The 72,089-nt window shown below is 35.3% G+C and overlaps 6 protein-coding genes across 6 annotated transcripts; 2 read left to right on the forward strand and 4 right to left on the reverse strand.

The window, feature by feature from the left end:
- Window positions 1–1,966: 1,966 nt before the first annotated feature.
- Window positions 1,967–4,888, reverse strand: OR5D3 (olfactory receptor family 5 subfamily D member 3). Its single transcript, XM_028833417.2, has 2 exons — window positions 4,762–4,888; window positions 1,967–4,479 (listed from the first exon to the last, which is right to left on the reverse strand). The coding sequence occupies exon 2, from the start codon at window positions 4,347–4,349 to the stop codon at window positions 3,537–3,539; it is 813 nt and encodes a 270-aa protein (XP_028689250.2). The 5' UTR covers window positions 4,350–4,479; window positions 4,762–4,888; the 3' UTR covers window positions 1,967–3,536.
- Window positions 4,889–24,823: 19,935 nt separating this feature from the next.
- On the forward strand, window positions 24,824–25,756 carry LOC708353 (olfactory receptor 4C16-like). The gene has a single exon (XM_028833656.2). It carries the CDS (start codon window positions 24,824–24,826, stop codon window positions 25,754–25,756), a length of 933 nt encoding a protein of 310 aa, XP_028689489.2.
- A 12,540-nt stretch (window positions 25,757–38,296) lies between these two features.
- OR4S2 (olfactory receptor 4S2) lies at window positions 38,297–39,248 on the reverse strand. Its single transcript, NM_001193496.2, is given in 2 exon segments — window positions 38,297–38,707; window positions 38,709–39,248. Coding segments are annotated over 2 exon segments (951 nt in total).
- Window positions 39,249–47,524: 8,276 nt separating this feature from the next.
- On the reverse strand, window positions 47,525–48,335 carry LOC100428600 (olfactory receptor 4P4-like). Its single transcript, XM_015114459.3, is given in 2 exon segments — window positions 47,525–48,200; window positions 48,202–48,335. Coding segments are annotated over 2 exon segments (810 nt in total).
- Window positions 48,336–51,332: 2,997 nt separating this feature from the next.
- OR4C11 (olfactory receptor family 4 subfamily C member 11) lies at window positions 51,333–52,989 on the forward strand. Its single transcript, XM_015114460.3, is given in 1 exon segment — window positions 51,333–52,989. A coding segment is annotated over 1 exon segment (933 nt). The 5' UTR covers window positions 51,333–51,345; the 3' UTR covers window positions 52,279–52,989.
- Window positions 52,990–62,159: 9,170 nt separating this feature from the next.
- Window positions 62,160–63,658, reverse strand: LOC711084 (olfactory receptor 4C15). Its single transcript, XM_001104506.4, has one exon. The coding sequence runs from the start codon at window positions 63,642–63,644 to the stop codon at window positions 62,607–62,609; it is 1,038 nt and encodes a 345-aa protein (XP_001104506.4). The 5' UTR covers window positions 63,645–63,658; the 3' UTR covers window positions 62,160–62,606.
- Between the last annotated feature and the right edge of the window lie 8,431 nt (window positions 63,659–72,089).

A 72,089-nucleotide genomic window follows, 5' to 3' on the forward strand; every position in this document is an offset into this window, starting at 1 on the left:
AAGGTTAGTTTCATGCATCAATTAACTGGGCCACGGGGTGCCCAGACATTCAGTCAAACATTATTATGGATGTTTTTATAAGGGTGTTTTGGGATGAGATTAACAATTAAATCAGAAGCCTAAGTAAAGCAGATTGCCCTTGGTAATGCGAATGGGAAGCGTCCATCAGTATATGCCTGAGTCTAACAAAAGGCTAATTCTCTCCCAAGCAAAGGCAGATTCCTTCCTCTTTCTGCCTTTGAACTGGGACATTAGGTGTTTGCCTATAGACTGGAACTGGAACATCGCTCTTCCTGGATCTCAAAACTGCTGACCTTCTGACTGGAAATACACCCCTGGCCCTCTGGTTCTTGGGCCTTCCAAATTAGACTAGAATTTCTTCATTGGCTGCCCTGGGATCCAGCGTGCTGATTTACCCTGAAGTTCTCAGTATCTGTCCGCCTTTATAATCGCATGAGCTAATTCTTTAAAGTAAATAAATACCTTCAAATGGAGAGAGATAGATATAGGTAAGCAGATATTTATTCCCTTGGTTCCATTTCTCTGGAAAATTTTGACTAATACAAGATATAAATTTTAATAAATATCTTTACTATATAAATTGAAATAAACATACGCTTTTCTCCCTTATTTTGCTAATATGGTAGATTCACTGATGAATTTTAAATGACATATCCACTTTAAATTCCTAGAATAATATACAACTTGCTTTATATATTGTTGAAATTTATGCGAAAACTTTGTTATTAGTATTGCTGTATTCTATATTCTGTTCATAAGTTGTTACCTAAAATCGCCAAGAATTACCTCCAAAAATTTTCCTGAACTTTGGTTCTCTCACATCCACAGGTTCAGGCTTTTTTTTATTTACTCTCCCTAGGATTTTTTCCTGGTGCTTAAACTGCATGACAAGTTTCAGGGCGAAACTTTTACCAACATGGGTGTTCCTGAGCTTAAATATTTTATGTATCTAGAATGCCATAAGCAGGAAATACTATTGAATCAAATATTTATCCTTTTCTTAATGTAATTTCTTAATTTATCCTTTTCTTAATTTATTTTCTTATTATCCTTTTCTTAATTTCTTATTAGAAATTAAATTTCTAATACAATCTTTGATGCCGTCTTCATTTAGTCAACATAATATGAAAGTTGACATTTACATAAAATGGTCCAGATATAATTTTTATTGTTGTTAATCCACTAAGAAGTGAGCATTAAACTATAGAACTTCCTTTAGTATTGTGCATATGCTCAGCAAATGTCCTGTCGCAGCCTCCACGGGAAAAAAGTCACATTTATACCTATTGGATTCAAAGGTTTAAAAGAAGAGCAGCATACAAATGTATTTGTAGAAAAAAATAGCCCATAGCTATCCCTTAATATGACCATTAGCGAGCTTACATTATCTAAAATACATTTATCTTCACAGTTAACATGTTTACTTTCAGATTCAAAGTACAATTTGATAATGTTGGGGGAAAATTGCATTATATTTGTGTAAACTGCCCATTTAATGAACATTTATCAAAATAAAAAAAATCACGTCTTAAAGGGATTTGCAACTCTTCTTTTTTTCTTTTATTTTTATTTTCTACTAAAAGAAACCTACCAAATTACTGCTTACATAACTTCAAAATCAATATTTAAAAATAATATATTCTAAGTTTATCCTCAAAACCTTATTGAATATACTAAATATTCTGCAGTGCATACTCAAACTTTCTAAATCCTTTTTCGTATTCCTTAACATCTTTATTAAACTATACACACATGCACACACACACACAAACACACACACACAGATTTAAAATACTCGACTAGAGTGTTTAATTATGACTCATTATTGACAGTTAAAACTTAAAGTAAATCCTCTGTTACTTTTGCTATGTTCTCTAAGTGTTGAGAATTTTGTTGTGTGTCCCTGTACAGTAAGTTACATAGACATGTCATTTGGTGTAAAGCATTACAGTAAAAAATTATTCAACTTTTTATTGAAAATAAAAATAAACCTTGAGGGGAAACAAGCAACTTTTAATAGGTTGGATTGGACCTACAACATATGGTTGTCTTCATATTCTGTGCTTGCAAGTCTTAATCATGATTGCCAAGACACAAGGAGAAAAAGTAAGTTCTTATACCTAATCTCAACCAGCCATTTGGTTGAGGCAGTCAAATTATTTCAATTATTTGAAAACTTCTCTAAAACCAGTTACAGCCATGGGTTATCTGTTTTCTGCAATAAAGTTATCTGGCATTATCAAGGAAGAATGTGTTTAAAGATGTAAATGTTTCAGTCGATTTTTAACCCAGTTTTTCATTTCTCCCTGTACCCATCACTGTTGACTTGTAACTTTGCAGCTGTACAAGAAGTAGATAACTTTCTCAACTCTTGCTTTGGGGCTTGGACATGTGATTTTCTCTGACTCATAAAATGTTAACAGGTGAGACCCAAGCAGGAACTTGAAGTATGCTTTTATTATTGGAATACTCTATCGTGGCTCTGCTTTCAACAAAGACTATTAGCCAAATGTTCCAAAGAAGATGACATACATACAGGTCTGTAGATCCAAAGATAGCTGATCAAGTTACCCTATTCTTGACACCCAAGTGGCCCAACTGATATCAACAGAGCTACTCCAGTCAAGTCACTTATTCGAAAGGATTACTTACTGTTGGATATCACTGACTTTATGAATATTTATTTTCATCAATAAATAACTAATAATATATGTGTATTATCTCAATATCATTATCCTGGTTGTTATATTGTACTATCACAGGGGGAAACCGGTTAAAAGATAATTGGAATTCCTCTATATTATTTCTTACAAAGGAAAATGAATAGAAAATTAGCTCAATTAAATTTTTAATAAATAAATAACATGCACAATCATATTGGCATAAATGGCAACACTAGGGTGATGGGCATTTATTGGCAAAAATATTTATCATTTTCTTATTATATTGCATAAAGAAAAATATAATTTATAATACCAAGTATAATTTAACTATACCAGATTCTGGACTTTGTAAGGAAGATAATTTTCTTATTTATTTTTGTTTGTCTGCAAATCTTCTAATGCCAAAATTGCCCATGTAGAATCAATTGCAATTATTTTTAGATAGTGTTTTATACTGAAGAGCTCTTATAGTAATTTTGTTATCAGGTAAACTTCCTCATTGTAAACTACTATTCTTCAGATCATCTCAAAAATTTTTACATTTTGCCATATTTGAATTGAACTGAAATTTGACCTAGGCAATCACACATAAACGTATACTAACACAAAAGCTTTTGTATTACAATATTCTGCATAAACAATTTAGTTTAAATGATCTGAGATTTCATACTTACAATATTTATAACTTTGAAGTTATTTTACTAACAATATTTATAACTTTGAAGTTATTTTACTAAACATCAGTGTGAATAGATATTGGACTGTCGGAGGGTTATCACAATTTCATGCAATGACTGGTTATTAAACAACTGCACCGTTACTCTCAAGGATAAATTATTAATATTTCTAGCATTATATTTTATGACATAATAATTTGGTAATGACTAACTTTCTGACTGTCTCTTTTACATCCTTGTTCCTGAGGCTATAGATCAAGGGGTTCAGCATGGGAATGACCACTGTGTAAAAGACAGAGGCCACCTTGACCATGAGCCATGAACTTTTGGAGTTGGGAACACAGTAGAGAAAAAGAATAGTCCCCTGGAAAATGGTAATGGCGGTCAGGTGGGAGGCACACGTGGAGAACGCTTTCTGGCGCCCCCCAGTGGAAGGCATCTTCATGACAGTGATTAAAATGAAAGCATAGGAAGTGAGAATGATCACCAGGCTGCTTATTTCATTGAATGTGGCAGAAACTAAAATAACCTTCTGGCTCACATAGGGGTCAGAACAGGACACAGCAACAATGGCAGCGTGCTCACAGAGAAAGTTATTGATGAAATTAGTCCTACAAAAAGATAGAGTCAACAGAAAGTATGTGTATGTTAGGGAACAAACTAAACTCCAAGAGTATGATGCAGCCACTAACAAGGAGCAAAGCCTCCGGGACATTGCAACCGTGTACAGCAGAGGGTTACACACGGCCACAAATCTGTCATAGGCCATCGCTGCCAGCATGAATGTTTCTGTCACCACAAATATGCAGGCAAAGAAGAATTGCATGATGCATCCTGTGAAGCAGATGGTTCTGTCTTCCACAACCAAGTTCTCCAGCAATTTGGGTGTAACTGTGGTGGAATAACAGAAATCAACAAAGGACAAGTGGCTGAGGAAAAAGTACATTGGGGTGTGGAGTTTGGGGTTGATCCTGATGACCATGATCATGCCCAGGTTCCCCAGCACAGTGACTATGTAGATGGTCAGGAACACCAGGAACAGGGGCAGCTGAAGGTCTGGATATTCTGAGAAGCCCAAGAGGATGAAGGTGACTGCAGCAGTCTGATTTTTTTGAATCCTATGAAAAAGAAAATAAGAAAGTTGATCCAGAGAAGTAGGCACCAATATGTGCAATAAGAAACAGAAAGGAAGAAATATTGAGAGACTTAGTGGGTCTTTATTAAGAGTGTTACTGAAAATACTAGGTTTCCACTGTTACATTATTTCAAAAGGTAGAGTACTTATATAAAAATTACAAGGTGAATAGGACTATTTTGTGAATGGAATAATAAAAAACAAAATTAAGACAGGAATAACAACAAAATGGGGTGTACCTTCCTATATTTCAGATAAGACTCACCATCATCATAGACATCAGGCTTCATGAGAAGGGCCACTCTAAGTTTGCATGAATCTGAGATAAGTGCAAATATTTCTGTTGGAGGAAATATAGACTTTTCTACAGTTTCATTTCTGCCTTATCGCTAAAGCTATGAGATAGTTAACTTACAACTCTTAACAAATTGTAAAATGTTAACATTCCTGTAAAGTGGTAAATTTAACATTTTATTGGTGGTTTTATTTTTAACACCCTTCTCGTTCCTTGTAATCCAATACTTTCAACACATTCTGGAGCTGTGTTGCACTAATATGCTAATCTTTCTCATGAATGTTGAACTAAACTTGAAAAATGTTTAATGTTATTTTTAATGATGTATTATATCACAATTATGAGAAGGTTATTGCAACAAAATATGTGATGTATGTTTCTGTAGTGATAAATAGTTGAAGCAATAGTAAATGAAAAGTTCTTTATTTTCTGAGGTGGCAAATTTCAGAAGATAGGTAGGTGATAGACAACAATAAACATAAAAGTACTGAATAGTGCAAATAAATATTAGTTTTTAGGAAAAATACATTCCATCCCTTTGATTTAAGTTTAAAGCTTTGCCAAGGATAAGTGTCAGGGGGACCCATCTCAAATAGGACATCTTAATATTCAATGAATATGCCTTGGTGCCACTAGGCATTTCCTCAATAATAAAATGTGATAATATATTCATGATATGAAATTTAAATCAGTAGAATGGAAGCAGAAAGATTGCTAATGATTGTAATGGTTACAAGACATGCTATGAAGCGTATTAGATATTCAGTTTTATATTTTTAGAATTATAGCTAATTAGTGTGGTTTCAAAAACCTTGAATAGTTATTGAAATGAGGCTTATATAGCACAGCTATCAACATGTGGACACATTTGTGAATACAATGCAGAGAATCATTTTCCTGAACCCACACAATGGAAGTACTGTAGAATTTCATTTGTGGCTTTACTCTAAGTCATAACTATATATTCCCAATTCTCCTTTATGTTTTTCCATTACACAATAGCTTTCTCTAGTTCCCACAAGCTTGTACCTGTAGGAAAGATATCTTCCAAAAGGAGCAATTACTCAGCAATTTCCCTGAAACAATTATTTATAAAAATCTTAACACTATAAAACTAGATTGTGACTGTATTCCACAGTCACGCTCCTCAATGTGAAATATCCTTTGCAACATTGCAAGAATAATTTTCTGTAATCAATTTAACCTGAGAGTCAATGACTTTAACAATCCCTAATGCTTTTTACTGATGAATGCATGAAAACTACATTGTGCAGTCTGGATTTTCCCAAACTGCTTAGATCTAGATATTCAATCTCATTACCACTAACACATTCTTAAAGTCATGGTAGATGTATCAGGTTGTCATAGAGCACATGCTCATTTACATAAAGTGTGCTATCTATTATCACCTTTATAATGCTTTATTTTACCTTTTACTGTTATAAAGATTACTCATTGTTTCTTCTTCTCTGTATACATTGCAAACACTAGTGTTTATAACTCAAAATTACCATAAGTCATATCCAATCATTTACAGATTTGGTTATTAGTCTCACTTATCTCCTCAGAAAGTATAGGAAGTTTAAAGATAAGGCTAATTTTGTTTTATTCTTCTTTATTTGCCAAAGTATTGATTTCATTGCTGGGTACATGGTGGGAGCCTGATGAGAAAATCAGAATTTATATCATTTGAAAGAGAGAAGGAATTGGGATATAACAACAAAAGTCCTCTGCTCGTTGAACTAAGTGGATTGGGGAGGACTTTGACCTACATGTGTGTTTGTCTCATACTAAGATTACCAGAACTTAGTCTTTTTCTTCTAAAATAAAATTTAAATATCTAAATCAACTCACCTAAATACAGAGGCATTTGAGTGATTCATTTACTGAAGGATCTTTTGCTGAAATTAATGAACTCCAATAATGCTCCTGCTTAGTATTTAATTAATAGAAACAAACCTGAAAACAACAGTAGGAGTGTCGCGAGTATATTTTCTTGAAGATTTTAAATGTTACCTTTTTCCCCAACCTATTAAGAAAACTCATAGATAGCAGAGATAAGGTCACATCTAGAAACTAAGTCCTAGCACCAAACTGTGTCACAAATATATGCCCCCAAGACCTTGGGGACCTCAAGACTAGAGAATATCACTGAAGTATTGCCTTGGAGCCTACAGTTTGTGCAATTAGATATAACACTGTCCCGTGTGATATCTTGTTTGTATAGTGCTTTTCTAAAGCCCTTGACATTTGCCTTACCAACTTCACTTAATTAATCTTAATACTGAATTTTGACTTTATATAAGTATAAAATACAGAAATGTGAAAGGGAAAAATCAGCTGTAAAGCAATAGTCTAGACATGGATATTATTACCTCATGAGGAATTTATTTTCTCTTTTTATGAAGGTACATTTATGTTATTATATGTCCAAATACAGAGCTGCCTAAATAATGCTACATCATTTATTTATCATTTGTTAGCAATATAAACTTCATTTGGTAGCCACACCATTGTTTTTATTTAATAGAAAACAATTTGTGTTGGCCTTTTAAAAATATGGCTAAATGATCTTCAGATGTTTATGTTGACTATTGGATCTGAAAAAAACTGGGTTATATGTTTCTAAAAATAAACCAGTTTATGGAAAATGCCACTTTATGGAGAAGATGATGTATTCATTAATTTTGGCAATCTATCTAGCATGTTTTTTAAAGAATAAAAGCTTCTCACTAGTGCAAAGTCCAAAATGCATTCCTAAACATTGGGCATCTCTGCTACATGTAGTAATGCAAGGGCCCGTGTTCCTTTCTACTCATATTTCACCACCGTCATGGTGCGTCCGAGGTTATGGTTGTGTCTTGCATGTGAGGAAAAGGGAATTATGCAACAACCTTTTAATGTGTTTTCAGAGAAAAGCTCATTTCATTGCAGAGGACCTCATATAGCACATAGGGAAATCAAGGGCAAAAGAGCTGATGGTGTCTCAGACACGATACAACTAAGGAACTACAGATAGAAAAGCAATAGGAATCTGTTCATTGAAGATATTCGCCTGTGGTTTCCTTTTCTTGTAGTATCTTTGCCTGTCTTTGTTATCAACATAAAGCCAGTTCCATAAAATGAGTCTCAAAGTGTTCTCACTTCTTTAATGTTTGGAATGTTTTTAGAAATATTAGTGTTTGTACTTTTTATATGTTTGGTAGAATTCACAAGTGAAACCGTCTTGTCCCGCATTTTCTTTCTTGGGAGGTTTTTGATTACTGATTCAATCTTGTTATTAGTTTTTTATCTGTTCAGAGTTTCTATTTCTTCATGATTCAGTCATTGTAGGTTGTATATTTCTAAAAATTTACTTATTTCTTGTAAGTCATCCAATTTGTAGGCATGCAATTGTTCATAGTAGTCAATTTTGGTCCTTCTTAATTTCTAAGGCATCGGTAGGTTAGATGCAATGTTTCCTCTTTCATTTCTGATTATATTTGAGTCTCCTTTTTTCTTGGTCCACCTATTATTTGGCCAATTATGTTTACATTTTTAAAAATCCTGAGTTTTTATTGATTTATTCTATTGTTTTTTATATTATTTATTTCTGTTCTAACATTTATTATTCCCATCTTTCTGTTAACTTTATGCTTCACATCCCATGTTCATGGATTAGAAAACTTATTGTTGTTAAAATATTCATTCTACTCAAATATATGTAATGATTTAATGCAATGTCAATTAAAATCACATAGATTTGGACTTATTTTCTATTATCACAAAACAGAATAGAAACTAAAATTTTTGTAAACATACAAAAGATCAAAACAGCTAAAGTAAACAAGAAATAAAAAAGAAAAATGCTGGAGGCATCACTCTTCCTGATTTCAAAATACATTACAAAATCGCAATAAATAAAATAGTATTGTACTGGCATATAAACAGACACATAGACCATTGGGCAGAATAGAAAGCCCAGACATAACCCACACACATACAGACATCTCACCTTTAACAAGTGTACCAAGAATACATAATGGGAAAAAGGATAGTCTCTTCAACAAATCCTGTTAGGAAAACTGGATATCCACATGCAAAAGAATGAAGTCAGACCCGCTTCTGACATGATACACAAAAGTCAACTCAAAATAGATTAAAAATTAAATTTAGGGTCATTAACTGTAAAAGAGAATATAGCGGAAAATCTTCCTGACTGGTTTTGTCCATTATTTCCTGAACATGGCGACAAAAACACGAACAATAAAAGTGAAAATAGATCAGTGGAACTGTATCAAACTGAAAAGTTGCACAGCAAAAGAAACAATCAACAGAGTGAAAAGGCAACCTATGAAATGGAAGAAAATACTTGCTAATCATATGTTTTATAAGAAGTTAATATGTGAAATATATAAGGAACTCCTACAATTCAACAGCACAAGGGAAATACCCAATTAAAACAGGTATAGGGCTTAAATAGACATTTCTCCATTATGGACATACAGATGGCCAACATGTATATGAAAAGACGATGAAATCACTATTCATCTGGGAATTACAAGACAAAACCATAATGAGATATCACCTCATACCTTTTAGTATGGCTATGATGAAACATAATAATAATAATTAGTGTTGCAAGGATGTGGAGATATAGGACGCTTGTCCATTGTTGATGGGCACATAAAGTGGTGCAGCCACCATGGGAAACATATCAACGTTCCTTAAAATATTAAAACTAGAATTAGTATACAACCCAGCAATCTCACTTTTGGGTATATAACCAAAAGAACTGAAATCCAGATCTTGAAGAGATATCTACACTACCATGCTCACTCCAGCATTATTCACAATACCCAAAATATGGAAACAATCTAAACATCCATTGACAGATGAATGGAGACCAAAAAATATGGCATATACATAAAATGGAATATTATTCAGCCTTAAAAAGAAAGGAATCCTGCTATATGTGACAACAGAAATAAACCTGGAGGGCCTTATGCCAAATTAGATAAATGAGCAACAGAAGTACAAATATGTTCTTGATAATGACAGGAGACAGAGAAATTCACCCTTGTTGAGCTGAATGAGGGCTCAAGGTACTGTGCCCAGGCTTTCCCTCTTTTGTAGTGACACCTAACATGGCTTTCCAATTGTGCATTTGCTATGTACTCAGCACTGTAATAGGCATTTTAGAAACTATAAAATTATAAAATGTTGGCCTTGACTTCCAAACTTTTTCTTCTAAAAATTATTCTGGGGAATAATGCATGTGACTGCAAATTATACAATAAAGCATACAATTCTTATTACATACTAAAACTAAAGTTTGTGCACATAAAAAGAAGAAGAATATTGTGATCAAAAGAATAAAAGTATTTTCTAGAAATATAGGCCAATTAATAATAATAAATATGGTGAAAGATAATGAATCAAATATTCCTAGTTAATGGAACTAAGTGATTATCATAGCAGTTAGACTTACACATGGGTTTGCCTCCTGCAGAGATTATTGGAACACACTATTTTCCTTCTAAAGTTATATAAAGTAAGAATTGAATAACTCACTTAAGTGCAGAAGGAATTGACTTATTTACTGACGCTTCTTTTGCGAAGATTAATAGACTCCAGGGAAGTGCCCGAGGAGAATCCAAATTAAATAAAAAGAATAAGCAAATCACAATCAAAGTGACAGGAGTCTATACTAGAGTTCAATAAATGTTTTAAGAAAATAACTTTTTCCCCTAATTTTTTCAAAATAATCTCAGTGATAACACAGAGGAAAGGAGACTAAAAGGCTAAATTCTAACACCAAACTGTGTCACACATATATATGCCACAAAGGCCTTAGGGATGTTAACCCTAGAGAATATAATTGAAGTATTCCCTAGGAGGCCACAAATAAAACAATTAGATAAAACAATGCCCCATGTGATATCCTGGTTGCATGTAATTTCTTGTAATGACTGCTGAATAATTTCATTATAAACTTTAATCCCATGATCTTTTTTTAAATATGTTGAACCAGACAATATATTTTGACTTAACATACCTGAAAAATACAAAAATGCAAAAAAGAAAAAAATCAGCTATTGGGCAACAATCCAGAGATAACTACTGTCAATTGTTTTTGTATTTCTGGTTTTCTCACCACTATGTGGGTATATATGTATTTCTGTGTATCTGAAACAAAGCTTATACAGTAAGTATCATAGCTATATTGTGTATTATCCTTTTTCATATAAAATTGTAGTGTGAGCTTCATTTTAGGTAACAAATAGCTATTAAACTTATATAAATACCTGTTCATATTTTCTTTAAGTAAATGTGATATGCATTATTTTTTAATTTATTAAATATGTATGTTGGTGATTCTTGAAATTAATTGTGAATTTCATTACAAATAGAGATGCAAAAATTCCTCAACAGAATACCACAAACTGTATTCAACAGCACGTAAAAAGACATTAAAATTAAACACATGGCAAGTGGAATTTATTCCTGGAATGTAATATAGTACAGTTTGCCACATTAAAATTCATCAGTGTAATACACCACATTAACAGCATAAATGAAAAAATACATGATCTTCTCAATTGATGTAGAAAAGCAATTTGACAAAAGTCCACACTCTTTCATAATAAAAGCACTAAAAAAACTAAGAATAGAGAAAACATCTTCAGCAAGTTAAAGGCCAGTGATACATGAAAAGCCTACAGTTAATATTCAAAGATGGAAAGGCTAAAAGATTTTCCTCAGAGATAAAGAATAAGACAAAGATGTTTGCTTTCACTGCTTTCATTCAAAATAGTGTTAAAGGTTCTAGCCAGAGCAATTAGGCGACACAGGTTTTCAAAATGCATCCAAATATGACAGAAAAAAAAATCAGAATTTTAGCAGATGACTTTTTTTTTTTTTGACAGAGTTTCACTCTTGTTGCCCAGGCTGGAGTGCAAAGGCACGATCTCAGCTCACTGCAACCTCTACCTCTTAGTTCAAGAGATTCTCCTGCCTCAGTCTTCTGAATAGCTGGGAATAGCTGAGATTACAGGTGCCCACAACCACACCTGGCTCATGTTTTATATTTTTAGGAAAGATGGGGTTTTACCATGTTGGCTAGGCTGGTCTTGAACTCCTGACTTCAGGTGAACACATTTACCCAACATAACTCTTAGAACTAATAAACAAATCCAACAATATTCCAGGATACAAATTAAACATACAAAAATCTGTTGCATTTCTTTACTTTCAAAGAACAAGTCCCCTCCAAAAAAAAAAAAAAAAGAAACAATTTGTTTGCATTTGCATAGAAAAGAATGAAATACTTAGGAATAAACTTAGCCAAACAGACAAAAGAATAATACACTGAAAAGTATAAAATGTTGCTGACAGAAATTAAAGAGGACATAAATAAATGAAAAGTTATCTTATGTTCATAGATTTGAAGCCTTTATGTGGTAAGATGTCAGTACTCCCCATAGCAATTACAAATCCATTGAAAACTCTATGAAAATCTCAATGACATTGTTTGCATCGAAAAAAATCCATTCTAAAATCTAGACAGAATTACATGAGACTCTAAATAGCCATAACACTCTTGTAAAAGGAAAACAAAGTTGGAGGTTTCACACTTTCTGATTTCATACTTACCAAAAAGCTATAGTAATCAAAGCAGTGAAGTACTGGTATAAAGAAAGATATAGAGACTAATAGAATAGAAGAGACAACCCAGAAGTAAACATACATATATGTGGTCAAATGTATTACACATAAGTGCCAAGATCATGCAATAGGAAGAGGGCAGTCTTTTTAACAGATGGTATTCAGAAAACTAGCCTCCTGCAAGATAATCAATTTGAACCCTTGTCTTACACAATGAACAAAAAATTAACTTAAAATGGATCAAAGACCTAGGTAAGAGCCAAAACTATAGAACTCTTAGGAGATACATGAGTCAGTTCTCACATTGCTATAAAGACATACCTGAGAATGGGTAATTTAGAAAGAAAAGTGGTGAAATTGGCTCATGGTTCTGCAAGCTGCACAGGAAGCATGATGATGGTATCTTCTTGGCTTCTGAGAAGGTCTCAGGAAACTTACAATTATGGCGAAAGGCGAAGAGCAAGCAGGCACATCTCACACGGCTGGAGCAAGAGGATGAGATGGGAGAGGAGGGTGCTACACACTTTTAGATAACCAGATCTCATGAGACCTCATTCACTCACTGTCACAAGAACAGCACCAAGAGGATGATGCTAAACCATTCATGAAAAACTGCCCCCAGGATTCAATCACCTACCACCAGGTCCCACCTCCAACACTGGAGGTTACGTGAGATTTTGAGGGGACACGGATCCAAACCTTGTCACGAGAAGACCTAGAAGAAAAACTTCATGACATTGAATTTGTTAATTATTTATTGTATATGACGCCAAAAGTATTTACATATATATATATATACACACACACACATATATATACATATAATGGACTTCATCAAAATTAAAAACTTCAAACAACACTCCCAACAGAGTAAGAGAGCAGCCCAAAATATAAGAGAAAATCTTTTGAAATTCCATTTCTAAGTGATTAATATACAGAATATATACTTTTAAAACTCCTATAATCAACAAAACAAAAACAGCTCAATTCAAAAGTAGGCAAAGAACTTAAATACGCATGTCTTCAAAGAAGCTACAAACATGCCAAAAAGCATGTGGAAATATCCCCATCACTAATAATTAGGGATATGCAAATCAAAACCACAATGAACAGCAACTCATGTATTTAAAATGAACAGATTCTAGAGTTCTGCTGTACAACATTGTGCCTAGAGGTTTTTTTTAATACTATATTGCATAAAATTAAAATTCTGTTGAAAGTTGAGCTCATGTATTTGGTCTTATGACAATAATAACACACACAAAAAAACCCAAAATAAACAAATAAACAAAACAGCTACCACTTCACACCCTTTAGGATGGCAATTATGAAAAGGAAAAAAAAAAAAAAAAAGAAGAAAACAGCGGAAAATAACAAATTTTAGGGGAGATGGAATGAATTGGACCCCTTGAATATTACTGGTGAGAATGTAAAATGGTGAAGCTGCTCTAGAAAAACCTAGAGTAGTTCTTCCAATAATTAGACAGGAAAATACACATGACCCAGCAATTCCACTTCCAATATGTACCAAAATAATTGAAAGCAGAGATTCAAACATATGTTTGTGCACCAATGTTCTTAACAGTGTTATGCGCAGTAGCTCAAAGGTAGAAACAACCCAAACATCCATGGAGAGATGATTCAACATGGATAAACCATGAAAACATTAAGCTAAGTGAAATAAGCCAAACACAAAAGGCAAATATTGTAAGATACTATGTGTATGAGGTACCTAGAAACATCAAATTATAGAGACAGAAACATTACTGCTTCCCAGGGACTTGAGGAGAAATAAATGCGGAGCTATTGCCTCTTAGCAATAAAATCCTCTTTACGCCTGATGCTTGAAACAGAGGCTTAAGAGAAGCACTAATTTAAATACAGATGGGTGATGGATGATGGATAGGTGGATAGAAAGCTGGGTGATAGATTGATAGACGTAGATACATACAGAGAAGGATCGAGCAATACAGGAACATATACATACATTATGCACAAACCACATATATGTATTTTAAGTATACCTATATATCACATACTGTTTGCATTTTGCATTTCCTTTACATTTTGCAAAACTGTGTTTACAAATCAAACTTTTATACCATTTGATTCTCAAATAATTTCTGAATGTATTTGTAAGGTTTTCAAAAATATTACAAATGGTTAACCAAAACTTGAATATTTTAACGATTTTCCAAGGAAATCTACCAAATTAAATAAGAGGTTGACAAATAAATCTTACTTCAAAATTCTTTCTTGCATAAACAAATGTTTTTTTAAAATTTTATCCTAGTTTGACATAATGAGAACAAAATATTTTACTTTTCATCAGTATTACCAAGTCAACTCTTGTCTAATTGCTGTGTCATTCTCAGTCAATTGCAATTGGTAGAATTTGTTTTCATATAGTCTAGAAGTACAAATTCCACCTCCTAGAGAGTAGTTGAGAGAATAAATTTTTCTGTTATAAGTGGCAAAAATAGAACAGCCACTAGAGGGCAGAGTGATACCAGGAATAAGAAAACAGTTGTCAGATGCATGAGCAGTCATAAAACATGACTATATTTTAACATATTAAAAACTGTAAAGTCAACAAAAACGGAAATATATGCAAATAGAATTCCATGAAGACAGAATAAAAGCATAAATTAATAACAATATTTTACTAAACAATAGGCATTTCATTTAAAAACATAAAAGCTTGCCATTAAAAATAATACAGGGATAATCCAGATCAAAATTGCTAAATTATTATAGAAGATATACATAGGACAATTACTAGAATAAATTTGATGATAGTGCATATCTATATCAATGAAATGAAGATAAATAATAAGTTCTATAGAAAAGACAGAAAAAAAGCTTTAAGCTAATAACAGCACTTAAAAGTTACTCTTTCTATCCATCCTCCCAAAAACCATTCAGATCAAAGAAAGTAAATAAGTAAATCACACATGTGTGCATCACTGTAAGACAGACGACCCTATGAAGTGAAAGTTGAATATAGGCACAGAAATATTTTTCAGAAGAAAAGAACTGAATTTCAAAATGTCATAATTCCATGTAGAGTAAGGTCTGAAGAGACAGCTTAGAAAAGAGAAAAGGAAAATAGAAATCCTACTAGTGGGATCAAACAGATAAAATCAATAAGAAAGTTCTACTCTCATAACAAAAAATTAAAAACCAGATCAAGGCCTGATAGAAAACAGCATTACCTAGAAAAAAAGAAAAAAAAAAAAAAAAGCCTACCAATTGTATGAAACTTGTTGTGAAAAGCCTAGAAAAATTATTTCCAGGTCAAAGGAGGAGAGTAGAAAGAAGACATTGCCCTGTAGAGTTGTAATGGTTAAGAAAGAGGAAGCAATGCAAATAAATTGAGGATTCTCCTAAAACAAAACACACACACACACACACACACACAACAAAGTTTGCTGGTGGTAGTATTTTATAAATATTTTTGTGTATATTTATGTATTTAGATACAGATATATACACAGCTATATGTGTGTGTATATGTAGTTGTCCTTGGGTATTCATGGGGGACTGGTTTTATGACCTCCTTGGATATCAAAATCTGCAGATGCTCAAATCTCTGATATAAAATAACATAGTATTTGCATATAACCTATGCATATCTTCTGGTATACTATAAATTATCTCTAGATTACTTATAACACCTAATACTATCTAAACAGTTGTTTTACTGTATTGTTTAGAAAATAATGCTGAGAAAAAACATCTATACATGGTCAGTGCAGAGGCAATTTTATTCTTGAATAGTTTTGATCTACAGCTAATTAAATACACAGATGTGGAACTCATAAACTGAATATGGCTGACTGTACTTATCTACCTATATATAGACATCTATGTATAAATCTATCAATCAAACTACATATATACCTATCTTTCTACATACACATATACACCAGGAACTCACACAGGGACACATACACACTATAATGTTAGAATATAACAATCTAAAACTGAGAATTTTCTAAGCCACACGAAACTCTCATCATAGTACACAAAATTAGCACACAAAAAAACCTCTATCCATGCAATGCTACTATAAGGGTGGGAGGGGAGTCAGCAAATAAGAACAAAATATTCCAACCAATGAAAATGACGTTTTCATATAACAATACAAAAAAGAACAGAAGGAAATTATACCATAACACTTCAGATTGAATTAAATATAAGTTAATAAGTATTTTTAAATATTAAAAATATCTTGAATTAAAATTTTTAAATAAAATATAAATAGATAAAAAGAACTTATACCTAAAAAATGTTGGGCAGACTTAATAAACAAATTGAAGAAATAGTCCGTTGGAGAAATCAAGACACAGTTACAAAGTAGAAAAGGGAGACTAAACACAAATATAATTTAATAAAGTATACAAAAAATAATTAGGAAAACAATCAAGAAAATTAAAATTAAAGAAAGGAAAAGGATAGACAAAATATAAATAAAATGTCAACAGTCAAAGAAGATTCAATATGCATATAATTGGAGTCTCAGGAAAAAAAAAAGCAACACAATAGGAATATACACAGTGAAAGGGCCCATATTTTAAAATGTGTATGTTTCCTTATAGCTGAAGTGTGTCTCTTATCAGCATAAGAAAATGGGTCTTGTTGTTGTTGTTTTTTTTTTCCTTTTCATCCATTCAGCCACTCTATGTCATGTCTTTTGACTGGATAATTTAATCCATTTATATCTGAGGTATTTGTTGGTAGATAAGAACTTACCTACTGCCATTTAAAAACTTGTTTCTAGTTGTATTCTAGATCCTTGGTTCCTTTTTCCTCTCTTATTGTCTTCCTTTGTGATTAGGTGATTTCTCCCTAGTTGTATACTTTGATTCTCTCTTTTTCATCTTCTATGTAGGTTTTTGCTCTGTGGTTATGATGAGGTTTGCATAAAACGTCTTATAGTTATAATAGCCTATTGTAAGCTGATAAAAACCTAACATCACTCACATGAAATGAGTCTTTTTATTCAATTTACACTTCGCATTTTTTTTTGGTGTCATGATTTACATCACTGTATATTATATGTCCCTAAACAAATTGTCATAACTATTATTTTAATAGTTTTGTCAATAAACCATACTAAAGATATCAGTGATTTACACATCATCATGGTAATAGTCCCGGAGTATTCTAAATTTGGCTATGAACTTACTTTAAGTAGTGAGTTTTATGCTTTCATATGTTTTCATGTTCCTAGTTAGTGCTTTTTTCTTTCAGTTTGAAGAACTCTCTTTAGCATTTGTTGTAAACTAATCTGGTCATGGTGAAGTCCCTCAGCTTATCTCTCCTTTGTTTCTGAAGGATAGCTTTGTTGGGTAAGTTATTCCGAGTTGGTAGTTTTGTGTAAGTGTGTGTGTGTGTTTCCTTTAGCACTTAAATCTATCATCTCACTATCTCCAGATCTGGGAGGTTTCTGCTGAGAAATCTGTTGCTGATCTTACTAAATTATTCCTACTATGAGATTTTCTGTTTGTGATTTTGGATGTACTGATTATATCTTGGTATCATCTTCTTTGAATTGCATCTAATTGGAGACTTTTGACTTTCCTGTACTTGAATATTTATAGCTTTCCCTACATTTGGAATATTTTCTGCTAAAATTATTTAAAATAAGCTTTATGTCTTTCTCTCTCTCTCTTCCTCCAACTCCTATAACTTGAAAATTTGCTTTTTTGATGATATCCCATAAGTCCTGTAAGCTTTTTCATTCCTTTTCATTTTTCCCTTTATTTTTAACTGACTGTATATTTTCAAATAAGCTGCCTTCAAGTTCAAGAGATTCCCTCTGATCAATCCTTTTGTTAATGTTTTTCTCTTGCATTTTTTCTTTTGTTCATTTTATTTTTCAACTCCATAATTTCTGTTGTTTTTTGTTTTTTGGTTTTTTTTTTTGAAATTCAATCTGTTAAATTTCTTTTTTTGGTCATGTATTGTTTTCTTGATTTTGTTAAATTATTTCTCTGTATTTTCTTGAAGTTCACTGATCTTGTTAAAATTACATTAAATTATTTCTCAGGCAGTTCAGACATCTCCATTATTTTAGGGTCAGCTACTAGCATTTTTATTTGTTTATTTTGTAATGTCTTGTTTCCCTGGTTGTTCTTGATACTTGTTACCAAGCATTGCTGTCTGTGCATTTGAAGAAGTAGAGATTTATTTCAGTCTTTGAAGACTGGCTTTGTCTGAGAAAGGCTTGACCAATCAACCTATCCAGAGATTCTGACTAGGCCATTTTGCATGATCTGCAGGTGGACTTGCTGTTGGATTCCTCAGGTAGACTCTTCTGGTGCTTGAGTCAGCAAGTCAACAGATCTGGCAACTTGGTCCATGCCATTGGTTTGGAGTCTGGATCCACTCCAGACTGGACTCCAGGACCTGTTGACCTGGAGTCTGACCAGGGGGATTCCACAGGAGCAGTCCTGGTGTTTAACTTGCTTCTGCGGGAGACATTGAGGTGCTGATTCTAGTACCTGAACCTAGATCCTTAGTCCACTGGACTGAACCTGGATCCTGAATCTATGGGAATGGGCCTGATATTGGAGTGGGCATGGATCTGAGGTCTACAGAGGTGGGCTTATGTTTTCATCTAGGGAGCTGGCTTAGAGCCTGGATCTGAATGGGTGGTCCTGGAGCCTTGGTTGGTGGAGACCGTCCAGGTTCTACTGTCTAGCTGGTAGTCCTAGTGCCTAGATCTGCTAGAACACACCTGGTCCCTGGGGTCACTGGAACCTGGGGGCACTGGGACAAGCCCAGAGCCTGGGGCTGACCTGCTGCTGGGAAGGCATGGAGCCTGTGTCTGTGGAGTATTTCTGAAGACTGGAATCATGATGTCATGGTACCTAGAGCCACAGTGATTTGCATAAAACCTCTGTCATGGGGTCAGCCTGGAGGCAGGGTGTGGGAGACTGTTCTCCACCTCCGGGGGTTCTTCTAAATTTTGGTGCAACACAACATTTTGGTTCTGGCTCAATTCTTCAGTCTCTGTTTCTTTTGGATGACCTCAAACAACCTCATGATTTAAACTGTCACTTACAAATAATGATTTCCAAATCAAATTCTGCAGTGCTGACTTGAAATTTATACTTAAAAAAATTCAACTGTCTACTGAATATTTTTACTTGCATATGCCATGGTTGCCTGAGTTTCAACCTGTCCTCATTACCTTACTTTTATTCTAAGATCCTCAACCTGAGATACCACTACTCAGACATTCTAAATATCTTTCATCATCACTTTCTAGTACTCTGTGGTCTTAGGCTAGCATGTAAAAAATGTGGAAAAAGGAAAAAACACAGAATAAAACAGTAATTAGTATAGATCTTAATACTGAACTTACTAAATATGTAACCTGGGCAAGCTGCTTAGCTTCTGTGAGTTTCAGTTTTCTCTCATGTGAAATGTTATTACTGAGGACTAAGCTCTGATATTTTCATCTTACTCAAATTTCTATCTAAGTAGTCTGGGGAGTCATGCCCTACAAACCATAAATTCTCATCAGATGGGTTTTATTTGACACTGTATGTCATGGCTTACTTTCCAATCTGACTCTGATATAACAAGGAAGAAAATCAAAATATTTTACCCCCAAACTTGTTTTTCTGTCGTATCTTGAAATGGCCCTGCAAAACTGCTCCTTGTAGGAAAAATCTACATTCTATAAAGAATATCCTTTTTACTTTTATTTTCCTTCCTTCCTTTCCAGATACAGGAGATAATCAACTAAGAGCCAGGCACCCTTTAAGGTCCGATAAGAAACATTTCACAACCTGGTGTCTCTGAAGTCTGTTGAGAGCTTCCTTCACTCAATAAAACCTGGTCTCCACAATCCTTTATCTTAACCCAAACATTCCTTTCTACTGATTCCAAGTCTTCAGATAAACTCAACCAACTGCCAACCAGAAAATGTTTAAATTTACCTATAGCCTGGAAAGTCTCCACTTTGAGTTGTCCAGCCTTTCTGAACCAAACCAATGTATTTCTTAAATGTATTTGATTGATGTCTCATGCCTTCCTAAAATATATAAAACCAAGCTGTACCCCAAGCACCTTGGGCACATGTTCTCAGGACCTCCTGAGGGCTGTGTCACAGGCCATGGTCACTCATAATTGGCTCAGAATAAATCTCTTAAAATATTTTACAGAGTTTGACTCTTGTTGTCAACATTAACACATACCTCATGGGATAGTTACGTGAATTCAAATATACAACTTACGTAAAGTGACAAGCATGGAGCCAAGTATATAAAAGGTATTCAATAAAAATTGGGTGAAGTAATATTATTTCAACAAAGTTTATTCCTTAATACATGTTTTTATTTACTAACGGGAGTTAGTAAATAAAATGGAAATTAATTTGAAAAAAAAAGTATGAGATCCAGTGCTGATCATATGTGTCAATCCTCAGCTGACTTGCTATAAATCTGTGGTTCATTGGTGGGGGTTTATCTGTAGCCCACAGAATAGAATCTCTAGTTTCAGAACACCACTGTGCCTTCTCTAGATTGTACTTGCAAATATACTACAAGTGTGTTACAGGAGCTAAAAATGTTTGTTTCCTAATTCAGGGAGTGGCAAGTTAGGGCACTGGGTGGGTGAAGAGTTATTTCGTGGTAAACCACTTTTTTTTTTAACCAACGACAACATTTTTTCTTCTTCCTGTTCTCTCTTACCCTCTCCATCACCTATATTACATTTCTCCTCTTTTTCACTGGTACCTTTGGTGTGCCTGAAGCACTAACACCTCCACATTCTTGCACCTATCTGGTTACTGGATATGAGAAGGGTTAACTTGCTGTTAACTTGTTGATTTAACTTTTGTTTTGACTAGATACACAACGCAAAAACTAAATTTATCACAACACCTGAGAAGTTTCTGATTGGCAAAATAAAGAAAAACTTTAGGGAATAATTCTCTCTACGATGCTCATCTCTTCAGTCATTATGTGTTAAACTATTCCCTCAAGGTTGTAGAAAGAAACATTTTAAAACATATTCTCTGGGAAGGCTGCTTTCAAAAAGGGATGTACAGACAACACTCATTTAGAGACTCTTCTGACATGTAAGTGACAGGTTATTTTCATCTTTGTGAGCTTAGAGAGTTATTACAGATTAATTCAAAATAATTTAAAAATATATTTCTGTGTCTTGCAACTGTACAGTGGTTAGATTTTCTGAGAAAAAAAAAGGACAGGAAAAAATAACCCCAAAATTTAAAGGTTTACTGTCAGTGTGGAATGAAACATCACCTTTGGAATAAAGTCATCTTTTGAACTCAAAAAATATTTTATGGGCACTAGTCATATGAAAAGCCATCATTTTTGTGTGGGGAGAAAAGGATACTTTCCATGTCTTAAGGTTTAGTACAGTTTCTCGAGATGGCAGAGTGAATAAAAGTTAGCTAATCTTGTTTGAGAAATTGAAGCAAATGCAGTAGTTATTAGAAGATATGATCTATTACTAGTGCTGCTTTGTCTCCAGACCATTGTAACCCACACTTTTGTGTCTGATTCCTTTGAGAACCTGATGAAAGCTGTTAATACTCCTCTGGAAAAAAAAATGAATGTAGAATCACACACACACATGCACAAAAGTGTGCATTACTATCAGGAAGCTATGAAAAATGTAAAGGCTCTCCTTGCATCTCTTAAGGGCCAAGGATTCATATATAGAAAAAATAATAATCTTGAGATTATCATTTTTATGGGAGTCAGAGTCCCAAAGCCTTCCATAGCCATGTGATGCCATGCAGAGTACATCTTCTACTCCAGGTCATGGAGCTACTTGACTGAGTTATTTAAAATTGATTTCAGGCTGGGTTTTTTTTGTTTGTTTGTTTTTTGTTTTGTTTTGTTTTTTGGCTTTTTAAGTGAGGAGCATATTTGTCAGTCTACTATTCTTAACAGCTCAAGTAAATTAATGATGTGAAGGTGTTTTGCAATCAGAATAACATTAAAATAACCAGATACTACTATTACATTTTTAGAGATAAGAGAGAATGTTCAAATCAAAAACGCCAAGCACCTATGTTATACAAGACTCTGGATTTGGTACAGTGGAAAGTAATATCTGGGGAACACCTAGCTTTCCAAAATTCTTATTCCAGGAAGGAAGTTAAAAGAAGTACACAAATAATTGTCTTTAAGCAATTATGTGTAATGGTATAAGAAAAAGTATAATGTTAGACCTTAAAGAGCAGCAGAGGTAATTTTCTTTATCGCAAGACAATTATTGAAGGCCACTTAGAGGAGGTTTCTTCATAGTTGGGTCTTGAAGTTTCAAGATGGTTGAAGTAGCTAGAAATGGAAAGGAATTCCAGAGAAGAAGACAGATATTGACTATTGATTAAACTATTGAATAAATATTTGAAGAGGATTTATAATTATTAGTTAATGAATTATAGTTATTTAACTATAAGTAAATTATATATATAATTTTAAATTATACATAAAGTAAAAAATAAAAAATAAAGTTAATTAAATTATATATATAATTTTTATTTACCTAAAAATGCTATGTCCAAATGTATAATATAGATAACCTTGTTCTGGAAATAGATAGCCTGATGGGATTGCGAATATGCAGACCAACCGCTGTACACTCAACAGAATGCTCAAAATCATGGAATATTAGAGGTGAAAATGACCATTGCTTCCAAAGTCTACCACATTTTTCTCAAGTACAAACACTTTTTGATGGATTGCTGTTTGAATAAGGGAAAAATAAGCTTATTGTAATGATTAACATACCAACTCAGTTCCCTTATAGTTTAAGGCACTCGACAGAAGTTATAGAATCCAAAGATACATATACTTTTTTTATTCTGAGCACTCCAAAATAAATAACTTCATCATTTTCTTTTTTCTTTTTTTGGAGGAAAATAAGGTATATTTCATATCTGTTCAGGAGAGGAAAATTTATCCAGGGAGAGGAATAAATATATATAAGGGGAATTCTGTATCTGTTTTGTCTATCATACTGTTTGCTTTGGCCAGCTCACAACTTTCAACACAATGTTTTGAAGGTAAGGATGGAACTGGGGAGAAATACAATGGGTTAAGTATGTCTTCTAGATTATATTTAAATAAATTACACTTCCAGTTATATTTTGATGTGTATATACATACCTTCCAATATCATCTTAAAAAGAAAGATCTAGAGTAAAGATTTTGTTCTTGAAAGTGAAGCCTCATGATAATATTTTTTCCACATTAAAATAAACAAATCTTCATTGAAAGAAGTGACATTTCAAAGTTGAATGATCACTGACTTTTCTGGAAAAGAAAAAAATTGAAGAAGTCAATTCCCGATGAACTATAATCTCTCTTTTCTCTAAAACCACATTTTCCTCCCTCTTCTGAATCTCTGCTCTGCTCTAGGAACACGGGGTTTTCAGAAATGTGAATAATAAAAAACCTGCTGGGGATTACAGCTATGACCCAGGCCTACACCAATCTTCTGATGACATCCTTCCAAACCACCCCAGTTACAAAATGCTCAAGCTGAAAACTTAAATTGTGAAATCATAAACTAGTGAGTAGTAGTACCCCATTCTCATTTATTTTCATATAAATGTAAACTCAGGAATTCTGAGTGTTCCAAGAGGTGTTTTAATAGATAAGAAGGAGAAAATTAGAAATGGGAAATTTAAGATATTACCAACTATCAAAGGATATTCATTTTTATTAGTATATGTCAGTACAATCATAATGACACTTCAAGGTAGAAGCATATTAATTAGAGGTTGTGGGTGTTTCCTTAGCCTCTTTTTAACCTGGGGAAAATTTTGCTTAGAAGTTGAGATTATTATATATTTATCAATAATGTATATCTATATGAATCTGTAATCATAAACTATATATAAATAAAACATTCTCTGTGGGATGTGGTGGTGTGGGACTTCATATCATGGATCTCCAAGGGCAGCTTACTATATCCTAAATGCTGAGTGATAAACCATGCAAAAAATAGATGCTAATATTTATTGAAAGTGGAAAAAAATGAAGTTAATTTACAAGAGATCCATACCTTTTTATATACATTGAGTTGGAAAAAGTAATCAGAATGATGCCAAAGTTAAAAAGGGCTTGTATGTGAAGAATGCTAAAGTAAAGCATGGTATTCATAAGCCTATTTGAGACTCATAGTAACCCTATGAAATGGTCATTAAAATTGAAAAAACAAAGTATTGAAGTGACTTACTAAGAAACCACTAATAAAATGTCTCTGATGAGAAATATTCAGCTTTGCCTAAAATGTTTAATAACGTCACATAGCATACAAAAAATTAATTCCTTTATTTTTTTCAGATAAAAAATTTCATATTTGCCTCTTCTCATTCATGAAAACCATGCAACTGAATAACAGTGTTACTGAGTTCATTCTGCTCGGGTTGACACAGGATCCTTTTTGGAAGAAAATTGTGTTTGTTAGTATATTTTTCTTCTATTTGGGGACATTGTTGGGTAACTTGTTGATTATTATCACCATCAAGACCAGCCAGACACTTCAGAGTCCAATGTACTTCTTTCTTTTCTACTTATCCTTATCTGATACCTGTTTCTCTACTTCCATAGCCCCTAGAATGATTGTGGATGCCCTTTCAAAGAATGACACTATCTCTTTCAGTGAGTGCATGATCCAAGTCTTTACATCCCATTTCTTTGGCTGCCTGGAGATCTTCATCCTTATCCTCATGGCTGTTGACCGCTATGTGGCCATCTGTAAGCCCCTGCACTATATGACCATCATGAGCCACCAGGTGTGTGGTGTGTTGGTAGCTGTGGCCTGGGTGGGATCCTGTGTGCATTCTTTAGCTCAGATTTTTCTTGCCCTCAGTTTGCCTTTCTGTGGCCCCAATGTGATCGATCACTATTTCTGTGACTTGCAGCCCTTGTTGAAACTAGCCTGTTCAGACACCTATGTGGTCAACCTACTGCTGGTTTCCAACAGTGGGGCCATTTGTACACTGAGTTTTGTCATGCTGATGTTCTCCTATATCATCATCTTGCATACTCTGAGAAACCACAGTGCTGAAGGAAGAAAGAAAGCCCTTTCCACCTGCATCTCCCACATCATTGTGGTCATCTTGTTCTTTGGACCTTGCATATTTATATACACACGCCCTGCAACCACATTCCCCATGGATAAGATGATAGCTGTGTTTTATACACTTGGAACACCTTTGCTCAACCCTCTGATTTATACGCTGAGGAACGCAGAAGTGAAAACTGCCATGAGAAAGTTGTGGAGCAAGAAATTGATCTCAGATGTAAAAACATGAATGAAGGTCCCAAATTCTTCATTATAGTTTGGAATGACCTGGAAGAAGTCAATAGAGAATATCATCTCTTTATTGTTGATTTAATGTAACTATCTTGGAGCATGAATGCTAGTTCCTCCAGGAAAAGAGACAGTGTGGATAAATAACATTGAGTAATGTTGAGTCAGTTTTATGTGAGGAAGAGACAGGATGAGGTACAAAGAGATACATAAAGTTCATTTCTTTTACTGCCATGTTTCTGGCTCTCCTGACTGCCAAATGTTATTTATGGCTTTGATCTGAGGTTTGTCTGTTCTTCTCCATGTTGACTTCTTCTGGAGTTCCCTGCTAATAGTTACCCATCTATATACTCACAGTCTGACAAGTTTTACCTCTTCTGAATGGTTTTCTTTGTTAGATACTTTGGTTTTGTCATGTCTAATGACCAACTTAGTTGTTCTTCCTGACTCAGCAGAAAGTACCAGATTTAAATAAGTGTAGAAACTTCTTGTTGTAAGGGAAGTATATATGATGTAAGTAATCTCCCTTTCAATTTCTTGAGAGATATACTGAAATCTTATCATAAGTGTTCATAAGTTTACCTAGATCTTTCTATAACAGTGACAGAACCCAGAGAGAAAATTCACCCTTCTGGAAGAGCTCTTGATATTAGGAAGGCTCTCACTCCTAGAGTTGCAGTCATATAATTATGCTTTTTGTAAAATCTACTTTTTACTTTTAACAGAATCTCTTCTAATTTGGGGAAGCATTAATGTTTCTCTTGAATCATAACAATTATAGTAATTTGTTTATAAGAGAGGGCTATTATGACTACAAGATACATAGCTCAAGTTAAGGTGGAGATATTTATGTGGGTTACAAATAAAGAGTGCAAAAAGTTGATGGTAGGAACTTTGATAATATTAACAGATTAAACAAGGAATGTGATAACCCCAGAAAATAATTTTAGGACTTGAAACAGAAATAGTTGCATCACAGATATGAATTATTTTAGTGACATTTTCAAATAATGCAGAAGAAAAGAACTTGATTAGAGCAATGGAGGTGTTTGGATGAAAAGCATATTTCTGCAATGGAGATGGCTATCACCTTTTGTCTCTTTTATTAATTTGTCTGGTCTCTGCTAAAACCAAATGGATTATAGTGGATAATGATGGCGTCTCAATCACAGCTCCTTTTCCTGAGTACTTTGCATTTAGATTGATCACAGAAATTTTGACAGCAGGTGAATGCATACTTCTCAATCCTTATAAATACAGAAGACAAAATCAGCTCATTTTTAACTAGCCATACAAAAGATACTGAATGACCGACCAGAAATACTAAAAATTTTTGCAACCTCAACTACACATTATGAACTGGATATTATAGGATTCAACAAATCTTAAGTTCTGATGGATATACAGCCTGAAATGGTAAGAGGTTGACCTGAGCAGGTCAGAAGGCAAGAATAATTCATGAACAAGTGGATGATTCTAATTCTCATATCACTCACTTTTGTTAAATCAATGCTTCTTTCCAAACTCATGTGTATGGCCACATTGGGAGTACTCTATGATGAATGGACAGAGGAGGAAAGGATTTTGGTTGGGTTTTCAGACAAGTCATCTCAACACACGGGCATTAACCTGTAAGGAACAGTTGCCCATCACAGCATAATTCAAAAGTGGTCTCAAAGATAAGTAGCATGGAAAAATTATGCTACTGAGCAAAGTCCTTAATTACAAATTTGCTTTCTGCCTTGTATAAAGAGAGAGAGGTGCTTGGATTATGGATGTACATTGATTCAGGGGCAGTGGCAAGTGCCTGGATTGTTGATCCATCTGGAAGACGAGAAGTCTGAGCAAAGCGGTCTAGAAAAGACTTGTGTAAGTGGACCTAAACAAGTGAGAACTAACTAGAAAACATGTACAAGAGAGTAGGATTTAATTATCCAGATGATGAGGATGAACCGTGCTCTATCTATCCATCGTAATGATATCCAGTGACAGCACAAAAGGCACATGAACAGAGTGTGTCTGTACTAACAACAATGTGAGCTATGCCTGGGCTCAGCAAGATGAGCTCCCTACCATAAATGCTAATCTGCCTTCTGCCACCTCTGAGTGTCCAACCTGCCAGTAGCAGATTCCATGCCAGAACACTCAGTGTGATGCCAGTCCCTGGGAAAATAGTCATGTGCCTGATAGTGGGTTGATTATATAAGACCTCTTCCATCCTGAAAGTGGAAGCAATTTCTCCTTATCAGAAACAATAAACACTGTAGACACAGATTTGCTTTCCATCTCCACATGGCCTTCATCAATACCAACATTTGACAACTCGCAGATGGACTGATACATTGACGTAATATCCCTTAAATATTGCCTAGGATCTAGTACCCATTTTGGGGCAAAGGAGATATAAAATGTTCCAATGATCTCAGAATTCACTGATATTCCCATGTAGCCCATCACCTTTAAGCATCCAGCTTCATAGAAGAGGGGAAGGGTTTGCTAAGAACTCAATCAAGGGAATAGCTAGAAGTCAGCTCTGGAGGAGATGGGATACTGTTCTCAGGATTCTGTACATGCATCCTGATCTGATCCCTGATATATGGTGTGTAGTTCCCATTTGCCTACCATACATCATTTTGAGATCCAAGGGATAAAAGTAGATATGTTTTCTTTTGTTGTTACTTCCAGTAACTCACTTTCCTAGTCTTCAGTTTCATGAGGACAGAGGTCCTGGTTTCTAGAGAAGAATACAATATTTACCAGGAACACAGCAGAAATCTCTCTTTTGTGTTTCTTATACAAGTAAATCAGATTAAAAAAAACGAGTTACTGTTCTGGCTGGGGTACTTGATTCTGTTGCTGGGAGTAGCAGCTAGGGTTGACACTGTAGATTGGAACAGAGATGAGTGTATTCAGAACACAGAGACCGTAGTGGAATCTCTCTTAGCACTTATACACCCAAGGATAACTGTAACTAGACAATTGCAGCAACTACAACCCAACAAGAACAAGGGACAGAACTCCTGTAGATAAATTTTTCAGTCACCGCACAAGGCAGACAACCCAAACCAACTGAAGTTTTGGTCAAGAGTGAGAGAAATCTAGAATGAGAGGTGTTAGGGGGAGATGGTCTCTATCAGCTATGGTTGTGGGAATTGTTGCAATCAGGAACGTATCTCAGGTCTGCGTCCTTCTTTAGATCTCGTTTGAAAAACATGACTGGTCACAATTTTCAGGGGATTCTCAATTATTACCACCTAGACTCCAGCCACATACTCAATTGAGAACACTGGCTGCTATCACGTTCATCTCGTCCTCTCACACTACCAGATGCTTTGGCCTTCCCTGGGAGAGGACTGTGTTTTTTGTTTTTGTTTTTGTTTTTCGGAGACGGAGTCCCACTCTGTCGCCCAGGCTGGAGTGCAGTGGCGCCATCTCCTTTCAATGCAACCTCCGCCTCCTGGGTTCAAGTAGTTCTCCTGACTCAGCCTCCTGAGTAGCTGGGACCACAGGTGCACACTGTTACACCAGTCTAATTTTTTGTATTTTAGCAGAGATGGGGTTTAACCATGTTGCCCAGGCTGGTCTCGAACTCCTGAGCTCAGGCAATCTGCCTGCCTCGGTCTCCCGAAGTGTTTTTTTCTTTGTTTTGAGAGAGAGACTGAGTCTTGTTCTGTTGCCCAGGCTGGAATGCAGTGGTGTGATCTTGGCTCACTACAACCTCTGCCTCCAGGGTTAAAGTCATTCTCCTGCCTCAGCTTCCCAAGTAACTGAGACTACAGGCGTGCATCACCACACCCAGATAATTTTTGTATTTTTTAGTAGGGATGGGGTTTCACTACATGTTGGCCAGGACTGATCTCAAACTCCTGACCTCAGGTGATCTGCCTGCTTTGGCCTCCCAAAGTGCTGGGATTATAGGCGTGAGCCACCGCACCCATTCTGACACGGTCTCCAGTGTATCTGCGGTGGGTTCAGAGCACCCACCGACTACATCCTGGAGTTTCATTTCTAAGTGTTGCTATGGAAAGATAGTCAGTATACATTTTTCTTTAAAGGAGGAAGTTATGTGACAAGGGTTAGACTATCTTTTTTTTGTGACTATAGCACAGTGTAAAATGGAAACAAGTGGATAAAGGCATAAGATTATTTTTAATAGAAAGAATGATAAGAAACTGCTAACAATGAGTATCTTTTTAAGAATCGAAAAGAGATGATTAGATTTTTTCATTCTTTACATTAATGAAATGTTCAAATTTTCAAAACTTACGCATGTGCTCCTTTATATTTTTGTGTAAATAATTCATCTGCATGGTAACATTATGTAACTTTTTTTATGTCATTATATTATGACAAAAACTAATAAATATATACTTTTAAAGTAGAAGTTTTGTTAAATATGGTGAAATATCTGTAAAAATGTATTTTCCTATGCCATCTAAATTGTAATTAACATAGGATTAAAATAGAAAATTATGTGTTAATCTACAATGACAAAATGAACGAGACAGGATACACCAGCTGGTGAAAGGTGTTCACACACCACTTTTGGAAACATCAAGGAATATTACTAGGTAACTGATTTAGCAGGGTGGAGGAAGTTTTAGCCATCTGAGTAGGGATAGAGAAAACTAGCAAGTAAATTAATCTGCAAAACTCCTGAGATGCTAAAAGCTTGGACCATCAGGTTCTAGAGAATGTAGGGGTGAAGTATCCATTGCATTTCACGGCCATTATTTTATTTCCACAGACCTTTTTCCACACAGCTTGGTGATATTTCTTTACGCTATCTTTCAAAAGATTGGAGGTTTATTCTTTTGAAAGGTTGAGCTAAACACTTGCTGGTATTAGTGTGAAGGACAGTGATGAAACATGTAGCAGCATGTACAAGAATAAGTGAAAATCCACACTGAACTACGGGGCTCTTTCCTCTCGCTGCTCCCAGGATATCAGCAGCCAGCATACATCATGAACTCCTTAATTTTCCACTGCTATGCACATATGCTAAGTAAGAAGGTGGAGGATTTTTTTTCTAGAAGAAAATATATGACTGTCACACTGGCTGCTTGCCCACAAAATAAACCAAAAATATACAGACACTGGCCACACATTTGGAGATTCCAAATAACTGGGTTTTGTTTGTTTATTTGTTTAATTTCCTAGACTTTAAACATAAATGGAGGCTTTTTGGTTTCAGATACGATGGCAAGACTAGTGAAGGCTCCAATAAATTACACACTAGAGAAACACTCGACCTATTCATTTAACCTCTCTATATAATCTAATAAATTATACTGAGTTTTAAGCTGATGCAATAGAATGAAAATTATGTAGTAGATTTACTGTGCACAGCCTATCATTCCCAAAGGAGGACTTCCACTGAGCGGAGGATAGTAAAGATTATCACAATGCCACTCACCAGGAATAAGAGTGTGAACACTTCAGCCCACTGCATCTTGGGCTGTAATTTCCACCACTTGCCTGACTCTGATGAGACAAAACATTTACACTTTATTACTCACAGATAGCCTGCAAGTGACAATAAAGTCCAGGACTCACGGCAAGCCAGTCACCTAAAGCTCAGAAATGATGCCAAGGGCAGATGGAATCTCATCTGTGTTTGCCTCATGTTGCCTACAGCTGAGGGAGGCTAAAACAAGTTCTCTCTGAATTTTATGCCCCAAGGACGCCTAACTAGCTTAAATGCTAGTTGTAGGACATCCTGTTCTAGCAGGAGCAGAAACATAGCCTGGGCTGTTCCACACAGTGACTCATCTCAGAATGTTGCATTTTCAGCACAATCTACAGTTTTTCTGAAAACGACAAGCAAGAAAAGTGAGGTAAAGCTGGGTTGATCAAGGCCACCAAGAAACCATCATGAAAAGGCAAATTAGTCTTTGATTGCCAGCTTTTTGAGGTCTTCATTTTAAAGAATTTCTTATAGGCTAAAGTAACTGCACACAAAGTCTTCCAATAGAAGCTACCAGGTTCATTTAAGGCTCAAGGTTCTGGAAGTCTATTTATTGAGCCATGAAACAAATAAATAAGAAAGTAAAGATGATACATCTCATTATAATTTTTCAGACAAGAGATATTATTCTACTTGACTGGACTTTTGTGTCCAGTCTATATTCTAAGAAAGAGAGAATTCTAAGATATAAAATATTCCAAGATTCTTTATTATTATGCCTCTCCTAACTTATGCAAGTGATCTTTAATTAATGTAGGTGTATAGGGGTTGATGAGTATATTTTTCTAGATATGTTTCTCATTACCAGAAGCATAACCAAATACCTCAAATCTAACCTTCTAGGTCACACATTTTCACAGGATACCAGTTTATTTTAGTGTTCAAGAAATTTTATTCCACGTATCACACAGACCAAATGACTAAAAATTGACATTTTTAAATTGACAGTAAAAAATGTAAATCCAGGTTGTCTTGTGGAATAAAAATTTATATGTTCCTCTAATTAAAACAATAGCAAAAAAAATAGGACATTCTGCTACCCAATCCTTCTCTCCTAGTGTGAACAGCTTACTAAGTTGGTTCACAAACACTCCAAAAATATCCACATTTGTACTATTCATTGAAGTCAACTATTCATTGACAGAGTAAGAGATAAACCCATTTTGAAATAATCACACAAACAATACTGTATATCAATGAAATGTATCTACAACTATACTTAATAACCAGTATAAAACTTAATAACTTAATGCTAAATACTGAATACAAAATAAGATCAATTCCTAAAACTCTACATATAGTATGTTAAATTCTTTAAAATTCAAAACCAGATAAATCTTTATAAAATATATCCATCTTAGGCAAATATGTTTTATTTTTAAGCAATAAGAGTATTATGCATTAACAAAATCAGGACATTGGCTCCCTTTAAGGTGAGACAAGGGACAGGATAGAAAAGAGATTAAAAATACATTTAATTTTTGGTAACAGTTTAAGTTTTGGTATGGGTAATAAATTTACATGTATTTGTTATATTAGTTAAATAAATGTAAAAAGCAATAACATAAAATAAATAAAAGATGATAAAATTGTTTAGAAATAGGTAAATTCTGCTGTGAAAATTTTATTATAAGAACTGGTTCCTTCTAATTATCTGTTGACTCTGCTTCCTTCTGTGTTGGCTTTTTTTAACTCATGGTAAGATTATAAGCAGGGGTCCTGTATCTGTACTCTCAGCAACTCTATTAGGAATAAGAAAATGACTTCTCTCAATAGTCCAGAAAAATGTGTTGACTTTGCATTTTTTTGCTAATAATGCTTCAATCCAATCATGAACTCCTAGGGGACTTGTTTTATAATCAATCTAGTGAGAGTCATATTCACACACTTGGGAAGAAATAACACAATCCAAACATTACACAAATATGCTGAAAATGGCAAAGTTATGGCTACTTAGAGGAAAATGAGAGTTCAGAGCCCACCGAGACAGTTTCTACAACTTGACATTAGTGTTCTTATGAGGCAGGCAGGATGCATCTGCAAAAGTATTTAGATATTGTACAGAAAAACAACAAATAACCACCAAAGATTGCATGTTTTCTCCTTACTGAGACTACATTCCATATTATATTATGAAAAATAGTGCACTCTAGAATAGGTGCTGAAATAGAATAGATGTTGAAAATCCTGACATTTTCAACATCTCATTTGGTGTGTTGATTACAAGTGCTAAGTCGTATCAGTGAAAGAGATTTTCTACTGCAGCATTTGATGTATCTCAAGTCCCAACCTCACTTACATTGCTGTTCTTTTAAATGAGTAGTTTTTTGTAGTTCAGAAAGAATCTTTGATTTACATCCTTAACCGTCGCATAGGTAATTTTATAGAAAAGTTAATTATAAATTATTACCCAAGCTCTCTTCCAATGTGGTTTCATTTGTCATATTTATTAATTTACTTAATAAATATGCAATTGATTATTTAATACCGACCATTAATTGTCATTTTCAACATTTTCTTAGGGTAGATAAGTGAGCAACCTGGGCAAGCTGCTTAACTTCTGTGAGTTTCAGTTTTCTTTCAGTTTTACCTACTTCATGGAATAGTTATGGGGATTAAAAGATCAAACTTTTACAAAGTGATAAACAGAGCCTAGTATATAAAAAGCATTCAGTACATATTTGGTAGAAGAAAATTATGTTAATAAAAACATGTTGTAATGAGTGCTATTTTACTAACTTGAGTAAATAAAACAAATAGAAATGAAGTTGAAAAAAGTGAGGTTAAGTTATTGGTGTATATATTAATCCTCAGACCACTTGCTATGAATATGAGGGTTCTCGGAGGGAGATGTCTACATCCCACAGAGTAGAATCTCTTGTTTTGAGACATCATACTTCCTTTCCTGCATACTACTTGCAAATAAATTATAAGTGTATTATGGAAGCTAGAAAAATTCGTTTCCCAATGCAAGGAGGGGCAACTTTAAATCACTGGTGGGAGCAGAAGTATTTCTTGGTGATCCACATCTTCTTTAACCAATGACTTTCTGTTTTCTCTCACTCTCTCCACCATCCATTTGTATTTTTCCTCTTTTTCCCTTGCATCTTTGGTGTGCTTGAAGCACCTCCACATCCTCATGTGTATCTAATTACTGAGTATGAGGATGATTAACTTACTGTTCATGTAGGCTAAATAGACAAACCAAAAGTTAAATTTATTGCAACACTGGAATTGATTTCAATTTGCAAAATAAGGGAAACTTTAGGGAATAATATTGTCTAGGATGCTAATACCTTTTATCATGTCTTGAGGTATTCCCTCTGAAATGCAGGGAAAAATTTTTTTTCCAATATTCCATGGGAAGGCTGCTTTCAAAAAGAGATAATCTTGACACTAATTTAGAGAAAAGAACAGGAAAAAAAATGAATATTCAAATGTTTTCAAGGTTTAATGTTAATATATGAAATAAATATAATAAAATATAGTATTTGGAATAAAACAATCTTTTGAATTCAACAAATACAAGCCTGAACTGGTAAAAGCTTGGCCTGAGCAAATCAGAGGACAAGAGTGGTTCAGGAACAAATGGATAGTTCTGACTCTCATATGACTCATCTCTGTTAAATCAATGCCTCTTCCTCAAGTCACACATATGGCCTCACCGGGAAGGCTCTGGGATCATCTGACAGAGGAGGAATGGATTCTGGTCAGGTTCACATACAAGTCACCACAGTACATTGACATTAACCTAAAAGGACATCCCAGCCCTAAATGGTGGCCTTAAAGGTATGTAGCGTAGAGAATTTCTGCTAATGGACAAAACCCTGAATAATATTCTTGGTTTCAACTTTGTGTAGAAGGGTAAGAGTCCTGGGTAATAAATATACATTGACTGGAGGCAGTGGTAAATGCCTAGTTTGTTGATAAAGTTCCTGGAAGATCAGAAGACTGGACCAAGTGATCTGGAAAAGAGGGATGTGAATAGACCTATTGAAGTTAGACCTAACTTGAAAGCATATACAAGAGAACAGACTTTAACTATCCAGACGATGAGGATGAACTGTGCTCTGATATGGTCCGTCCCTAAGGATATTCCAGTGATAGCACAATGAACCCATGAACAGAGAGTCTATACTGGCAAGGATGTTTTATGCCTGGGCTCAGCGACACGAGCTCCCTACCATAAATGCTCATCTGCCGTCTGCCCGCTCTGAGTGTCCAACATGCCAGTAGCAGAATCCATGCCTGAGCACTCAGTGTGATGCCTGTCTCTGGGAAAATATTCATGTGCCTGATAGCGTGTTAATTATATAAAACCTCCTCCACCCTGAAAGTGAAAGCAATTGGTCCTAATCAGAAACAATAGACACTGTAGATGCAGTTTTGTCTTCCATCTCCATAGTACCTTCATCTACACCAACATTTGACAGCTTGCAGACGGATTGACACATTGACATAATATCCATTAAAGATTGCCTAGGACCTGGTACCTATTTTGGGGCAAAGGAGATATAAAATGTTCTCATGATCTCAGAACTCACTGATCTTCCCGTATAGCCCATCACCCATAAGCATCTAGCTTCATAGAAGAGAGAAAAGGACTGTTAAACGCTCAATCAAGGGACTAGCTAGAAGTCAGCTCTGGAGGAGACAGGATGCTCGTTTCAGGATTCAGCGTATGCATTGAATGCTGACCCGATGCCTGCTACGTGGTGTGGAGTCCCCATTTGCCTGCCATATACATCATTCTGAGATCCAAGGGGTGAAAGTAGAGTGTTTTCTAATTTTTGCACTCCCAGAAACTCACTTTCTTAGTCTTCAGATTCACGAGGACCGAAGTCCTGGTTTCTAGAGAGAAAAACATATTTTCCAGGAACACAGCAGGAACCACTATTTTGTGCTCCTTATGCAAATGGACCAGCAGGAAAAAAAAAATTGTTACTATTTTGGCTAGAGTACTTGATTCTGGTTATTATGAGTGGCTAGTGTTGTCATAATGGATTAGGACAGAGATGATTGTATCCAGAACACAGAGAAGGTAATGGAATCTCTCTTAGCACTTGCACACCAGGGATAACTGTAACTGGACAATTGCAGCAACTACAGTAAATAAGAACAAGGCAACTAGGGATCAAACTCTTATAGATAATGCTTTCAGTCACCCCACAGGGTAGACAACCCAAACCAACTGAAGTGCTGGCCAAGGGCGAAAGAAATCAAGGGTGAGAAAATGGGTGCTGGAAGAGGAAGATGTTCTCTATCAGCTATGGTTCTGGGAATTGCTGCAACATTAAGGAAGTTATCTCAGTTGTGTTTTTCTTTAGGTCTAGTTCGGAAAACAGAACTGGTCACAATCCTAAGGACATTCTCGATTACTACCTCCCAGTCTTTGGCCACATGCTCAATCAGTTGCGAACCCTGGATGTTACCTCATTCATCTCACCCTCTCACACTGCCAGCTGCTTTGACCTTCCCTGGGAGAGGACTGTTTTCTGGCATGGTCTCCAGTGTGCCTGCTATGGCGACAGCATCCACGTCCAATCTGACTAGACCCTGGGGTTTCATTTGTAAGTGCTGTCGTGGAGAGACGGTCAGATCATATTATTCTCTAAAGGAAAGAGTTACGTGTCAATGTTTATACTATTCCTTTCTGTGACTACAAACATAACATAAAATAGAAATTATAAGTGAATATAGGTAAAAAATTATTTTTAATGGAAGGAATCATAAGAAACTGCTAACAATGGTGTGTTTCTAAGAAAAGATAGGAAAGTGATTATTATGCTTTTTCTTTCAGTTTTTACATTGTTGAACTGTTTGAGTTTTCAGACAGTTCAATATGCATGTGTTCCTTTATATATTCATGTAAATAAGACATCTGTATGGTAATATTATGCAACTTTTCATTTTCTTCTTTTCTTTTGTCATTGTGTTATGACAAAAGCTAATAAGTGCATATTTTAAAAAATAAAATTTCTGTTAAACTTAGTAAACTGTCCACAAAAACGTATTTCCTTTGTCGTCTGCATTGTCGCTAAAATAAGAGTAAAATAGAAATTATATGTTAATCCACAATGACAAAAAAGCAGGCAGGAAATACCGGCTGGTGAAAGATTTTCACACTTTTTTTTGAAAAATAGAGAACAGTGTTACCAGGTAGTTGACTCAGTGTTGTGGGGGAAGTTACAGCCATCTGAGCAAGGACGGAGAAAACTAGCAAGTTAGTTCACCTGCAAAACTCCTGAGATGCTAAATGCTTGTAGCATATGATTCTACAGAATGTAGGAGTGAAACATACATTGTATTACATGAAAATTATTTTATTTCCACGGGCCATTTTCTACACAGCCAGGTAAGAATTCCTCTATATTATTTCACAAAAGATTGGAGGTTTATTCTTTTGAAAGACTGAGCTAAATAATTCCTGGAATTAATGTGGGGGACAGTGATGAAACGTGCATGTACAAGGATAAGTGAAATCTACGCTGTGAACTATGGGGCCTTTTCCTCTCGCTGCTCCCAGGATGTCAGCAGCCAGCACACATTACAACCTTATCAATTCCCCACTACTCTATACATAGCCTCAGCAGCAGGGTAGAGGATTTTTTTTTAGGAGGAAATATATGAGTCATACTATAGTGCCTGACACCTCAAAAATTAAGCCCATAAATATGCAAACACTGCCCACACATTTGGAAATGCTAAATTTTTTAAAATTTATTTCCTCCACTTTAAACATAGGGTGAGTTTCTGCTTTCAGGGATATGACGGCAAGACCAGCGAATGGCAAGATAGGGTAATCGAAACGGTCCCCAATGGAAAGCCAGGAGGAATTGCTCTTCTGCATGTTTGTGATTCTATGTTTAATAATGTTTCTCTGTCATAGATATTTCAGGAAGTTATCTAATTATGAAATATTAGAAAAAATGCGATAATAATGACAAATAATACCTTACTCTTTTGAATGTGTTATTCTCTCATTTTTCCACTCCAAATCCCATGAGGTTGTTATTACCGCCTTCATTGCACAGATGAGTTAAGCAACGCTGAGAAATCTTAAGATCATCTAGCTTAAATTATTAAGTCCAACTTTTTCCCTTTAGCCTCCAAGAAAACATTTCTGCCCCAAAGTTTCTTCATCGCATTCTTTACCTCTGCATTTCTCAGCGTATAAATCAGAGGATTTAACATGGGAGTGATAATGGTGTAAAATACAGCCACCATCTTATCCTCTGAAAAGGTAGTATCAGGGCGCATGTACATAAAAGTACAGGGGCCGAAAAACATAATGACCACGGCAATGTGGGAGCCACAGGTGGAGAGGGCTTTGTGCCTGCCTTCTGCTGACTGCTTTCTCAGGGAAACCAGGATGATGCTGTAGGAGATTAGCAAGATAACAAAACTCCCCAGAGCAATGGTACCGCTGTTGGCTGTCACAACAACACCAACAATGTACGTGTCTGTGCAGGCAAGTTTCAACACGGTGAACATCACAAAAGTAGTGATCTATCTCATTGGGTCCACAAAAGGGTAGCTGGACTACCAGAGCCACTTGGATAATGGAGTGTAAGAACCCACCTACCCATGTCCCTAATAACATCTTATTGCATCTCTCCTGGTCCATGATGGTCATATAATGTAGGGGTTTACAGATAGCCACATAGCGATCATAGGCCATCACAGTGAGGATGAAGATCTCAGTGCAACCAAAGAAATGTACTCCAAAGAGCTGCAACATGCACCCCACATAGGAGATGGTTTTGTCCTTTGCTAACAGGTCAACAATCATCTTGGGAGCTGTGACTGAAGAGTAACAAATGTCCATCAAAGACAAGAAGCTGAGAAAGAAATACATGGGTGACTTAAACAGATTGTTCAGGCAAACTGTCAGCATGATGAGGAGATTTCCCAGAAGAATGATTATGTAGAAGACAGAAAATACCACAAAACAAACTTTCTCAATCTCTGGGCTCTGAGAAAGACCCCAGAAAATGAATTCAGTTACGTTGTTTATTTTTTCCATGGAACGAGTCAAGTTCTTAGGAGACAATTAAATTACCTGAAAAAAAGAAAACATAAAAAGGACTATATTTCTTCTATTTCTAGCACAGAACCAATGGAAAATCACAGTAGTTGAAAGTGGGAAAAAATGCTGATTGGCATGCATGCTTAACGAAATTGAAGTGCATCTCTTTTGATCATCTTACCTCAAGATTAAGTCACATTCATTCACTTCAGGTGAGAAAGCAAAATCCAGAGAGAGAAAGTAAAACCCCCAGTCTCATATATATGTTACCATATGCCTCTCTTCTCTCACCTTTTATTAATGTTTATTTAGCTGTTTCTAAACGTTATTTAGTTTTTATTTTGTACAAGACATTGAGTTTTGAAACAACTTCTGTATTTTGGGATATGGTCACATCTATGTTATCTACCGGCAAACATTTGGAAATGTTTGCTTTATTTTAGACCCATAAGTGAAAACATATCCACATTTCACCTTTTGAATATTGCCATGCCTGATTATCACATCCACTCACAAATACTCTGCAATTTCTCTGCAAGTGTATCCACTCATGGGCTTTGTAAGTTCTCATGAAACTCTATCTTTGTGCACATGATGTCTGCACTTCTGCCAATGTGGTCTCTAGCCCTGATAGTCAAGATGCAGTGTGACGTAATAGAAGAGCAAAATTACACAAACTTGATTCTAAAATGACAGTGCTGTAACCCCAGGTAAATTATTTAACTTAACAGAAATTCTCTTATCCCGTTTGTGAAATGACAGTTTCAATTTCACTACTACATATCATATTAATGGTTATTTCAACCATGAAATTAGATCACTTCTGTCAGTATGAAATATTCATAAAACCCTGATAGGAAGTCAGAGAGAAGGTAAAGCAATAAAAGAAACTTTTAGAGAGAAAGCAAGACCTGTTTGATTTGAAAGGAGGTGGAGTGAAGTCTTATGTAATTTCTCCATGTACAAACTCAGAATACTTTAGGATTTTCCAGGACTGACTTTGCTTTGCATTTTAAACATTTGTCTATCAACTGAAACAAAGAAAATGGGTGTAAAAAAGAGAAGACTGTCCATTAATGTCAACATTGCTTCATACATCTTTCTAATCTTTCAAGTTTTATTCGGGCTGTATTCATTCTCCCAGTTTGGTCGATTTATAGTTCTGGAAGAGATCATCACTGAATGATAATTTTGATGGGTTTAGGAAAATCGCAACATTTATTTAAATAGATGAATATTCAGTGGTGAAATTTCAGGCACTATAATGGGGTCGTTGGTATGTTTGGATAGAAAAGGGCATGTGGAATAGTTTTGATTAAAGGAGCTTTTAGGACTCTTTTTCAAATCAACCATAGATGTAAGTGATTCCACCAATTACAGGTTGTCTAGCAGAGACCTGTAGATCCTCTCAAGATCCACCCAGCTGAATGCTGACAACACCTACTGAACTCTGTGCTCTCGGCTATCCCTGTGCAGTGACATTGTGGCTAACACTTCCAGCTTTTGGGAAACTACAAGGCTGTGTTTCTTCAGGTATTCATGTTAGAGTTGGCACAGTAGTCATTACAGGCGTGCCATCTCTTGTGCATTACAAAATAATGATTATAAAGGTAATAGTAATAATATGATTTAGGTACAGACTGACGCACATTCCCTGCTTTTACATACTCATTCCTCTTCAGTTTTCCTGCTGAATTAAAAGAAATATACTATCCTCCACTAAGAAAGCCCCTCAACTTAAGGAAGCTCATATCATAGCAGTTTTGGGCAACAATTATTTATGTTGCTTGGCTCTCATCTACAAGAAACTGGGCTTTTGTGCACAAGCCTGAGGATTTTTCCTCTACTGTCCATATCACAATGTTCTAGAGGAAATTTTTTCATTCACCAAGATATTTTATTAAGGGACTAATTTATCTTGATTGCAGGATTGAGATTTAAAGTTCCATTTATCAGAATGTGCATCCTAGTAAAGGCTGCTAACCTGAGTCATGGCCTCTCTTGACTCCAACTGATGCAGTAGCATCTTGCTGTTTATCTCCTTAAGCCAATATCCATCGCAAAGATGCCTTCCTCTTTTTACTGAGTATTTTGGGCATAATGACTCACTTTCCTTTGAAATTGTTGACATTTTCTTATTCATATCCATCCTACCCTACCTCATAGTCATGTTTAGGTGCATGTTATTATCTCCGCTATCATCGTTGTAATAATTTGGTTATCTCTGTATTTCAAAGAACAATCTCTATCAATTATATTACAAATGTTCAAAATCTAACAATTTAATTATCTTTTTCCACAAATATTCTGTATTAGTTTAAAAAAAAAACTCACCAGTATTTTCCTGAGCTTGAGTTCACTTTGTGTTTCTATCTCTTCTTGAGTTAATTTGGGTGCAGCTGCCCAAAGCAAAGTAACAGTGATGCCTGAGGAATTCCTTTGTGAATAATTAGTACCAGAAAATACCTGACCCCCCAAACTGAAAGGCTGGTAGAAATCAGTCTTTGTTGTTCCTGGTTTTCTCGCCTAATGATATCTGCCATTTCACAGGGTCTCTGGCAATAAATGCTCTTTTCTCTATTCTTATAGGTCTATTTAAAGAGGAAGATGCAAAATGATAAATGACCTTGGAGACAGCTTTTCCCCAAAGTCTTCCTCCATAGTCAAAACCAAATTGCAACCCTACCAATGAACTTTAATTCTAGTGTCTGTTCAATGTTTTAAAATTAAATTTTAAAAATTATTGCTAAATACAAAAACCGATCAATTCTCAGATTCATGACTGTGGCCCTAATCCAAAGCAATTCAGCAAAGAGAAGTAATAATTTTATCATTCTAAACCTTGTTTTTTGAATTAATATGCTTTATTATATGCATTAAATAGTCCATATTTGATATAACATATTAAGATATCTGTTTTATGTTATTTATTGAATTGTAACTGTTCTTTCTTGAAAGCTATATTTTAATACAAAATAGTATATTCGATTGTGCTATTTGGGAACATTGCTTTTCTTAATTGATTCTATGCTGATTTATGGAGAAATAGGTGGGATAAGGTTCATGTTTGGCCTATGCTTGGAGTAAGTATGGGTTGAATTTAATTCATTTACTTTTATATTGTAAATCCTTAAGGGTGACTCACGAAAACTAATAATAATCTTGCTTTTTCTCTTCCTATTCCTATTAGTTTCTTTCCCGATGCTTGACTTTTTACTTTACTCTTCTTAGCTTATCTCACATTTTTCTTTATTTCAAACAACATCCAAAATGTCAAAGAGATCCTGCTTACATTTTCACTATCTGGAGTTAGCAGAAGAAATGAGTGAAACATTAAGAGCAGGAAGTAAAAAAGCAATTATGCACAGGTTTGTGGAAACATTCATCGTGATTAAGCTAGTGTGTTAGTTTCCTGTTGCTACTGCAACAAATTACCACAAGCTTAGTGACTTAAATCAATACAAAGTCAGTATTTCACATTTCTGCAGGTGAGAAGTCCAAAATGAGGCTCACTGGGCTAAAATCAAGGCATTGTAATGGACAAATCCTTCTGAAGTCTGTAGGGGAAAACTCATTCCCTTAATTCTTCCAGCTTCTAGAATCTACCTGCTTCCTTATGACCCCTTTCCTTCATCTCTAAAGCGGGCAGTGTAGCATCGTCAAATCTAACTTCTGCTTCACTTTCCCACTTTAAATAAACCTTGTGAATACATTGAGCCCACATGGATAGTGCAAGATAATATCTTTGTTTTAAGGTCCACTTATTGGCAAACTTAATTTTTATCTACAACATTTATCACCTTATCTTGTAACAAAATATATTGATAAGTTCTGAGGACTAAGATGCGAACATCTTTGGGGAATCCCTATTCTGCTACTCAGTTATTTAGATGAGTAAAATTATCTATTTTAAGGTAATTTTTGTAAAGGGTATAAAACCCAGATCTAGATTGGGGTGTGGATTATTCGATGCTGATGAAGAATTTATTTGTGGCAGGTTAATTATAATGAATTATTCTGTGGAAGAATTAACTATAAAATACGATAAATTCCTTTGATTTAGTTGTTGACTATACTGTTCTATGTATGTCTGTTAATGCTGCTTTGGATCATTTGATGGTTTTGGATCAAATTCTGTCTATCCTTCTCCATCCATGTGAAGTTAGAATTTGTAAATGTTTCTATCTTGCAAATTCGATTAATATTTAATTATTTAAAACATAATAATCAATATTGCTTCGAATGCTAACATATTTGCCTGCTTTATCCTTTTCATGCTTTCAGTTTCACTTTTGTGTGTATGTGTAATCAACGGTTTAGGTGCATCTTCTGTGAAAGCACATTTGACAAACTGTATTTTAAACCTTTATGATAATTTTCATTATTCTGTTGAAGAATTTACTTCATTTTGTTAATTTTGTTTTAACTTGTATATTTTAATTGGCTTGTATGGTCATTTTTTGCTTTTATTTTTGTTTCTGCCCAATTTTTATGTTTCCTTCCTATTTTCTTGCCTTTTATTTGGAATGATATTGTTTCTTTTTAAAAATACATTTCTGGCAGGGTGCGGTGGGTCATGCCTGTAATCCCAGCACTTTGGGAGGCCGAGGCAGGCAGATCATAAGGTCAGGAGTTCAAAACTAGCCTGGCCAATGTGGTGAAACCCTGTCTCTACTGAAAATACAAAAATTAGCTGGGCGTGGTGGTGCACGCCTGTAGTCCCAGCTACTCAGGAGGCTGAGGCAGGAGAATCGCTTGAACCCGGGAGGCAGAGGTTGCAATGTACCCAGATTGCACCACTGCACTCCAGCCTGGTGATAGAGTGAGAGTCTGTCTCAAAAAATAATAATAATACATTTCTTTGTCTCTTTTCCTCTCCCGCAATTTTAGTAATTACTCAAAAAATCATAACTGTACATTATTATTACCAAGTCTGAATTTAATCAGTATCTTTTCTCTCCTACTAAGCAATACTTCTTTTCAATTTACATGATGTTGTGGTCTACGTTTTTCGTTCTTGCTTCTATTTTTCATCTTCTATATATTAGACATGTTTAATATTTTTAACACAATATCTCAGTTTACAAATAAGGTTAGTATTTTCCTGATTCACTATTCCTTCCTGGATTTTAAATTTTCCTTCTTGGAACATCTTTCCTCTTAATAAAAATTAATATTTACAACTACTTTAAGTGAGTGTCTCTGTATAGTAAATTCTTGGTCATTTTTAAATTGCGGTTTATTTTGTTTTATTCTACTGAAGACTCCCCACTTCACTTTTCTTGAAAAACTATGGAATTCAAGGATAATATTTTACATTTGGCATTTTTAAAATGTAATTCTATTTTCTTCTGGCTTGTAGTCTTTCTGTGTTTTGAATTATTTTATTTATTTATTTATTTATTTATTTATTTATTTATTTAAGACGGAGTTTGGCTCTTGTTGCCCAGACTGGAGTGCAATGGTGCGATCTCCGCTCACTGCAACCTCCACCTCTCAGGTTGAAGCGATTCTCCTGCCTCAGCTTCCCGAGTAGCTGGGGTTACAGGCACGCACTACCACACCCAGCGAATTTTGCAGTTTTAGTAGAGACGGGGTTTCTCCATGTTGGTCAGGCTGGTCTCTAACTCCTGACCTCAGGCGATCTGCCTGCCTTGGCCTCCCAAAGTGCTGGGATTGCCAGTGTGAGTCACCGCACCTGGCCCCGTGTTTCAAATTATTATTAATTAGAAGTAATATTTTGTAGGGCTCTTTTAGAGAGCAACTCTTTTACTTTGTTGTAATTTTTTTCTAAATATTTCTCATAGTTCTGGAAATTGTCAATCATTATCTCTTTAAATGTATTTTCTCACTATTTTATAAATCCTGAAGTCTGGTAGACATATGTTGCTCCCTTTTATTCCATTTCTAAGGTCTGTTAATATCCCTTTAACTTTTTCCATATCTTTGTCTCTCTCTCCTTTGTTTTGAGTAAATTTGTTGATATCCGGAATTCACTAGGAAACACTACTATGTTTTATCCACTGAGTTTCTAATAAAAATATCATTTTATTTATTTATTGAAGTTATTTTGTTATCTAACAGCCCAGAAAATTTTTAAACTAAATGTAATTTGACTTTAAAATCATTTTCTATTTTATACAATAAAGATTTATATTATGTTTTGTGTTCATTAACTACAATAAATCCCGTCTTTGTATGCTTGTATGCTGTGCTCTGGCATAGCTGTTTCCAACCTGATTTCCTCCTATATTCAGTCATTTTTATTGTGTGATCATTTGCTCTTGAGCAAATTTTTTCTTCTTTTAATTTTTGGTTTTCTATATGAGCAGATTTATTTCAACTGTGCCTTAAATATAAATTCCTGAAAAGACTTTATTTTTTGCATTAGATGTCTGCACACACGTGTGTATGTGTCTGAGTGTGTGTGTGACAGTCCAGTGTTAGCATAAACTCATAGCACGCCTTCTTCATTTGGCATCACTGCCCTTATTGGGAGTTCAGTGAAGTACATTGTTTTTCCTTCTTAGAAGCTAAATACAGAATTTTTCCAGTTTCATTTAATATGGCAAGTGACTTCATATGCTACAATGAATATTCTATTTGATAACATTTTTCAGTGGTGATACTTCTGTGTTAATCTTGCTATCATAATCTAATGCTGCATCCCTGGAAGTTTTTCTGAGCTTCATTGTGTAAACTACCATTCTAAGAGCATTCATCCTTTTTTCCTGTGATTCACAGACAGGTTTGCATTAATCAGCTTATCTCGTATCCCACTGTGTGGATCCTAGAAGTGTAAGCTATTTCACATATTTATTTCTAAATCTTTTATTTCACTTAGTGTTTTTCTATGGCTAATTATTTTTTCAATTAATATCTTTCATTTATATCAGTAATATATTATGAAAGATATGAATACAAATATAGTACTACTTTCTTAAAATTGTTTTAATTACATTATAAAGCATAATGAAATAATAAAAGACATATATTCACTGAAAAATACGTTTCAAAATGTTCAAAGCAGCACTATACATAATAACCCTAAATGGGAAACCACCCAAATGCCTGGCAACAAGGGAATGGATAAATTAATCATTATATATTCACATGATAAGATACTGTATACATTAATGAAAACAATCAGAAAACTTGCCAACATGAGAAATGACTCACAACTGAAATACTGAGAAGGCACGCAGTCAGCAGCAAAATCTATATCACTCTTATTCTTCAAAGTACAAGAACAGATAAAAACATTATTATTATTATTATTATTATCATCATCATCATCATTTGAGATGGAGTCTTGCTCTGTCACCCAAGCTAGAGTGCAGTGGCATGATGTCAGCTCACTGCAACCTCCGCCTCCCCAGTTCAAGCTATTCTCCTGCCTTGGCCTCCCGAGTAGCTGGGATTAAAGGTGTTCCCACTGCGCCCGGCTAATTTTTGTAATTTTAGAAGAGACAGGGTTTCATCATCTTGGTCAGGCTAGTCTCGAACTCCTGATCTCGTGATCCACCCACCTCAGCCTCCCAAAGTGCTGGGATTACAATACTACAATATTTAGAAATAAATATTGTGGTTAACTTTGGGAGGTATTAATAATAAACAGGAATAAGGAGGACCTCTGATGTGCTGATACTTCTGTCTCTTAATCCAGTTGCTGATTACACAATCATGCTCAATCTGCAAAAGTTCATGAGCTGTACACAGGCAATATATGCATTTTTTTGTTTAGACTTCAGCACAAATGCAAAAAGTTGAAGGTAATATTTCATTCATTTTCTTGGCAGTTTAAGGCATGAAAATGCATAGTCTATTTTATTTTTTCAACACAACGCCATGTAATCCGTATTTTAAAGAAATTTTCTGGTTATTTCATATCACATGAGCACAATCGTAATGATTAAGAAAGGCGGAGGAGAGTATGGATAAGAATAATGTTCAACTGGTTAAAGAGACGTCAATGCCTGTAGTCCAGCTACTCGGGAGGCTGAGGCAGGACAATGGTGTGAATCTGGGAGGCGGAGCTTGCAGTGAGCTGAGATCCGGCCACTGCACTCCAGCCTGGGCGACAGAGTGAGACTCCGTCTCAAAAAAAAAAAAAAAAGAGACGTCAATGCAGAAGTATAAAATCCCAGAAGGGATATGCTTCCTGTTTGCTCACTTTTCCCTCCAAACAACAAGGACAAGAGCATGATGAGAGTGAATCTTTCTCACTCATCAGTGTGGTCTCAGGGAACCATGGCATGAAAAGCAGAAACAATTCAGAAAAGTTCATTTCCTTTCAGGAGTATTTGACAACACCACACTTTCCTCATGGTGTTCTTCATCTCCCTGTTTCTCAGATTGTAGATGAGAGGGTTGAACATGGGAGCAATGATGGTATAAAAAAGGGCAAACACTTTATCTTCTGAGAACGTTGTGACCGGTCTAATGTAAATGAATATTGCAGGTGCAAAAAACAGGACTACAACCATTACATGAGAACTGCAAGTGGAAAGAGCTTTGCTGCGGCTCTCTGCAGAATATGGTCTGATGGTATACAATATAAAAACGTAAGACAACATCAAGACAACAAATGTCACCAAAGCAATTAAGCCCGAATTAGCAATGACTAAGAGACCTATCATGTGTATATTAGAACAAGCCAATTTCAGCAAAGGATACACATCACAGAAGTAGTGATCTATCTCATTTGGGCCACAAAACGGTACAAAGATGATGAGAAGAAACTGACTGGCAGAGTGTATAAACCCCCCAGTACAACAGACTATGATGATTGTGTCACATCTTTGCCTGCTCATGATGGTGGTGTAGTTCAGGGGCTTGCAGATGGCCACATAGCGGTCATAGGCCATCCTTGTGAGAATGAAGATCTCTATGCCTCCGAAAAAATGGGTGGTAAAGAGTTGTATCATGCAGTTATTATAAGAAATGGTCTATCAGTAAGTCAGCCATTAATTTGGGGGTCACTGTGGATGTGTAGCAAAGGTCAGAGAGTGAGAGGTAATTGAGGAAGAAATACATGGGTTGGTGAATGAGCTGGGTGCACTGGTGGAAGGTGGGGAAATTCATGGACTTTTCTAGAAGTGCTTTACAATCTAAAGTGAAAAGATGGGAATAAAAATCATGCACAGCATATCTTGATGGAAATGGGCACTACCAGGTAAGAGCTGTTGGTAGACGTGGGTAGGAGATAATTAAACAGAAACAGGCTACTCTGGACAAACTGCCTAAGGGTAGCCCCGCTCTGCAAGGAGCAGTAACAAAATGAATAAATAAACAAACAGAAATAAAATCTATTGGGGTGTTCCAGGAAGTGCTCCATGAAGGTGATGATGTCTCTCATGGTATGATGCTGTCTTCCTTCTCCTTAATGGCAACTCAGTATAAAATAGTATAAAACATTAATGATTTGGATCTATAGGAATTTCTTTTAATCTTTTGATTCATTCAACAGATATTTATCAAAAACCTACTTTTTCATAAATACTGAAATTTAGCAGTGAACAGATAAAGATACTCTTTCTTATGTTGCTTCATTCTAATATATAGTACTATAAAAATGTGTAATGATGTCTATTTATATCTATTTATTTCTGCTTATTCATCTATTCTGGAGATACGTGTGTGTGTGTGTGTGTGTGTGTGTCTTTTTATAATACTTAAGAGAAGACAAATACAATTTTTTATTTCTGTTTGCTAAAGAGCTTTCACAAACTTTCAATACAGGAAGTGAATCTCCAGTTAGTGACAGTGTGTCTGCATATGTTGTATTTACAGAGCACTGAGTTTCAACACTACTGCTATATCTGACTTACTCAAATTTGTGAAACTTAATGTAGCCCTAAGAATACCACTAGAATACCTGACTACAACAGAAGGCAGTTGTGATGGCTCAGTGACATGCCATCACAAGGTGAATAACAACCCATCTCCCAAGGTAAAGCTTTTAAAGCATTATTATTGATGTAGCATTATTATGACACATGGTCAAATATTACCAAAGTGAATATTTTTTAAAGTAGGTCTTTCTCCCATCTCTAATGCCAAGAATGCAATTTCCCCACTCAGAGTCATTATAGTTTTTTCATACTCTTCTACTATAATTCATGTATTTAAATATGGAGGTGTGTGTAGTAATGACTGTAACTGATGTTAAGGAAAATGTTACAATTCTAAGCATGCAGTATTAATCTCTTACGTTTCAATTTACACCATATGTCAGGGACCATTTTCTGTGTGTGTGTGCGCGTGTATAAACACACAGATATATGTATCTGCTTCATTCTAATTAATGGTTGCATAAAAATATCATCCTTGATTCTTTAATGTCCCTTCCGAGGGGCATAAAGTTGTTTCCTATCTCTTGCTACCATCTAAGGCAAAATGATTGTCCTTCTTTCTATGAATGAGTGTGTCTGTAGGAAACAGAATAACTGGATCAATTTCTATATGCAGTTGTCATATTATAGATACTGAAGTCACTTCCTAGAAGGTTGCACCCACTTACATTCCCACCAAAAGTTTGTAGGGTTGACTGTGTCCCACACCTTCGTCAAGACTATTTGTTAAGACATTCAGCAAAAGGATTACTTTATTAGCCTTATAGGTGAAATTTACCTAACTGGAATTTTAATTTGAATGTATTTAACTGTGAATGAAATTGAGCATCTTTCCAGAGGCATACTCTTTACCATAAGGAGAACAATCTCTTTTAAGATGGGTTGTTTTCCTAATGTTCATTTGTGTCATGTTTTTCAGAAACTTATCTGTGAAATCCATTTACATTTGAAAAAGTTATGCTTTTGTCCGGCATATGTGTTGTAAATGTATTTTATCATATAGGCACTTCCCTTTTAATTTTTTACTGTGTTACCATGTGGAATATATATGTGAAAAGGTATATGGAACAATTTGTTCAATATTTGATATATGCAAATAAATATTAATTCTCTATATATATTTAACTTCTCTTTCTTGCAGTCAGGATATGGGATTCTCAAGAACATACAAACTAAAAATTCTATTGAAAGTTTCAGTCCTGACTCGGAGCACATAGATCTCATTTTCTAAGTCACTGATGCTTTCCTGTAAAACTGAAATTTGAAAGAATGTCCTGATATATATGTCAAGTATTCTTCCACTTTTTTCCTCATTTTAGTCTCAGTATCTACTTGTCTCTTAAGAAAACTTTTTGAAGAGCCCAGAAGAATAATGAAAGAGGGAAGAATTTAACTTTGGACAACACAGTATAACAAAGCAGTGCAAAGTTGAATAATAAAGGATGAATTTGGAGCTGAAAAGAATTAGAAAATTTTCAGAGGTAAATTAAAAGGAAATAAAGATAGTCAAGGCAAGAGGTTAAAATAATTCTCATGTTGGGCTGGAATGACTGACATTTTGCTCAGTGCAAAAATTTTATGTTTATTCTCTGTGTGTGTGTGCACGCGTGTGCGTACATGTGCTCGCCCACATACATGTAAATTTTATTGAGGAAGGTATTCTGAAGTATTTAAATAATCATTATTAGAATGATCAGTATATTTACTAAGTAAATATATTATAATGGTACTATCAGGTTCAAATAATGTGAAAGCCTATTGAAGCAAGTAATGTACATTTTCTTCTGTTATTGCAACAGAGTACAAAATATTTATTATTCCTGGCTATAAGCTAAAGAAACACATTCAGCTCAGAAAGATACCTACTCATACCAACCCTCTAAACTAATGTTTACTTTGTTTGAAAAATCATTTGTTTTTAAGTTATTTTTCTATTTCTCATTGTATTATTTTCATGTGTAATTGTGTCATGCCACTGCAGTCCGGCCTAGAGGATAGTGTGACACTCTGTCTCCAAAAAAAAAAAAAAAAAGTAATTTGGTAAATATATTGAATAGTTACTATGAATTCATTTTACTAAGAAAAAATACACAGATTTGTCAATAATAACCCATTGGAAAGTTGCAATTTCATTGCTAAGAATATGTATTTGACCTCCAAATCGAGCGTTTATTTCCTTTTTTTCTTCCTTTGCAGATTAACTATTTCCTATCTGTGGTTCCTTCACATCAACTGAAACAATGCAGCAAAATCACAGTGTGACTGAATTCATACTGTTAGGATTAACACAGGATCCCTTGAAGCAGAAACTAGTGTTTGTAATATTCTTAATTTTCGATATGGGAACTGTAGTGGGGAATATGCTCATTTTTGTGACCATCAAGTCCAGCCGGACACTAGGAAGCCCCATGTACTTCTTCCTATTTTATTTGTCCATTGCTGATTCTTGTTTTTCAACTTCCACAGCCCCTAGATTAATTGTGGATGCTCTCTCTGCAAAGAAAATTATATCCTACAATGAGTGCATGACACAAGTCTTTGGGCTACATTTATTTGGCTGCATGGAGATCTTTGTCCTCATCCTCATGGCTGTTGATCACTATGTGGCCATTTGTAAGCCCTTGCGTTACCCAACCATCATGAGCCAGCAGGTCTGCATCATCCTGATTGTTCTTGCCTGGATAGGGTCTTTTATACACTCTATGGCTCAGATTATCCTGGCCTTAAGGTTGCCTTTCTGTGGACCCAATTTGATTGATCATTATTGCTGTGATTTGTAGCCCTTGTTGAAACTTGCCTGCATGGACACTTACATGATCAACCTGCTGTTGGTGTCTAACAGTGGGGCAGTTTGCTCAACTGGTTTCATGATTTTGATAATTTCATATATTGTCATCCTGCATTCACTGAGAAACCGCAGTGCAGAAGGGAGGAAAAAGGCTCTCTCCACTTGCACTTCTCACGTAATTGTAGTCATCTTATTCTTTGGCCCATGCATATTCATATATACACGCCCCCCAACCACTTTCCCCATGGATAAGATGGTGGCGGTATTTTATACTATTGGAACACCCTTTCTCAATCCACTCATCTACACACTGAGAAATGCAGAAGTGAAAAATGCCATGAGACAGTTATGGCATGGCAAAATTATTTCAGAAAACAAAGGATAAATTGAGGGCCTGGCCTGATTACTTATTCAGTCAAATCATGATTTATTCAGTAAAATCATGATTTAACTGAGTAAGTATAGATATCAAATAGGAAAGTACCTGAATGTTGTGGGAATAATATACATCATATCTAAGTTTGTGGGTTCCTATGTTTTCTAGTGAACAGGAGCTACGACTACCAAGACATTGTCTTTTGTGCCAGAACTAGATAGAGTATAGATTAATTAAGGTGATTATGGACCAATAGTCTTTTCTTTTCAGATTATCTTCCTTTCCAGTCATGCATTTTCTAAGGTGTAAACCTGACTATCTCTATGCATTCTAATCTAATGCATCTGATTTTCTTACTTCTTTCCTGTACTTTTGACCATAGACTGATAAACTCCCTGAAATCTTCAATTTGGCTCCTCCTTTTCCTAACAGCTCAATTCTGCCATTGCTGATTGTGAACTACACATCACAACTCTGTCTACACTGGTTTAATAAAAAGACATTTATACAATCACAAGTGTTCAAATTTGTGAGCACCCACAAAGAAATAACAAATTCCTTCCATAATGCATTTACAATAAGGTATCAAGCTTCCTCCTGAACACTTCTAGGGCAAAGGAACTAACTCAGTATATCAAGATGTCCATTTACATTTTATCACTACTTTGTATTTAGAAAGTTCTATATTTTTGAGTCAGAGGCTAATATACTGCAGGTACAACATATTTCCTGAGCCTGAAGTGCAGAAGGGTAGAACATGGTTGAAACCAAAAATGGTATGATCTATTGTGTTTAAAGTTGGGTGATGTCAATGAAATAAATAAAATTGTCATAGGAATTCAGAAAACACTCAGGACACTTGTCTCTAGTGGGTTTAGGGAGAAACTACTACTGCTATAGGAAGTTACCTCTCTATTTATTCTGTCCTAATAATTGGGGCTGCATAGATTCACAGGTTAGAAATGGCAACGGAATTTTCATGCCCAGAGTGAGTACAGCAGGTAAAACACTGCACTTCAGATGTTTATATTATGGACTTTTGTGTGTGTGTGTGTGTGTGTGTGTGTGTGTGTGTGACGGAATCTCGCTCTGTTGCCCAGGCTGGAGTGCAGTGGCACAATCTCGGCTCACTGCAAGCTCCGCCTCCCGGGTTCACGCCATTCTCCTGCCTCAGCCTCCCGAGTAGCTGGGACTACAGGTGCTCGCCACCGCGCCCGGCTAATTTTTTGTATTTTCAGTAGAGATGGAGTTTCACCGTGTTAGCCAGGATGGTCTCCATCTCCTGACCTTGTGATCCGCCCGCCTCGGCCTCCCAAAGTGCTGAGATTACAGGCATGAGCCACCGCGCCTGGCCATTATGGACTTTTAATATTCATCTATTTCAGTGCAATAAAGTGTACCACATCTTTAATAACTGTTATCAGATTCCACTTCATTTTTAACCTTATTTTATTTAATGAAAAATATTACCAATTGAAATTATGTTCTCCTGTCAAAGATAAATTTAAAATAAATTCAATTGGCCGGGTGCGGTGGCTCATGCTTGTAATCCCAGCACTTTGGGAGGCCGAGGCGGGCGGATCACGAGGTCAGGAGGTCGAGACCATCCTGGCTAACACGGTGAAACCCCGTCTCTACTAAAAATACAAAAAAAAAAAAAAAAAATTAGCCGGACCTGGTGGCGGGCGTCTGTAGTCCCAGCTAAGGCAGGAGAATGGCGTGAACCCAGGAGGCGGAGCTTGCAGTGAGCCGAGGTGGCACCACTGCACTCCAGCCTGTGTGAAAGAGCAAGACACTGTCTCAAATAAATAAATAAATAAAATAAATTCAGTTAAATAACGTGAGTGTTTTATGAGCTCACTTCACTTCGTTTTCTGTGATGTAATGTTTCCAGTGTTAGCACTAGTGTCCCAAAGTTGACATATCATACACAAGGAAGGCCATATATTTAATAGACAGTGGAAACTTAATGATTCCATTATTAACTTATCTAATATCCTTCACAACAACACACGTACATACACGAACACACATATGCACACACATACCCTATAAAGGCCTTAATGTTGATTTGCATTGCAGATAAATAATTGAACATTAAAAGTTTAGAAAAAAGGTATATGGGTAAGCACAGGCACAGGAAAAAAAAAGAAAAGGATAAATTAAAATATAAATAAATAAGGATTGGAAAATAGAATAAGAAGAAGCTATACAGGGGAAGAATATTGAAATGTTTTGTGTATTGTAGAAGTACTATTAGTCAAATCAAAATGGAAAATAAAGATAAAATATTTTAAAAGTTCTTCAACACCGTATCCATTCGATGGGTAATTTTGGAATGACCATCCTCCCTCAAAAGTGATTGACCTAAAAGAAAAAGTGTAAATTCTGATTATCTCTTCATTTCAGGAACAAGCAGTGTCTAAATGTGTCCAAACTCTTTGTTTTTATTATACTTGTGTCTCACTAAAATAATACCAAGTTTGTTATTTATATTGAAAAATTAAATTTTGAAGTGAAAAATCTAAAGTTTAGAGAACTGAACAAATTAGTACCTTGAGATTGTCTTGCTAAGAAGTAACAGCATTAAGGTTTTAACTCAGTTCTATATGTCTCCTATGTTAGTAAAAAATCTTAATTGAAACATCTTTTCAAATGGCCAAAAATATAAAAAGTATTAGGAAGTTGATGCAGTGATTATGAACTGAACTTTTTTTAACTTTAAGATGGGTGGTGGAATATGATGAATAGAGTAGTATGCACCCTAGAATCACACTACATAAATCCAAATCCTGGCTTTGCCAATTTACAGCCTTGTAACTTTAAGAAAAATATGTGAAATCTTAGGCCTAATTTTTATCTGTAAATCAAAAGTTAAAATAGTTTCTATTTTATTGGCTTGTCATCAGAATTAAAGAAAATAATATTCCTAAAGAACTTAAAATAACAAATTTAATATGAGCTTTCATAATAAAATAGATTTTTCAAAAAATTAATTTAAATCTATGTTTTTTATTAATGTAAACCACCCATATTTATTAACAATGTTTTTCTTTTGTTTTCAAAGAATGTAATTTATAATTGGAAATAAAGTTTAACTCAAAATAACACAGTCAAGTTTTGTTTTAATAGGATTAAATAAAAACCTAAGAGAATTTTAAATGCATTGGTATCACTTTAAAATGAAAAGAGGGAGTCTTTATGGAACATGTTCCCGTATCTGCACATTTGCATCATCAACTTTAAACAGTCCGTATGTAAAGGAAAGAGAGGAGCATCCTTCTGATGTGAGCGTATAAGAGATAATCATAAAGTGGGGCAAAGGGACATCAATTTAAGTTGGTGTCTGGCATGTCACTAAGGTTTAAAATAGCAGAGATAAGAGGTGAACAAACTCTAGATTATCATTTACACATAGTTAATAGCACATGACCTGGAATAGCGTATTCTACTTTTCACTCTTCTGCTTCCTTCTCTATTCTTCATTTCACCTCAATGCTGACACAAGGTGGAAGAGACATATTATTGAAAATCTACTTATATTGAGGTCCCATAAGAACAATTTTGGTTAATTGATTGGACTACTGAATACTTAGTGAAATTTTCCTTCCTCTTTAACCTTCTTTTCCCTTGCCTTCCCATCTATTTTCTACCATGCTTTGTACACACACTTTTAGAAGACACCGTTGAGAGGCAGGGTTGTAAAAACAAAGTAAAATTAGTGGGGAATATACATGGGTAAATAAGCATTAAAAAACATGCTCAACAGTATCTGTTATTAAGGAATTGCAAATTAAAACAATGAGATACAACTATACCCCTATTAGAATGGCCAAAATTCAAAATAATAACACCACCACATGTTGACAAGGATGTGGGACAACAGAAACTCTTATACATTGCATAGAAGAGGAAATGAAAATTGACATTGAAGAAGCTTAAAGTTTTCCAAATACATTGAACCTAAAAAGATTGCCATAAAGACACATTGTAAATAAAATGCTAGAATAAAAAGACAAAGAGATTGATCACAGAAAGTAATGTTAGCAGCACGGCATAATAGGAGTTCCCCATTTTCACTCCCCTGACGATGACAGAAATTCAACCAGCAACTATCCAGAGGCAAAAAAATACTATCACGAATATCCTAGACCTCGAAAGTGAGTCTGAGAAAGCCTTTTGGACCAGAGAACTGAGGAAAGCCACATTTTCACATCTTCCTCAACCCAGGAGCCAACTGCAAGTCAGTGTTATCCATGGAGGGAGCCTCTGCCCCCATTCAACGCCAGCAGCTGCATCATGACTTGACCAAGCCTCAGTACTCTGCTTAAGACCACCCCAGGCTGAGAGTCAAGCCCAAGTCAAAACATATCAAGCATAATTTTAGGCCCTGCCATACTTGTGTAGCCTAGCAGCAAGCCCATCTACCTCACCCAGTTTCAGATTCCAGCACACAGCTCTGCAAAACTACAGATTCCAAACAACCATGGTGCATCTAGGAAAGACAACCTGTCACCTTGCCTAATCAGAGATGTTTGTAGTGCCAATCATCAGCTCCGCTTGATGTCAGAGTGATCTCATCAGTCCATGGAGCATAACCATCAGTATCGTTTAACCTCGGAGCACAAAACATTATCCAGCAGCACTAGATAACCCAACACCATGGTCTGCCTGTCTGGAGTTGCTACCAGCCAGCTCATCCAGAACCCAGACTAGACTAGTAATAAAGGTTTATCACTGCCAAAGAACAGCTTCAAAAGCTAGAAGAGGTGGTTATCTTCTCAAATGCACTGGCATCAATCTAAGAACACAAAGATTATGAAAAGTCAGGTAAACATGACACCACAAAAGGAACTAATAAATCTCTAATAATAGACTCAGAAGTAGTGGAGATCTGTGAAACAACTGACAAAAGAATTCAAACTAATCCTTTTAAAGAAGTTCAGAGAACTTTAAGAAAACAAGCACAAAATTAAAAAAAATTTGGAAAACAATGAAAAATGAAAGATTTTACAAAGAAATAGAAACAACGTAAAAGGAAAATCAAACTCCAAGAGATAAAGAATAACTACATTTAAAAATTCAATAGAAAGCTACAAAAGCAGTTTTGAAAAAAAAAAAAGAAAAAAATCAGTGAGCTCAAAGATAAGACATCTGAAACTATCCAATTAGAAGAGCAAAAATAAAAAAGAATGAAAAACAAAAAAGAAGGCCTACAGGAATCATGGGACATCATCTGACAAACTATCATTTATATTTTAAGAAGTTTATGAAGAAAAGAGAGCAAAAGATCCAGAAAACGTATTCAAGAAAATAATAGCTAAAACTTTGCAAATCTGGGGAAAGCCAACATCATCCAGGTGCAGGAAGATTAGAGGTCACCAATCAAATTCAACTGAGAGAGGAATTCCCCAAGACAATCATTATCAAATTATCAAAGACAAAGAATACTGAAAACAGCAAGAATTTTAAAAATTTTTAAAAATTCACATTCAAAGAAACCCAAATACAGCTTTCAGAAGATTTTTCAGCAGAAACTCTTTAGGCAAGAAGAAATTGGGATTATATATTCAACGTGCTGAAAACAAACAAACAAACAGTCAACTAAGAATACTTTACCTGGCAAAGCTGTTCTTCAGAAACAAAAGGAGAAATAAAAACGTTCCCAGAGAAAGAAAAGTTAAGGAAGTTCATCACCAGGAGGTCTTCAGAGGAATTACTGTAAGACTGATAATTAACAGCATGACACATATGAAACTAAAAAAATGTCAATGGCATAAGTAATTCATACTCAGAATTCTCTAATGCTGTAAGATTAGTGTGTAAAGAAATTTTATCCATAATTGAGGTTTAAAAGACAAAACTATTGAAAACAACTGTAGCTACAAGAAATTGGTAAGGCATAAAAATTACAAAAACAAATGTAAATGTTGACATCAAAATCATAAAAGGTGAATGGGATGAAAGTATAGAGTTTTTGTACGCAATGAAAGGCGGCAAGTTGTTATCAGCGCAAAGTATCCTGTTATAAGGGTAAGATATTTTATGTAAGCCCCATCGTAACCACAAAACAAAAACCTGTATTATTTGCACATAACATGAAAAGAAAGAATTCAAAGCACACCACCACATAAAACCTTCAAACTACAAAAGAAGACAACAAGAGAGAAAGAATCAAAAGATCTGAAAAAAAAAAATCAGAAAACAAATTATAAATGGGAGTAGTAAGTTCTTACCCATTGATAATTACCTTAAATATAAATGAGTTATATTCTCCAGTAAAAACATTTACAGCAACTGATTGGATTAAAAAACAAGATACAACTATATGCTTCCTATAAGAGGCTCATTTTACTAGTAAGAACACACATAGACTAAAAGTGAAGGAATGGAAGAAAATATTCCATGCAAATGGAAAACAAAAGAAAGCAGAGGTAGCTATATTTATATCTCAAAATAAACTTTTAGTCAAAAACTGTGAAAAGACACAAAGAAGATAATTCTATTAATATAATAATCAAATGATTAATTCACCAAGAGACATAACAATTAACTATATCTGCACCCAACAGCAGAGCATATAAATACATAAAGAAATTGTTAGCCAGTTGTGGTGATTCATACCTGTAGTCCCAGCTACTCTGTAGGATGAGGCAGAAATATCACTGAGTCCAGGAGTTCGAGGCTGCAGTGAGCTATGATAGCACCACTGCACTCCAACCTAGACTCCAGCCCTGTCTCAAAAAATAAAAATAAAGATAAATAATTTCGATAATATTGAATATCGAAAAAACTAAATGAAAATAATTTTAAAAATCAATTATTAAATGTTCTGAAAGGAGAGAGTCTGACATAAAATAACAGTACCTCATATTTAAAAATGACCAGATCCATTGAAACAAGACAAGAATGTCCATTCTCAAAAATTTATTTTTATATTTAAATTAGTACTGAAAGTACTAGCCAGAGCAATTAGGCAAGTTAAAGAAATAAAAGACACGCAAATGGGAAAGAAGAAGCACAATTATCCCTGTTTAAAGATGACATTACAAAATACAAAAACAAATACAAACATGTTAGACCTCAAAAAATACAGCAAAGTTGCAGAACACAAATCAAATACAAAAATTAGCTGAATTTCTATACACTAATGACAATGTCACTGAAAAGGATATTAAGAAAATAATCCCATTTAGGATAGCATCAAAAATAATAAAATTATTTTATTTTATTTTATTTTATTTTATTTTTGTAAGACAGGTGTCACTCTGTTGCCTAGACTGGAGTGCAGTGGTGCAATCATGGCTCATGGCAGCCTCAATCTCCTGGATTCAAGCCATCCTCCAGCCTCAGCCTCCCACATAGCTGGGACTACCGGCATGCACCCCCTACCCAGCCTCTTTTTTTTTTTTTTTTTTTTTGTAGAAACAAGGTCTCACTACATTGCCCAGGCTTGCCTCAAATTCCTGAGGTTAAAGAATCACCCCGCCTCAATCTCCCAAAGTGCCAGGATTACAGGAATGCACCACCATTCTCAGCCAAGAATAAAATTTGTAGATATAAACTTAACCAAGGAGATGAAAGACTTGTGCTATAAAGCTACAAATTATAGATGAACAAAATTAAAGAAGACATAAATAAATGAAAAGGTACCCTATGTTCATAGATTGGAAGACCTGACATTGTTAACAGTTCATACAACAAAGGGACCAACAGATTCAATCCAATCCCTATCAAAATTTCAGTGGCTTTTTATACAGAAACGAACAAAAATATTCTAAAATCCATGCAGACCTCGTAAGAACCCAGAATAATGAGAACAATCTATAGAAAGAACAAAGCTGCAGATACCACAGTTCTTGACTTCAAAATATTTTACAAAACTTATACTAATTTTAGCAGTATGACCCTAGCATAAACCCAGACATATAGTCCAATGGAACAGAATAGAGACTCTGCAAATAAATCCAGGCAGATATGGTCAACTCATCTTCAACAAGAATGACAAAAATACACCCTAAGGAAAAGATAGTCACTTAAACAATGTTACTGGGAAAACTGGATATCCATAAGCCAAATGACAAAAACAGACTCATTGTACAGCATAGTTTCAAAATCAATTCAAATTTAATTAGAGATTTAAAGACAAAGACCTAGAACTGTAAAACTTTTAGTAGAAAAAAAAAATACAGGAAAAGATTCATCACATTGGTCTTGGCAATGATTTCATAGATACAACAACAAAAGCACAGGTAACCAAAGACAAATAAGATAAGCGGGATAGATATGAAGGGCGCGCCCAAGATGGCCGAATAGGAACAGCTCAAGCCTCCAGCTCCCAGCGTGAGCAACACAGAAGATGGGTGATTTTTGCATTTTCTTTTTATTTTCTTTTTTTTTTTTTTATTATACTTTAAGTTCTAGGGTACATGTGCACAATGTGCAGGTTTGTTACATATGTATACATGTGCCATGTTGGTGTGCTGCACCCATCAACTGGTCAGCACCCATCAACTCGTCATTTACATCCGTTATAACTCCCAATGCCATTCCTCTCCCCTCCCCCCTCCCCATAATAGGCCCCGGTGTGTGATGTTCCCCTTCCCATGTCCAAGTGATCTCATTGTTCAATTCCCACCTATGATCGGGAACATGTGGTGTTTGGTTTTCTCTTCTTGCGAAAGTTTGCTGAGAATGATGGTTTCCAGCTGCATCCATGTCCCTGCAAAGGACACAACCTCATCCTTTTTTATGACTGTATAGTATTCCATGGTGTATATGTGCCACATTTTCTTAATCCAGTGTCACTGATGGACATTTGGGTTGATTCCAAGTCTTTGCTATTGTGAATAGTGCTGCAATAAACATACGTGTGCATGTGTTTTTATAGCAGCATGACTTATAATCCTTTGGGTATATACCCAGTAATGGGATGGCTGGGTCAAATGGTATTTCTAGTTCTAGATCCTTGAGGAATTGCCACACTGTCTTCCACAATGGTTGAACTAGTTTACAGTCCCACCAACAGTGTAAAAGTGTTCCTATTTCTCCACATCCTCTCCAGCACCTGTTGTTTCCTGATTTTTTAATGATTGCCATTCTAACTGGTGTGAGATGGTATCTCATTGTCGTTTTGATTTGCATTTCTCTGATGGCCAGTGATGATGAGCATTTTCTCATGTGTCTGTTGGCTGTATGAATGTCTTCTTTTGAGAAGTGTCTGTTCATATCCTTTGCCCCTTTTTGATGGGGTTGTTTGTTTTTTTCTTGTAAATTTGATTGAGTTCTTTATAGGTTCTGGATATTAGCCCTTTGTCAGATGAGTAGATTGCAAAAATTTTCTCCCATTCTGTAGGTTGCCTGTTCACTCTGATGGCAGTTTCTTTTGCTGTGCAGAAGCTCTTTAGTTTAATTAGATCCCATTTGTCAATTTTGGCTTTTATTGCCGTTGCTTTTGGTGTTTTAGACCAACCATCATTCTCAGCAAACTATCACAAGAACAGAAAACTAAATACCGCATGTTCTCACTCATAGGTGGAAATTGAACAATAAGATCACTTGGACACAGGAAGGGGAACATCACACACCAGGTCCTAATGTGGGGAGGGGGTAAGGGGGAGGGATAGCATTAGGAGATATACCTAATGTAAATGACGAGTTAATGCGTGCAGCACACCAACATGGCACATGTATACATATATAACAAGCCTGCACGTTGTGCACATGTACCCTAGAATTTAAAGTATAATAATAAAAAAAAAAAAAATTCACCAAGTGACCTGAAGGAGATGGTAATAAACCCATGTTAAATGATGGAATCATATAATACAGAAAAACCCACATTTGAGGTTCTGCAAATGCTCTGGTCTGCGCCCTTCTTGAGTCCTGAATTTTGTTTGTTTGTTTGTTTCATTAGAATCACTGACAACAATGTCCTAAATATAAACCTCTTACTTGAAATGTAAGTTTGAGTAAATTTCTCTTCCTATTCTGTAGGATATGTGTGTCTTTCCTCCACAAAGGTTTTTTTCTAAATCAGGAAGTGAATTCCCAGCAGTCTAACAAATAATTTTTCTTGTCATTCCTTTTTTATTATTAAATCCCAACTATGCATAAAATTCAACTCTCTTCAGTTTGAACATGAGAATACTGAGTTGCCAGCTCAGAGTTGATGAATGACCTGAGGGTGGAAACATAATTTTTCTGATCCCACATTAATGCTTTTTTTCTAGCATTACTTTATATCTTGCCATGAAAGGTATATCTCATTAAGTTTTTACTTAAGATCATTTTGACCTTTTTTACTCATAACTTTGGATTTTTTTAAGTTTAACATTTTATTTCTTATCAGAAACCACCATCAATCTGTTCCATATTCTCCTCATGGCCTGATTTACTTCCTTATTCCTGAAAGTGTAAATCAGAGGATTGAGCAAGGGAGTTAAGATGGTGTAAAATATTGCCACCATTTTGTCAACGGAAAAAGCAGATGGAGGTCGTGCATATACAAATATGTATGGGGCGAAGAACAAAATCACAACAGCAATGTGAGATCCACAGGTGGAGAGAGCTTTCCAGCGCCCTTCAGAACCGTGGGTTCTCAGAGAGAGCAAGATGACAGCATAGGAGACAAGCAACAAGGAGAAGTTTATGATGCAGATAAACCCACTGTTGATGACCACCAAGAGGCCAAAGATGTGAATATCAGTGCAGGCAAGCTCCAGTAATGGGTACAAGTCACACATAAAATGATCGATGACATTGGGGCCACAAAAGGGAAGCTGGACAGTAAAAAGAATTTGTATCATGGAATGCAAGAGGCCCCCTGTCCAGGCTATCCCCATGAGAATGCCACAGAACCTCCGGTTCATGATAGAAGAGTAATGCAAGGGCTTGCAAATGGCCACATAACGATCATAGGCCATGACTGTGAGGACAATCACCTCCACCCCAGCAAAGAAGTGTTCAGCAAAGAGCTGCATCATGCAGCCTTCAAAAGAGATGGTTTTCGTGACATAGAGGGAGTCCACAATCATCTTTGGGGTGATGACAGAGGAGAAGCACGCATCCAGGAAGGACAGGAAGCCCAAGAAGAAGTACATAGGGGACCCCAGAAGAGCAGGGCTGCCGAGTATGGTTACTACAATTAGCATGTTGCCCCCAACAGTTGCAATGTAGACAAACAAAAATACAGCAAATACTATTTCCTGAACATTTGGATTCTGTGAAAGTCCCAGGAGGACAAACTCAGTTACGAAGCTTTGGTTTTGCATGTTTTCCAAGGAAAAGATGAAAGCTCCGACAGGGATCATGTGGAATCTGCAATTAGGACAAAGTAAAATTTGTTTCAAATCAATTTGTAGTATCATAGTCATCAACAAGTTGGTTCATCCATATGCAAAATTATTGAGTGCTTCTGTTGTCATTGAAAACATAAATTAGAAATTCTTGGAGGTAGCACTGACATATCAGGCAGAATTATGATGGAGATAATTTAAAGAATACTTGAAAACAACCAGAGGTTCAATACGGCAAAAGGATATGTGGTAGAGAAGAGAAGAGAAAGAGTTTTCATATCAAGTGCCAGCTTTGATCATATACTAGTGGCTTCCTGGTGTGAATTATTGAGAAGTATTCTGAAGTTACCTCTCAATTATGAGAGAAAGAGCATTGTAACTTACTTATTCCTGCCATTGGCATGAAATCAGAGCAGGGATAACCAGCATCCCATTCCTAATCAGGAGACTGCTTTATCTACAATTAGAAGAAAATAGCATATAGCTCAAGAGACACTTAAAAATTATGGCTGCTCTTCAAATATTTCTTTAAAAGTCTTAACTGAATTCATTCTGAATTCATTCTTTACAAAAGAGAAAGATCTCTAGAAAGTCCCTAACCTGACATTTACTTCATGAAAAGTATGCACTAAGTGCCGAGGGTTTTCTTATCTGTCATTTTAAAATGAAAATAGAAGTTTATCATTATTATAAAAGTAATAATGTCTACATCAGAATGTTGTTATGATGACTAGTGAAACAATGGAAGGCTCAGGACCGACTGCCCTAGGGAGTAGTCTGCATTAGGTCTTATTATCCCTATTTGATTGCTGGGAAACTCATGCTTAAAGAAGTTAAGTTCAAGCAAATAACAGACAATCTGGGATATTAACACAGAACCTCAGGCTCCAACACCCAATTCCTTTCCACTGGATCAGCAGAGAAAGGAGTGGGGATATTCCTTTTCCAGTAAGAACTGCAGAGTAGGAGTGGCCTTTCTACAAACACTTGCATGTACAAATTGGCATCAACCACATAAGTAAGGAAGAGAAACAATATATTGAATATAAATATATTTATATTTTATAAATATATAAAATATATTTTAGAGCCAAAGCGGGAAATAGGATGAGGTGAAATGAGTAAGAACTTCAGCTCCAGACTCATATAGACCTGGGTTCAAGTCCAAGCTCTCCTACTCGTTCTATGGCATGTCAGAACAAGTCACTTCAGAATCTTGAGGTTTTGTTAATTATTTTCCAATTTTTATATAGTGTAATCAGGTCTAATGAAGTTTAATTCCTAAAAGTATATGTTTCAACTTTATATGCATTATTGTGTACCAGAGTGTTTATATATAGCTTACCTACTCATCTCTCAGGATTATGGTGATGGTCAGATTTGAAAATGTGAACATTTTACTTAGGATAAAGTGCTCTTATCAATTGTAGTAACTATTTACTCACTTAAAAAGTCAGCCATCTTATCTACAAAAAGCTTTTCTATGAGTCATCTAGATAATGACTCTCCAACTTTTGACTTCATTTCCACAGGCAGACACAGCTTTAAAGGATAATTGTGTCTTCACCTGTACATATAATTGAAATATATTTTTCAATTACCATATATATGTGCATGTGTTTGAATATATGTATATGTGTATATTTATATGTATATATACCTCTGTTTAAAAAATAGATGAATAAAAGAATAAAGGGATTTATTTAGAGATTTAAATAAGCTGATTTTTATGAATGTCAGAGTTAACAGAAACAATTTAAAATGTTAATAAAACTAACAAATATACAATTGTATATGTTAATATACATTCTTTTTCTTACTTTAAAACAGTCATTTCCATTTTTCAGGTTCCATTTCTAAGCAGTGTCTGCACTAGGAATTCCATATCCAGTTATAAGTTATCACCAAGAAAATATGAGCTGAAACAAACCTTATAAGGTTATTAGATAAATCAATAACCATTTATTGCAAAGTAAAGCATGGCAATAAATGATCCAACAGTGCTCATCTTAGCCTAGAACCAAAGCGGGAAATAGGATGAGGTGAAATGAGTAAGAACTTCAGCTCCAGACTCATATAGACCTAGGTTCAAGTCCAAGCTCTCCTACTCGTTCTATGGCATGTTAGAACAAGTCACTTCAAATTCTTAACATTCTCAAAGCCTCAGCTTCCACTTCAGTACATGGATATGGTAAGAATGTCTATCCATACATATCTTGTGAGAATAAGATAAAGCAATGCAAACAAAAGCATTGATGCAGTAAGAAGCATAGAAGATCATGCTGAGTGGTGAGAACAAGCTCTCAGAGCCATTGACACAGAGCAGAAATAACATTTTTACCCTAATTTTTGCTTTACCAAGACCAAGGTGGTTTTACTCATCCTTTTATTAATTTACAAATGTTAAATATCTTATTTGGTCGGTCTCAGTGCAGACATGGTGTTTTAAAATGCACAACACTTTTAAATGTCTTTAGTAATCCCTAAATAAAGTACTGTGGCCCCCATTCTGTCAAGTATCCACTCCTATTTCAAATAACTTCATCGTACATAGAAAACCTAATTGGGTTGGAGATGGAAAGAAAGACAAGGCTCTATGTTAATCTAATAATTAAACGATTCTTAATCTCTCCACTTCCTTTATCTGGGCTGCTCTAAGAACAATAACACTTTAGAATTAAAATATTCATTAGATATAAAGAAACCAACCACTTCTTTCAGATAAAAGGGATTTTGAAAATTAGTGTGGAAACTTTGACAATAGAAAGTATAGCATCTTCATAATTTATGGTAACAAGATTTATGGTTTTAAATCATTTTAAAATACTCCTAAATGTGATGTGTTGTTTCAGATTGAATCCTAGAATAGAAAAAAGACAGGAGAAAAAATAATGAAATATGAATAAAATCTGGTGTTTAGTTGACAGTATATATCAATGTTCATTTCATAGTCTTCACAAATGTACCATGGTAATGTAAGATGAAAACATTAAGGGAAACTCAGTGAGTAGTATGCAGAAGCTCTCTATAGTATCTTCACAACTTTTCTCTTAATCTAAAATTACTTCTAACGAAAAGTTACTTAAAAAGTATTTTTTTTCTGCTATCAAAAAGCTAGCAATCCCAGCTTCATCTACTAGTCGCATACCATGAACAAAACACTATGATTCAGAATCCTCTACTATAAAATAGATAGAAACATTTGAAGCTTCCTCACCCATGAGAGTCCAATAGATAGTTATTCTGAATGTGTTCTGCAAAGTACAAATTAAAAGTAAGATATGAAATCTTTATGTCAATATTATTTTTAAGCAGCATCTACATACACAAAGTGAGCTGGAAAATTGAATCGATCATAAGAGTATAATACATGTGTTCAAAACTATACTATTTTTAAGCTACATCCCTTCTAAAATTACAGTAAAACTGCTTAATTCATGTCATCCTTTTGGAAAACATATTAGTAAATAGCTTCAGAATTATAAACATGTTTATTTTCTTTATACTAGTAACCTCAACTCTAAGAACATATTCTAAAAGTGAAATGAAATGGGAAAGTTTTATAATAAAAGATGGTGCAATGTCATTTACAATAGTGAAAATTGAGAAATATGTAAAATATACAATCATAGGAAGATATTTATCTAAATTAGACTATCACAAATTAATATCACATGGTGCTATAAATAAAATACTAATTAATGACACGAGGACATAGAAGTCGAGGCATTTTCATAATATTTTAAGTGAGAAAACAGAAAAAATATAACTCTGCCCATTTGTATAGATATTTATAATATAATTTTATGATCTAGAAGGAAACATAAAATGACAGAGACTCTATTTGTTCTGTATATCTTGTATTACTGTAAGAATATTTAAAACTAAACATTAAGTTTAAAACTCACACCGCCATATTTTCCATCATCTAAACAGTTCAAAAAGGAGGTAGAACTTGGGGATAATTCACTTGCACACGTGAAACTAATATGTTAACATAACACAGAATCAAATACTAAAAATTTTAAACTTCCTGTACTTTCCATAAATAGTCATATTATGGGCCCTGCCCTCTCCACCCTTTAGACATTCATTTTGATATCAATTTGAAATTCATACTGTCCTATAGGTAGAGGCTTATTTTGTTTATATTTCTCATAGAACATTCCATGGTCTTTCCTTTCTTGATAGCCATACCCTTAATATGCTGGAGTCACCCCTGAGACTGCCCCAGGGCCCCTCACATCATGAACTGTGGTTGCTGGGCCATTTCTTGGGCTGTGACCTGAGGAAGTGGCCTCCTGATTCCCCTCTACACACGTTGCCTACTATTTCCTTCCCATCAGTTTTAACAACAAAACTAATTCTATTTGTCCTGGAAATAATAGAATTCCTATTTCAAGTATGAAGTATATACAACATTCAAAACTATAAGAAGAATTAGTGGTAAGGTTATCATTATAAGTAATGTTTTGTAGTTATAGTTCAAGCAGTAAATTTTAGAGACATTTATGTGGACGTATGAATGCATATTAGTCGCATTTGCATACATTTTTTCCAAATAAATACTGTTAGGACAAAGAAGAAGAACAAATTAAAATCCTATTTGTAATTATCCTCCCTGTTAAGTTTCTTAAATCCACCACATTTTTGATCCAGGATAATTATTCAACCATGAAAAGTTTATTCCTGGCCTGTCTAGCTAAGCATGTTCCTTTCCCTGGCAACCTGGGAAATAATGTTCTCTTCAACTTTCAGAATTTCAGATCATTTCCTCTCTTTTCAGTGTTGCTCTGTTAATTTCCCTAAATGGTCCAACTTTTATACCATTACTTTCTGGAATTTGAAGGAAAAAAAACCCTTTTTCTTTTTCCACTTTTCCACTGGTGTCCTTTCTCGTTTTAGATGCCTGACCCTTCCTTTTTACTTTTTCTTTTCCATTTTTTTTGAGACAGAATTTCTCGCTTGTCGCCCAAGCTGGAGTGCAGTGGCATGGATCTTGTCTTACTGAGACCTCCACCTCCCCTCCTGGGTTCAAGCACTTCTCCTGCCTCATCCTCCCGAGTAGCTGAAATTACAGGCAGCCACCACCACACCTGGCTAATTTTCACGTTTTTAGTAGAGACGGGTGTTTGCCATGTTGGCCAGGCTGGTCTTGAACTCCTGACCCCAGGTGATCTGCCTGCCTCAGCCTCCCAAATGCTAGGATTACAGGCATGGGACACCGTGCCTGGCTCTTTTTTTTTTTTCTTCTGTTTTCTTAGTGATTTATCTCATTTTAAGGAGGAGACAAAGCCATGACAACTAGCGCTAAAGCAATTCACAGCTTCAGGCATTTAAATTTTCCTAAACAATTCTAAGAAAGGAACTTAAAGCTACTTATGACATCAAATGCACTTGGGAAAAGTGAGGGAGCCATGGTTAAAATCAGAAGAATTTACTCTGTGGCTTGAGTCATGATTTCTCATCCTTGGGGTCCTTCTCAGGGCCATTTGTGAGGGGATAATTGTGGAAAGAGTAAATGTTTCATTCTATATCAGTAAATATATAAGTATCATTCTATATATAATGATATATAGTAATATATAAATATCATTCTATATAAGTAAATGTAATCAGTATTTAGCTCTGTAAATGATACAGTAGTACTTGAATTATCCATGTTACATCAGTTTTCTTTATACAGCCTCAGGAAATTCTACTCTTTAAAACATCAGGAAAGTGGCAGCATTAGAGGATAAATGATAATTATTTTATTAGACTTGAAGTAATTAGGTGCTTTGGTCCTCCAAAAACCACCAGCTTGCAGTTTGTTATAACAGCTGCTGTTTACTGGGTACCTATTATGTGTCAAGTGCCATTCTATGGTCTCTGCATGTATTATTTTATTTGTTTTGGCATTCTTTGAGCTTGCTAATATTATTGTCCTCGTTAAATATGAGGAGTCAGAGAATCAGAAAGGCTATGCAACTGCCCAAGTTTACAATTATGAAGGTAGGCTCGTGCGTGGCATTAAAATTTGTATCCTGACCACAACACCCACACTTTAAAGCACTACAACGCAACTTGAAATCCTCTCGGAAAATGCAAAACTGCGAATTATAACCTCACCATTTATCAGTTCCTTGGAAATTTTGGTGATGCCCAGTCTCCTGTTCTCTATAGTGAAGAGTCCATCCCGTGGCTAAAGGTGAGATTTTTTCCAGCTCTTCCTTCTACATTTAATAGACAAAGGAAGAGCATCTTCGGCAGGCGAGGCAGGCAGTGTTCCCCACTGCTTCTCAGGTGCTGTCTTCAACATGGTCTCAGGAAAATCAATAAATAAATGAAGGAACAAAAGTTTCCTCCTTGGTTTCTAACAGGAATTTAAAGAGGTTTCCCTGAGAGGTCATAAACTTGAAGAATAGCTCCTCCATTCCCCACAGGGTTTTGGTAATGTCCCATCAGTATGATTTGCTAAGATGCAATTTTATGTTTGCATTTGCTCAAGAGTTTGCAAAACAACTTTCATGGCCCTGATAATTAGAGTTCTTTGTTTGTTTGTTTTAACTTCTCCTGGGTTTCTATTTGAAGATGCTTTCCTTTCCCTTTGTGTTCAGGAACAGAACACTGTGTACTGTGATGAAATATGTCTCTGCAGAATTTGGGGAAAATGCCTACTCACTACACCCTAAAGAGTGATTTCTGGGATGAGGCAGCATTAATCAATAAGGACAACATGTGTTGTTTTGGGACTGTGGTAGCAATGAGATGAGTGCTTATTAAAGAATAACATTTTATGTATAGGTATGCAAAGAGGTATAGAGTAATTGAAATGTGATTTTTTTTTCTTGCAGAAACTGATCTTGAGATACCATGACTTTAAAAATTACAATCTCTAGAAAGTACAGTTCCTAGAAATTAAAGGAATTTTTATCTTTTTATTTTATTTTATTTGAAAAGAAGATATGGTCTGTTTAAGATAACGTAGCATTGAGACTGAAGCTTGAGGGACAACTTAAACTGATCACCTCAGGTCCCTTTAGAAAGGGACCACATCAAACAATTGGCTGCTTTCCACAGTCTCCAAACATTTTTACCTATTTCTTTGCAAATATGTAATTTTTAATTTTATCATTGATGAATGACATGCATACAGAAATACACACACAAAGCATTCAGGTAAAGCTTGATGAATTATTACAAGACTAATATACATACGTAACCAAGAAGTAAAACCAGCCTCATTTATATCACCAACAATCACTTTCTCCCTCCTTCTCCCATAAAGGCAACCAATGTCTTAAGAGCTAACATTGTACATCAACTTTCTCTTTTTATACAACTGTTGTATTATAAAAAATTTTAAACATATACAAAACAAATAAAATTGTATAATAGACCCCATCACTCAACCTCAAGAGTTACTAATCATGTGTCATTTTTGTTTCATCTGTACTTCAACCCATTCACCACCTCCCACTTCATTCTTTATTTTCAGTTCTTCTTTTGGTGTGTGTGATATCCTGCCTATTTTTATATCTACTCATATCCCACAGAAAAATGTAGGATTGAAGAGATTCATCAAAAAAGTCAAGGCCCAGAAGCACTGTTACTTCAATTGCCTAGGAATTTACAGAGAAGTGTTTTCTTGTCATGGGATTTTAGATGTGTGTTCTGAAACAGAAGAGTCACCTGGCATAGACCACAGTCCTGGTTACGGTGGTATTTTTAAAATATCACTCAGCAACAAGACCAGCAATTCATTCTGGAATCCTGGTTCTCACTTCAAACCACAGTTATACTGTTAGAATCTTCTACTTTATCCCATGTCCTGCTTTGCTTAATCCTTTATTAGTACTGTAACATGAAAATAAGATTGTAAAGATGGGCCAGGCATGGTGGCTCAAACCTGTAATCCCAGCTGTTTGTGAGGCCGTGGCAGGAAGAGGACTGAAGCCCAGGAGTTTGAGAGTAGCCTGGGCAACAATAGGGAGACCCCAACTCTACAAATTTGTTTTTTAAATTAGCTGGGTATGGCAGCACTTGCCTGTGGTCCTGATTACTCCAGAGAATGTGGCAGGAGGACTGCCTAAGCCCAGGAGGTCAAGGCTGCAGTGACCTCTATTTGCACCACTGCACTCCAGCCTGGTTGACAGAGCAAGATCCTGTACCAAAAAAAAGAGAGAAAGATTGTAAAGATGGAGTAGGGAGATAACATAAGAAATATATTATATTTGCACAGTTATGAAAAATAGGATAACTCTGAAAAGTTTAAATAGTTTAAATCAGAAAAGAGAAAGACAGAGACAGAGAGAGTCATAGTCAAGGAGAAGAAATAGCGGGTGAAGGAATAGCCATTTTTTCTTGTAGAATTTATCCAATACTCTACTCTTTCCTAAAACTCTATCTTCATCATTTATTAAATTAAAAAAAAATTGTACTAAGTTTCCAAAGACAGGTGGCTCAATTTCTGGGCAATTCCTTATCATGCAACCTACAGCAAAGTTATTTACAAACCAGAGCTTCAAGAAATGTTCCTGA

This window comes from Macaca mulatta, chromosome 14 (assembly GCF_049350105.2).
Source record: "Macaca mulatta isolate MMU2019108-1 chromosome 14, T2T-MMU8v2.0, whole genome shotgun sequence".
Taxonomy (NCBI): domain Eukaryota; kingdom Metazoa; phylum Chordata; class Mammalia; order Primates; family Cercopithecidae; genus Macaca; species Macaca mulatta.

Coding starts and splice junctions, on each gene's coding strand:
- OR5D3 (XM_028833417.2), bottom strand. CDS start 4,349: ATGATCATGGTCATCAGGATCAACCCCAAACTCCACACCCCAATGTAC.
- LOC708353 (XM_028833656.2), top strand. CDS start 24,824: ATGCAACTGAATAACAGTGTTACTGAGTTCATTCTGCTCGGGTTGACA.
- LOC711084 (XM_001104506.4), bottom strand. CDS start 63,644: ATGACTATGATACTACAAATTGATTTGAAACAAATTTTACTTTGTCCT.